Here is a 72,089-nt window from a genome sequence, read left to right on the forward strand (position 1 = left end):
CACTCTACTTCAAGTCCCAAATATCCACAATCCAACGGGATGGTGGAACGTATTGTGCAGACTTTAAAACACCTGTTGAAGAAGGCAAAGGTGGACAGAAGAGACCCCTATCTGGCTCTGTTGGATTTCAGGAATACTCCATTAGAGGGCATTGGATCTTCTCCAGCACAACTCCTGATGGGGAGAAGACTAAGAACTAAGCTTCCAACTGCACCCCAACTGCTATTTCCACAGCCAGTGAGATACAGCGTGCAGCACCTGCTCAAACTGAGACAACAGAAGCAGAAACAGTACTTTGATCAAGGTGCCTGGACTCTGCCTGACCTGAACATGGGAGAGACAGTGAGGATTCAGCATGAAGGGATCTGGAATCCTGCTGTTGTCACAGGAATCACAGGAGAACCAAGGTCTTACATAGTGCAGACTCCAAATGGACAACAGCACAAGAGAAACTGGAAATTCTTACAGAAAACAAATGAAACACAGCCCTGCTCTGAACCAGAAAATGTAGCTGAAGATCAAAAGCCAGAATGCACCAGTGAAACAACAGATAACCAGACAAAGCCTGAGAGTCTTGAAAACTATCCAAGGGGTGATAGTGACACAGAGCTGGCGAAGGCCCCTTGTCCTTCAAAACCACCTCTGTCACCATTCAGAACATCCAGTGGAATTGTGAAAAAAGAGGTGAGTAAAAGACAAAACAGACTGATCAAAACAGAGTGAGAAAGGATGGATAAGAGACTTTGTGTACTTGAGTTGCATAAAAGTTTGTTTTTTTAAACAAAAGGGAAATGTCATGATAATAGTTGATCGTGGTAGTGGACTCCAGTATTAGATACGATACAGTACTTTGTTCTATATATATGTATATATGGGGTCAGCTGACTTGGAGGTTGAAGGTCACATAACACAGAGATAAAAACAAAAAAACTGCGGATAGTGGAAATCCAAAACAAAAACAGAATTACCTGGAAAAACTCAGCAGGTCTGGCAGCATCGGTGGAGAAGAAAAGAGTTGACGTTTTGAGTCCTCATGACCCTTCTGTCGAAGGGTCATGAGGACTCGAAACATCAACTCTTTTCTTCTCCACCGATGCTGCCAGACCTGCTGAGTTTTTCCAGGTAATTCTGTTTTTGTCACATAACACATGTTGGACCCTGTCTTGATGGAGTTCAGACTCTGCAGATATGTGTTCATGATAGGAAAATGTGTTATCAATAAAGTTAGCTCAGCTACAATGTCAACGGCCTGTGTGCATCATTGAAACAAAAAAACAAGGCATATATTTCCCGGGTGTCTATTTACTGGGTATACATTTCCCTGGAGCAGAATTTTCTGCCTGTCGGGCGGGTGGAGCAGGAGCAGCCGCGGACGGGTGTGGACCTGATCAGCACCTGTGATTGGGGCCTTGTGGGCGGGCCAATTAGTGGGTGTGCACAGACCACCGGGTCCAATGGCGACCCAGCAGCCTGTTTAAAGGAAGGCCTGGCGGCCTCCTGTAGGCTGCTCACAATGGCCACGTCCAGGTCACACTGCAGGGGGTCGGCTCAGCAGGGCAGGCTGCAGGGTGATCCACAGGAGCAGGGTAGGCCACAGGGTGGGCCACAGGAGCAGGGCAGGCTGCAGGGTGGGCCACAGGAGCAGGGCAGGCTGCAGGGTGGGTCACAGGAGCAGGGCAGGCTGCAGGGTGGGCCACAGGAGTAGGGTAGGCTGCAGGGTGGGCCACAGGAGCAGGGTAGGCCGCAGGGTGGGCCACAGGAGCAGGGTAGGCCACAGGGTGGGCCAGAGGAGCAGGGTAGGCCAGTGGGGGGGCCAATGTGCCCCTCGCTTTTCTGATCACTGCCTTGCTGCCCTCCTCCAGGAGGTGGCAGCACAGTGGGAGGTGTTGGTCCCCCAGGATGGGAGGAGGAGGCCCCCCCATATGATGAAATGTGCCTGGTAGGAGGTGGTGGAGTGGTGAGCTCCCGCGATGTGGTGCGATGCACCTGGATCCAGTGTCGCAAGCGCTTCAACAATTTGTTGCGCTCTGGCATGGTGAGTACCATGTTGGCCTTGGGCATTTAACCCAGCAGGTAACCTTACCCTGTGAGGGAACCCCCCCTCCCACCAAGTCTTACTGTCGTGACTATGTTGAATCATGTTGGGCATTTCTTGTACGCTAGGTGGGCAAGCAGATAGTGCCCATGCTTACATCAGCCTGAGTGGTTCATGAGGAGATGAATTCTCCCCTCCATGTGTTGCTCCTAGTCACACATGGCTAGTCTGGGGGCAGCCTGCAGGAGGTGTAGCTCGGTACATACTCAGAACTCCAACACATGCTCTATCCACGGTGATGAGATGGTGGAAAGGGAGCCTCAAGGTGTTGTGGCCAAGAGCCATCTGCTGCTCTTGACGCTGCAAATAGTGGCCCCTCCTTGCTCTGGGAGTTAAGACCGTGTGTTTCCTGAAGTGATGGACACAGAATGTGTCCAGGGTGGCCGTTGAGGGGGGTTAGGAGCAGACCTACCATCTTTGTGTGACTGATCAGCAGTGGCGTGGAGAGGAGGCACTGGAGGCCTGAGATGGGCCACTGTGGTTGGGGTGCGGTGTGCACATGCAGAGTCCATGTGCGATTAGCCGCAATAAATGGTCTCTGTTTTCCAAGAGATAAAAGCTCACAATGTGTATGAGCGTTCACGGACTGGAGACAGCCAGGCCCAGCTGATGATGTTAAGCCGCTTCGAGCAGGAGGCCCTGGGGTATGAGAGGTGCCATGCGTCCAGGTCAACTGGTGTCTCTGAGGCTGGGGTGGAAAGGCCAGGTGTTTGAGGCCAACAGTGAGATCCGCTCTGTCTTACCACCATCCATAGCACCGATGATTGTTTAAGTTGTTATTGTTGTAATATTGCTCGGTCACAGACTGATAGAGTCAGACGTGTGGGTCCCTCAGCCCTTCGAAGTTGTGCATGTCAATCACCTTCCAAAGTCACCTTATCCCATTCCGACCACTATCCCCATGGCCTTGTATGCCATGGCATCGCAACTGCACATCCAATAACTTATTAAACGTTAGGAGAGTTTCTGCGTCCACCACCTTTTCAGGCAGCGCATTCCACATTCCCAACACTCTGTGTGCAAAAGTTCCTCATCACCTCACCTATCAACCTCACGCCCCTTACTTTAAATCAATACCACCTGGTAACTCATCCCTCTGCCAAGGGGAAAAGTTCCTTTCTGTCGACCCTATCTGTGCCCCTCATGATGTTATAAACCTCAATAATGTCCCCCCTCAATCTCCTCTGCTCCAGGGGCAATATCCCCAGTCTATGCTGTGTCTCCTCATAAGTCAAACTCTCCAGCCCAGCCAACATCCTGGTCAGCGACCTCTGCACTCTCTCCACTCCAATCACAATCCTCCCGTGAAGCGCATTTCACAACTGCACGCAGAACTATAGCTGTGGCCCAGGCAGCGTTTTCTGCACTTGGAACATTACCTCCCTGTTCCTATATTCTATGCCTCGGCTAATAAAGGCAAGTATGGCATTTGCCTTCTTAAACACCTTATGCACCTGTCCCGCGACCTTAAGGGACCTGTCGACATGCACAGCAAGGTCCCTCTGATCCTCCTAACTTCCCACGGTCCTGCCATTCCTCGTGTTTGTCCTGCCCAAGTGCATCGCCTCACACTTATCCACATAACATTCCATTTGGCATTCATTAGCCCATCTGACCAGCCCGTCTACATCTGCCTGTATTGTAAGGCGATCCTCCTCACTATTTGCCACCCCACCAATGCTCGTGTCCATTGGTTTTAGAAGGTTGAGCGTATAACGAGTCAGGGAGAAAAGGATGAAGTGTGTGCACGCTAACTGATCCACTGTCCTTGTTGCTCATTCCAGCATCATCAGGCCGCCAGGAGGAGCTGCAGATGCCTCCTCTGACATCTGAGGGCCCTCAACTGTCACCTGCGTCACACCATTTCTGCGAGGCAAGCACCAGCGCAGATACTAGGTGGGCATTGGGACATCGGCTAATGTCCCGGGGCACAGTGGAGAGGGCACTTCACAATCGCTGGAGGAGCTGGCAGAGACAGAGAGTGCCTTTGGCGCCAGCAATCGGAGGACTGCAGGGGACCAGGCACATGCTCAGTCGGTCCACGACACAGCAGCTGCTGGAAATGTGGCCGGGTGTGCGGGAGCATCTGGGAGTGATACATGAGACTGTGCTTCACTTGGTGTCCATGGTGGAGGAGTCCATGCGGAGCATCACTGATGCAATGAGCCTCATGGCAGAGCATCATGCTTCCTCCATGGGGAGAGTGGCGATTCTCGTGGAGAAGGACTTCCAGGAGAACAAGCAGCTTCTCCTGGTGTTACACTTGGACCTACAAGCCCTCACAGTGCCAGTGGCCACAGCTGGTCATTGCCAATGTGGGAGATGGTGTGGGCTTCAAGCTTCCCAGCTCATCGCCCATTCATCCACGGTGAGCAGGGAGATCCCAGACAACCTGACATCAGCGGAGCAGCTGCCTGTTGAATCTGCGAGCTCCTCTCAGGGCGCTCCGGATGAGGGTACCAGCTGCTCCGCCCCTCTCCCAGTGACCGCTTCATTGGGTGAGGCTGTGACGATGGGGGAGATGCCAGCTGTGGAACTGGCAGCTCCCTCCCAGGCGGGGCCAGCACAGGCTCCACAGGCCAGAGGATGCCCGCCAAGGTCATCGAGGCCAACAGGACAGCAGAGTGAGCAAGCTGGCTCAGATGCCACTCCCAGCGATGGGGCGGCACCAAGACGTAGCACCCGGAAATGTAAACATAAGGCACCTTAGGCACACCACGGGTTTCTCACTGGTGCTTTTGTGCTGGCCCGAGATTAGGTACATATAATTTTTTTCGGCTCGCTTAACGTTTTGTTTTGTATTTGTGAGAACATCTGGTGGTTAAAATAAAGATCAGATGTGTTACTATGGCTGAGGGTGGCTCCTTTGTTCTGCATTTGTATGCTTAAGATAAATGTCATGAGTGTTTGTTTGGACATTCAAGTTTATGTCTAAAGCCCTTGGTTGCAGCTGATGACCTGGTAGATTTAGCACTTAGGTGCTGAGTATGGAAGCGCCAGGCAAGGCTGATCCATTTGTGTGGAGCTAGCTGAAGGTTCATTGGAGTAAAGTCTCCCGGGTATCCCTGCCTCCTTGGTGTAGTCCCGGGTCAGCGTTCAGCCCCTCATCATTCCCCTGTCCTCATCCTCAGAATCAGTGCTGGACTCATCGTGTGCAGCCACATCCACTGTGTCAACGTCTTCATCGTCCACTGTGTCCCCCCTTTCCAGCGCAAGATTGTGGAGAATGCAGCATGCAACCACTATCAGCGACACACACGGGGTATTGGAGTGCGCTCCCAGAGCAGTCCAGGTATTGTAAGCGGATTTTGAGAAGACCAGTGGTTCTCTCCACCACAGCCCTTGTGGTGCCCTGGCTCCTGTTGTACCGCTGCTCAGCTTCTGTTCTTGAATGGCAGAGAGGTGTCATGAGCCACATTCTGAGGGGATAGCCCTTGTCACCCAGCAGCCAACCATCAAGCCGGGCTCGAGCACTGAAGAGCCCCGGCACCTGGGAGTGTCTGAGGATGTAGGTGTCGTGGAAGCTGCCTGGGTACCTTGCACAGACTTGTAGAATCTGCATCCTGTGGTCACACACTATCTGCATGTTCATGGAGTGGAAGCCCTTCCCGTTGACAAAGACACTGGGCTCACCTGCTCGTTCCTTGATGGCCACATGTGTACAGTCTATTGCACCCTGGACGTGGGGGAAGCCAGAAATGGCTGTGAAGCCTCTGGCTCATTGTGTCTGGCTTGCCTGGTCCCAGTGGAAGTGGATGAAGGACAATGTACACCTGGACAAAGCGTCTGTAACCTGCTTGACAAGAGTGGACAGCTGATTGGGAGACACAACAAAGATCACGCACTGAGCCCTGGAAGGAGCCAGAGGCATAGAAGTTGAGGGCAGCTGTGACCTTCAGAGCCACTGGCATGGGGTGTCCACCCACACAGTTAGCGGAGATCTCAGGGCCAATCATCTGACAGATGTAGTTGACTGTTTTCCTTGACACTCAGACCCTCCTTTGGCACTGCAGCTCAGGCATATTGAGGTAGCTGCTTCGCCGCCTGTATATCCTGGCAGCAGGATAGTGGTATCTTCAGCGGCCCCGTCCACCTTGGACAACCTCTTATCCCTGCGCCCCTTGTGCCTGCACCTGGCCTCCCAAAGGTGGCTCCCCTGGAGGCTGATTGTGCACTCCTGGCATCCTCCTTATCCTATCCCTCCCTTCCTCCTCAGAGGAGCTGCCTCCTGTGGACATGTCAGAACCCATACCCAGGCTAAAGGGAGGCCTCCGGAAAGCTGCAGGCCCGATAAAGATTCCTGACTGCAGAGTGCTGAGCTGAAGGCTTGAAGTAGACAAGAAGCTGCTGGAATTTGTTCTGAACTGCTACAGATCACACAGGCAAGTTTAAAAAACTTTCTGCAATAAATACTTCACAGATCAGATTGACAACCCCACTGACCCCTCTTATCCCACCCGTAGATGAGTTTTATTAAAAAGTCTCTTACCCGCCTGCCTGTTGCGCCCGTGCGTCGAGCTGAAGATCGCACGGATGCCTGAAAATCGGTGTCGATTGACGAATTAAGGGCCTTAAATAGCCGGTTAATTAATGGCGGGCACACGTCCAGCTAAATATCGCAATGGCGCGCGGTGACACCAGGACGCTCACCTGATGTCACCGCGTGTCACTTTACGAGCTGAGATGCGGGGCCCACCCCCAACACGTCAAACAGAAAATTCTGCCCCTGGTGTCTGCTGCAGCAGTGAGAAATCCAACCCTCCCCCGAGACATAAACACATCAAATGCTGGAAACACTTGGCAGCTCAGACACCCCCTTCCCCGCAAACCCGGCCTCCGAGATCTGCCACACCCTCAAACCCAGAGCAACCCCCTGGAACACCAGCCCCAGTGTCCCCTCCATCCTAGCCCCACCTCTCAGTCCCCAGCCCCACCCCCATCCCCACCCCCACAAGCCGAGACACAACCCCTCAATCTCCAGCCCCGCCCCTCAATCCTAGCCCCGCCTCTCAGCCCCCAGCCGCACCCCCACCCCCACAAGCTGAGACACAACCCCTCAATCTCCAGCCCCGCCCCTCAATCCTAGCCCCGCCTCTCAGCCCCCAGCCGCACCCCCACCCCCACAAGCTGAGACACAACCCCTCAATCTCCAGCCCCGCCCCTCAATCCTAGCCCCGCCTCTCAGTCCCCAGCCCCACCCCCACCCCCACAAGCCGAGACACAACCCCTCAATCTCCAGCTCTGCCCCTCAAACTCCAGTATAAAAGCAAAATACGGTGGATGCTGGAAACGAAAATAGAAAATGCTGGAAAAACTCAGCAGGTCTAACTGCATCTGTGGAGCAAGAAACAGAGTTGACATTTCAAGTCCGTATGATCCTTCTACAAAGCTAAAGAGAAGTAAAAATGTGTTGAAATTTATACTGTTTAAGGGGAGATGGAGCAGGTGAAGCTGGATATAAGGCCAGCGATAGGTGAGGCAAAGGAGAGATTGTCAAAGCTGTCATGGACAAAAAGACAAAGGTGATGTTAATGGTGGTGGTAAGGGCTAAGGGAGGTGCTGGTAGTGGCATTAAGGTAAGAAAGCAGAATGTGATAATAGCAGGACAAGGGTAAGCACTCTGAAAGGAACAACATGAACAAGTAACAGATGGCCCTTGTGGGGAAGGGATGAGGGGAGGGGACTCTGGTGGGGAAAAAAATAGGATAAAAGGTGGGGATGAAACAATGAATGAATAAATAAATATGAGAATAAATAAAAATAAGTGGATGAAAAATAAAAATGAATATTGAAAAAAGGGGATAAAAAGGGGTGAGGATGGAGGAGAGAGTTCATGGTCTGAAGTTGTTGAACTCAATGTTAAATCCAAAAGGCTGTAAAGTGCCTAATCTGAAGATGAGGTGCTGTTCCTCCAGTTTGCACTTCAACCCCCTCCCACGGCACCTTCCAATGCAATAGTAGAAGGTGCAGCAACTGCCCCTTTACCTCCCCCTCCTTACTGTCCAAGAGCCCAAACACTCCTTTCAAGTGAAGCAGCATTTTACTTGCACTTCCCTCAATTTAGTCTACTGCATTCGTTGCTCCCAATGCAGTCTCCTCTACAATGGAGAGACCAAACGCAGACTGGGTGACCGCTTTGCAGAACACCTGCGGTCTGTCCGCAAGCATGACCCAGACCTCCCTGTCGCTTGCCATTTCAACACTCCACCCTGCTCTCATGCCCACATGTCCGTCCTTGGCTTGCTGCATTGTTCCAGTGAAGCTCAACGTAAACTGGAGGAACAGCACTTCATCTTCCGACTAGGCACTTTACAGCCTTCCAGACTTAACATTGAGTTCAACAATTTTAGATCATGAACTCTCTCCTCCATCCCCTCCCCCTTTCCGATCCCCCTTTTTCCAATATTCATTTTTATTTTTTATCCACTTATTTTTATTTATTTTCATTTTTATTCATTTATTCATTGTTTTATCCCCAACTTTTATCCTTTCTTCGATCCAAACTCCAGCCCCGCCCCTCAATCTCCAGCCCCGCCCCCTCAATCTCCAGCCCCGCCCCCTCAATCTCCAGCCCCGCCCCCTCAATCTCCAGTGCTGCCTCCTCAATCTCCAGCCCCGCCCCTCCAATCTTCAACCCTCTTGTAAATCTCCAGCCCCGCCCCACTCAATCTCCAGCCCTGCCCCCATCAATCTCCAGCCCCGCCCCTCCAATCTTCAACCCCCTTGTCAATCTCCAGCCCCGCCCCCCTCAGTCTCCAGCCCCGCCCCTCCAACATTAGTCGTCTCAATTTCTCTGCTCCTCTCACCCATTCTAACCTGTCTCTCTCTGAACTTACTGCACTCCATTCTCTCAGGTCCAACCCTGACATTGTCATCAAACCTGCTGACAAGGGTGGTGCTGTTGCTGTCTGGCGCACTGACCTCTACCACGCGGAGGCTGAGCGTCAACTCGCAGACACTTCCTCCTACCTCTCCCTGGACCATGACCCCACCACCGAACATCAAGCCACTGTTTCCAGGACTGTCACTGACCTCATCTCCTCTGGGGATCTCCCTCCCACAGCTTCCAACCTGATAGTTGCCCAACCTCGGACGGCCCGCTTCTATCTCCTACCCAAAATCCACAAACAGAACTGCCCCGGTAGACCGATCGTCTCAGCTTGCTCCTGCCCCACAGAACTCATTTCTCGTTATCTTGACTCCCTTCTCTCTCCCCTTGTCCAGTCCCTTCCCACCTACATCCGTGATTCCTCTGACACCTTACGTCACATCAACAATTTCCAGTTCCCTGGCCCCTACCGCTTCCTCTTCACCATGGACGTCCAATCCCTCTACACCTCCATCCCCCACCAGGATGGTCTGAGGGCCCTTAGCTTCTTCCTCGAACAGAGGCCCGAACAATCCCCATCCACCACTACTCTCCTCCGTCTGGCTGAACTTGTTCTCACGCTGAACAATTTCTCCTTCAACTCCTCTCACTTCCTCCAAATAAAAGGTGTGGCTATGGGTACCCGCATGGGCCCCAGCTATGCCTGTCTCTTTATGGGGTATGTGGAACATTCCTTGTTGCAGTCCTACTCCGGCCCCCTTCCACAACTCTTTCTCCGGTACATCGATGATTACTTTGGTGCTGCTTCATGCTCTCGTCAGGACTTGGAAAAATTTATTAATTTTGCTTCCAATCTCCACCCCTCCATCATTTTCACGTGGTCCATCTCTGACACTTCCCTTCCCTTCCTTGACCTCTCTGTCTCAATCTCTGGTGATAGACTGTCCACCAATATCCATTACAAACCCACCGACACCCACAGCTATCTCGACTACAGCTCCTCACACCCCACTTCCTGTAAGGACTCCATCCCATTCTCTCAGTTCCTTCGCCTCCGTCGCATCTGTTCCGATGATGCTACATTCAAAAACAGTTCCTCTGACATGTCCTCCTTCTTCCTTAACCGAGGTTTTCCACCCACGGTCGTTGACAGGGCCCTCAACCGTGTCCGGCCCATCTCCCGCGCATCCGCCCTCACTCCTTCTCCTCCCTCCCAGAAACATGATAGGGTCCCCCTTGTCCTCACTTATCACCCCACCAGCCTCCGCATTCAAAGGATCATCCTCCGCCATTTCCGCCAACTCCAGCATGATGCCACTACCAAACACATCTTCCCTTCACCCCCCTTATCGGCATTCCGTAGGGATCGCTCCCTCCGGGACACCCTGGTCCACTCCTCCATCACCCCCTACTCCTCAACCCCCTCCTATGGCACAACCCCTTGCCCACGCAAAAGATGCAACACCTGCCCCTTCACTTCCTCTCTCCTCACCGTCCAAGGACCCAAACACTCCTTTCAAGTGAAGCAGCATTTCACTTGCATTTCCCCCAACTTAGTCTACTGCATTCGTTGCTCCCAATGTGGTCTCCTCTACATTGGAGAGACCAAACGTAAACTGGGCGACCGCTTTGCAGAACACCTGCGGTCTGTCCGCAAGAATGACCCAAACCTCCCTGTCGCTTGCCATTTTAACACTCCACCCTGCTCTCTTGCCCACATGTCTGTCCTTGGCTTGCTGCATTGTTCCAGTGAAGCCCAACGCAAACTGGAGGAACAACACCTCATCTTCCGACTAGGGACTTTACAGCCTTCTGGACTGAATATTGAATTCAACAACTTTAGGTCGTGAGTCCCCTCCCCCATCCCCACCCCCTTTCTGTTTCCCCCTTCTTTTTTTTCCCCAATAAATTATAAAGATTTTCCTTTTCCCACCTATTTCCATTATATAAAATAAAAAAAAAAACCCACTAGAGCTATACATTGAGTGCCCTACCATCCATTCTTAATTAGCACATTCGTTTAGATAATATCACCAACTTTAACTTTAACACCTATGTGTTCTATTGTACTATTGTCGTTGATATCTTTTGATGATCTGCTTCTATCACTGCTTGTTTGTCGCTACAACCACACCCCCCCCCCTCCACCTCTCTGTCTCTCTATCTCTCCGCCCCCCACACACACACCTTAAACCAGCTTATATTTCAACTCTTTCCTGGACTCGAACTCAAGTTCTGTCGAAGGGTCATGAGGACTCGAAACGTCAACTCTTTTCTTCTCCGCCGATGCTGCCAGACCTGCTGAGTTTTTCCAGGTAATTCTGTTTTTGTTTTGGATTTCCAGCATCCGCAGTTTTTTTGTTTTTACCTCCAATCTTCAACCCGTTTTCAATCTCCGGCCCCGCCCCTTCAATCTCCAGCCCCGCCCCCCTCAATCTCCAGCCCCACCCCCCTCAATCTCCAGCCCCGCCCCCCTCAATCTCCAGCCCCGCTCCCCTCAAACTCCAGCCCCGCCCCTTCAATCTCCAGCCCCGCCTCCTCAATGTCAGAACGGCCTACCTCAATCTCCAGCCCCGCCCCCTCGATCTCCAGCCGCGCCCCCTCAATCTCCATCTCCGCCCCCTCAGCCCCGCCTCCTGAATCCCCTCGGCCGAACTTCCGGCCATGAGAGTTGTCGGTATGTGACGTGTTTCCGGTGTAATGGCGTCGCAGAGGAGACGGGCTGTTCAGAATGTGAGAGTGAGGGAGAGGGACAGAGAGGGTGGGAGTCACCGAGCCGGCCGGCTGGCAGGCAGGCCGGCCGCAGGGGGACATTGCGGAGAGAGTTTCCCGCTCTGGGCCCGGGGCCCAGTATCCCTGCCCCCCCGGGAGCTCGGTGTTTTGGGGGATGATTGTCTCCTGGTCACAGATTGATGCTTCATTTCCTTTCCTGCCCAGGAGCAGCCCAGTTGGACAGATGATCTCACCGTGTGTCAGCTGTCAGGCATTGGTTACGGCATAAACCGTGTTTACCAGGTGGATGGCAGCAGCTCCGAGGGCCACACGTTGGAAGATGGATGGCTGAGATTTCGGTGAGTTTCCTCTCTGCCCCTTTGCTGTCATGTCACAGTCTGAGAAGCTGTAATATGGGCCTATAGGACAGTCCACCCTGGGCATGCCCGCTGCCCCACACTTTGATGCCCACCCTCCCTCCCTCCCTCCCTCCATCTGCCCACCCTCCCTCCCTCCCTCTGTCCACACATCCCGTACAGTACATGGGGGTATGTGTGGTGTCGGAAGGAAGTCTCTCGCTTCATCTTGCAGCCCCATCACACACTATCCGAACATGCCACTCAAAAACAATCTACATTTATGCAGCGCCTTCAGGATAAGAAACACATTTCCAAGATGCTTTACGGAAACATTATCAGACGACAGCTGACAAAGCAGGAAATATTCAGGAGGAATCACTGAAATGTTGGCCAAAGAGTTCATTGTTAATGAAGGGGGAGTTTGAGCTTGGGGTCCACATGACTGAAGATGGAGCTGCCAATGGTAAGGTGAAGAGAGTTGGGCTGTGTAAGAGGCCAGAAGTCACAGCATACAAAGCTCTTGGAGGGTTACATTCCTTGAAGATGGGAGAGAGATTTAGGAGGAGCGAGGCCAGAGAGGGATTTGAACACAAGCGTGAGAATTTTCAAATTTAGTTGTTGCCAGACCAGGAGCTGGTGTAGATTAGAGAGCACAGGGGTCATGGGTGAAAGAGACTTGGTGCAAGTTAGGATACAGCCAGGGTTTTGAATGAGTCAAATTTGTAGAAGGTATGAGGCCCCCTAAGGAAGCATTGGAATGGTTGAGTCTGAAGGTAACAAAAGCTGAATGAGGGCTGCAGCAGCTGATGTTCTTCCGTTACTGGATGTCAAACAAGCAGTGAGATAAATAAAAAGCAGTGGAGTTGAGAAAGGTGATATGGTGAAGACCAAATGGGTATCATCAATATATATGTGGAAACTGACACCATGCATTTGGAAAATTAATAGCTCTCCAAAAAAGAGTTAGTTAGCTGTTACACCTTAAAACTTACCCCTTCTGGTCACCTATGTGAATAAATCCTTATGTGGTTCAGTGTCAGATTTTATCTAAGGTCCTTGTGAAGTGCCTTGGGACATTTTACTATGTTAACAGTGCTATGTAAATGGAAATTGTTGTCCCCAGTGATACTCTTTAAGAACATAACGCTCCAGAGCAGACACCCCTGATGAACCTAATGATATTGTCCTCGTTAGCAATGCACACACCGCTACATTTCCCACTTGTGTTGTGGTACTGATCCTATTAGGGACTTGTGTGCTGCCTGCGCTCCTGTTGAGTGTTGGTGACAGGAAAATGTTTGGGGACAGAACCTAGGATACAGACAGCAACAGTAAGAGGTAATTTTTGTTACATACTTTTACGTATATACTAGCAGACACCTGAAAAGCATTTGTGGTGAAATTAGTCTCTTTATTGCAACTGCACTTTAAATCCCCATCCCACGCCATTCTCATCCTATTTGTTTACCCCTCTCATATCCCTATGCCATCCTCCATTTAATCTCTTCTATGCCATCCCATCCAAAACCTCCCAGTCCATTCCCCCACCACCCCCATGCATACATACTAAAGAGGGCACAAGCAGACTTGGTAAATTATTAATTTACAGGATGTGAGTGTCACTGGCTAGGCCCAGCATTTATTGCCTAATTGCCCATGGGAAGGTGGTGGTGAACTGCTGCAGCCCCTGTGGTGTAGGTACACCCACAGTGCTGCTCAGGAGGGTGTTCCAGGATTTTGACCCAGTGACAGTGAAGGAACGGCGATATATTTCCAAGCCAAGATGGTGAGTGGCTTGAAGGGGAACTTCCAGGTGGTGGTGCTCCCATGTGTCTGCTGCCCTCATCCTTCTAGATGGTAGTGGTCGTGGGTTTGATAAGTGCTGCCGAAGGAGCCTTGGTGAGTTTCTGCAGTGCATCTCGTAGATGGTATGTACTGCTGCTACAATGTGTCAGAGGTGGAGGGAGTGAATGTTTGTGGATGGGGTGCCAATCAAATTGGGCTGCTTTGTCCTGGATGGTGTGTCCTTGAGTGTTGTTGGAGCTGCACTCATCCAGGCAAGTGAAGAGTATTCTATCACAATCCTAACTTGTTCCTTGTAGATGTTGGAAAGGCTATGGGGAGTCAGGAGGTGAGTTACTTGCTGCAAAATTCTTGGCCGCTGACCTGCTCTTGTAGCCACAATATTTATATGGCTAGTCCAGTTCAGTTTCTGGTCAATGGTAACCCTCAGAATGTTGATAGTGGGGGATTCAGCGAGGGTAATGCCATTGAATGTCAAGGGGCAATGGTTAGATTCTCTCTTGTTGGAGATGGTCATTGCCTGGCACTTGTGTGGTGCGAATGTTACTGGATATTGTCCAGGTCTTGCTGCATTTGGACATAGACTGCTTCAGTATCTGAGGACTCACAAATGGTGCTGAACATTGTGTAATCATCAGCGAACATCCTCACTTCTGACCTTATAATGGAATGAAGGTCATTGATTAAACAGCTGAAGATGGTTGAGCCTAGGACACTACCCTGAGGAACTCCTGCAGTGATGTCCTGGAACTGAGATGACTGACCTCCAACAACCACAACCATCTTCCTTTGTGCTCAGTTTAATTCCAGCCAGTGGCGAGTTTTCCCCCTGATTCCCATTGACTCTAGTTTTGCGAGGATTCCTTGATACCACACTCGGTTAAATGCGGCCTTGATGTCAAGGGCTGTCTCTCTCACCTCTGATCTTTGGTCTATATTTGAACCAAGGAGGCTGAGGGGAGATTTGATTAAGGTGTATTGTGAAATGCCTTGTTAGAGTGGATAGAGGAAAGAGCAGTATCTGTCAGCAGAGAGGTCAGTAACCAAGGGGCATAGGTTTAAAGTAATTGACAGAACGTTTAGAGGGCAGGTGAGGAGAAACCTTTTCACCCAGAGGGTGGTGAGGACCTGAACTCGCTGCCTGTCAGGGTGTCTATTACTGACCCTTCTGCCGCCAGAGGCAGTTTTCCCTTGTTTATTCAATCAAAACCATTCATGATTTTGAACACCTCAGTCAAATCTTCCCTTAACCCTCTGTGCTCTAAGGAGAACAATCCCATCTCTTCCAGTCCCTCCATGTAACTGAAGCCTTACATTTACGAGAATGGTACCAGGAATGAATCTGCAGCTTCCAGTGACTATTCATCCTCGTTGTTTACTACTCTTGAGTTTTGTATTATATGCATAATTTGAAATTATATGCTGTATGCCCAAGTCATTAATATATATTAAAAAGAGCAGTGGGCCTAACACCGACCCCGGGAAAACACCACTGTAAACTTCCTTCCATTCTGAAAAACAACTTCGCCAGTACACACACTCTGTCCCTAAGCCAATCTCATATCCACACTGCCAATGTCCCTTTAATCTCATTGGCTTTAATTGTGCTAACAAGTCTATTATGTGGTACTTAGTCAGGTGCCTTTTGTAAATCCATGTACACATTAATGCCCGACCTTCAAAAACCCTTTCCGTTGCTACATCAAAGAATTCGGTCAAGTTACTCAAACGTGATTTGTCTTTAATGAGTCCCATATTTTTCTAAATACCAATTAATTTGTTCCCAGATTATTGTCTCTAAAAGTTTCTTCATCATTGGCGTTAAGCCAACTGGCCTGTAGTTTTCTGTATCTAAGGAGGATTTTTTTTAATTCTTTCATGGGAAGTGGGCATCAGTGATATTTGTTTTCCCCCTAATTGCCTTTGAACTGAGTGGCTTGCTCAACCATTTCAGAGAGCAGTTAAGAATCACTCATATTGTCACATGTAGGCCACACCAGGTAAGGATGGCAGACTTCCACCCTGCTAAAGGACACTAGGACTTTAGTTTAATGTTGTGACATTACATTTACAACAATCGAGAATGGCTTCATGGTCATCATTAAACTTTTAAGTCCAGGTCTTTTTATCGAATTCAAATCCACCATCTGCTAGTGGCAGGATTCAAGCCCAGGTCCCCAGAGCATTACCCTCTGGATTACTAGCCCAGCGACAATACCACCACACCATTTTGCCTTCCCTATTCGGCTTATATTCTCTGGAGTTTAGAAGAATGAAAGGCAATCTCACTCAAACATATAAGATTCTGAAGGGACTGAACAGGGTAGACGCTGATCATGTTCAATGACGGAGCAGGCTCGGTGGGCCGTGTGGTCTACTTCTCCTTTTTCTCATATTCTTGAAAGATTTAGTTGATTGCCTGGCCATTGTGAAGAAGCATTTGATCTTCAAATCTGTTAGCTTGGGCTTCACAGGAAAGGCAGGAGGCTTTGGATGTTTTATTTTTCTCAGTTCTACATCACCTATTAACAATATGGCTGAAGAGGAGCACATACTGCTCTCAGAGAATTAATCAGGAGATATTCAAAGTTAAGTTTGTGAACTTTTTTGGAACGGTATAATTACTGTATGTGTCCAACTTAACTGTAAATAAACCTGACTTAGTTTTATCCCTAATGTAACTGATTCACTGACGTTTGTTACCTTTCCAATTGGACAGGCGAACGAAATGAATAGTTTCTGTCTCCGGAATGTATTTGTAGAATCCTAGCCCCTTGAGCCCACATGTCTAGAGCTGCAGATCCCCCTCCATCTGCAGGAACTTGTCCAGCTCCAGACCAGTTGGGAAATTGAACATGTTACGCATCCTGTCACCTGGTCTCAGGGCCTTACCGCAAAAGGTGAACATTAGGCCTATCACCTGTTCCAGCTCTTTAAAGAAACGGTTCAGTTTAATCACACACCCCAGTTTTTTTCCCCATAAACCCTGCACCTGGATACTGTAAAGACTATGGGCCCTGACAACATTCTGGCAATAGTACCGAAGACTTGTGCTCCAGAACTAGCTGCACCCCTAGCCAAGCTGTTCCAATACAGCTACAGCACCCCTTGTCCACAAAAAGCAGGACAAATCCAACCCGGCCAACTACTGCCTTATCAGTCCACTCTCAATCATCAGCAAAGTGATGAAAGTTGTCATTGACAGTGCTATCAAGCTGCACTTACTCAGCAATAACCTGCTCAGTTTGGGTTCTACCAGGGCCACAGCTCCTGACCTCATTACAGTCTTGGTCCAAACGTGGACAAAAGAGATGAACTCCAGAGGTGAGAGTAACTGCCTTTGATATCAAGGCAGCATTTTACCGAGTGTGGTATCAAAGAGCCGTAGCAAAACTGGAGTCAGAGAGATTCGGGAGAAAACTCTCTACTGGTTGGAGTCATACCTAGCACAGAGGAAGATGGTTGTGGTTGTTGGAGGTCAATCATTTCAGTCCCAGCACATTGCTACAGGAGTTCCTCAGGTTAGGGTCCTAGGCCCAACCATCTTCAGCTGCTTCGCCAATGACCTCCCTTCCATCGTAAGGCTAGGAGTGGGGATGTTCACTGATAGCATAATGATCAGCACCACTCGCGACTCCTCAGATACTGAAGCTTGAACAACTCTCAAAAACCTCGATACCATCCAGGACAAAGCAGCCTGCTTGATTGGCACTCCATTCACCACCTTAAACATTCATTCCTTCCACCACCTGTTGATGGTGACAGCAGCATGCACCATCTACAAGATGCACTGCAGCAACTTGCCAAGGCTCCTTCAACAGCACTTTCCAAACCTGCGACCTCTTCCATCTAGAAGGACAAGGGCAGCAGATGCATGGGAACACCGCCACCTGCAAGTTCCCCTCTAATCCACACACCATCCTGACTTGGAACTATATCGCCATTCCTTCACTGTCACCGGGTCAAAATTCTGGAACTCCCTCCCTAACAGCACTGGGAACACCTACACCACATGAACTGCTGCAGTTCAGGAAGGCAGCTCACCACCACCTCTTTGAGGACAATAAGGAATTGGCAAAAAATGGCGGCTTTGCCAGTGATGCCCACATCCCATGAATGGATAAGAACTCACTTGCCACATGTTTGGCAGCTGGTCCCAGGGGACGAGAAATCTACCAAACACTTCCTGCAACTATTATCTTAGAATGATAGTAAAGAAGCTCATTGTGAATGTGTCAGCTGTTTGAATGAGCTATCCCGTTATTCCCAGTCTCCTGCCCTTCCCATAGCCCTATCATTTTTATTCATTTCCCTTCTGTGAGTTTTTACTGAATCTACTTTGACCACCCTCTCAGCCAGTACTTAACCTTCTCTGCTCTGAGAACAGTCCTGACTTCTCTAGTCTTTCCATATCCCTGGTACCATTCTAGTAAATCCCCTCTGCTCCCACTCTAAGGCCTTAACCTCCTTCCTAAAGTGTGGAGCTCAGAATTGGACACACGACTCCAGCTGAGGCAGATTTATAAAAGTTTAGCATCTTCCTTACTCACTGTTTCCCCCCTCCCTCTTGCTTATCAAGCTGAGGTAGGCCATCCACAGACAGAATTTGTAAAGACCTGAATCAAATCGCCTCCTAGTTTCGCTCTTGCAAAGTAAGAAGGCCCAGCTCTCTAAGCTGGTGCTGATAACTGAAGGCCCGTAACCCTAGTGTTAATCAAGTCGCCCTTTTCTAAACTGTGTCTTGGCTTCTCCATAGGCGAGGAGCCCAAATCTGGGCATAGCATTCTAGCTCAGGCCCAACCAAGGCCGTGTTCTGGAGAGGATTGTCCAGATAGTTTTGAGATTTAATTTTCTGGTATAAACATCCTAATCCCTGATTCACTTTGAGAACAAACACCTTGGCGTGACTGGCCAGGGACCCTGGCTACTTGAATGATGCCCCCAACCCCAACGAGGATCCCAGCCTCCCAATACTTGATAGAGACCCTCTTTGATTGCAAGAGACATCCTCCACTCCGCTGCAGGGTCCTAGCCTGGCAACGCAGGTCAGAGACCCTCACTGATAGATGAATGGCAGTCGCTGCCTCCTCCTCTCCCCCCCCATCCCAGCAGGACTTGACTATTGTAACCCTCCATGATGTGTGTATGCTCGGCCCAGGTGGATCAACTGCCAGTGTTGATGTTGCAATGTCTGTCCGTGCACTCGAGGGGCTAATCATTGCTCTATCTTCCTGTAATCAGCACTCTCCAGGGGCTGGTACACCTCTCCCCCTTGCCTTCATCCAAACCATTAACATCCCTGGTGAAGATCTACTGCGCCAGCACTGGTTCCTGTCAAATTCCACAGGTGCTTGCTCCTCGCATGAATCATTTATCTGTGTCTGTGCGAATGTAACAATAATCCAGCACTGGATCTGGTTATGGACATTTCTTGCTCTGAGAGCAACTTCTTATTCACTCCATCAAAACCTCCTTCATGGTCCCACTGATTTAAATCTACTTTCTCTCTTCAGTGAGGACGAATGCTACCTCTACGGGGTCTTCAATGGATATGATGGGAGTCGAGTCTCGAAGTTTGTGACGCAGAGACTGACAGCAGAGTTGTTGCTGGGACAGTTAACTCTGAGTCACAATGATGCTGACGTCCGCAAGGTGCTGTTGCAGGTATTGAACTTATCAGAATCACTGATCTCTTCACGATATCAGGGGAGCCTAGACAAGGAGGCAAATTCATTTGGTCACGGGATTGACATTAAACCTGGTCTTGGGGTGGTGGGGAGTGTCTTGAAATTAAACTTGGCGGGGTGGGGAAGGGGTTTGGGGTTTACGTTAAACCTGGTTGTGGTTGGGGGGGGTGGAAACACAGGGACTGGTTTAGATTAAACAAGGAAATGCAGTTAAACAGTGAGGAAGATAACTTCAGAACAGAGTGGTGAAATGAGCAGGCACATGGCAGATGAGATTTAATGTTGAGAAATGGCATTCATTTTGGTATAAAGATTGAGAGGCAATATGAACTCGGTGGTACAATTCGAAAGGAGGTGCAGGGACAGAGAGACGAGGTGGATATACACAAACTTTGGAAGATTGTAGACGTTGAGAAGATTATTAAAAAGGCAACCAAGGTCCTTTGCTTTTTAAATAGAAGAATAGGAAGGTTGCAGAATTGAAGCAATGATGCTGAACTTTATTAAACACTGCTTGTTCCCCGGCTTGAATATTCTGGACAAATCTGGCACCACACTTTGGGAAGAATGTCAATTCTTGGAGAAGGCACAGAGGAGATTTTCTAAAATGATACCAGGGACACAGGAAATGAGAGAAACTGGGGTTGTTCTCCTTAGAGCAGAGCATGTTAAGGGGAATTTGGTAGAGGTGTTCAAAACCATGAAAAATTTTGATAGAGTAAATAAACGGAAAACAGTTTCCACTGGCGGAAGGGTTGGTAACCAGAGGACATGGCTTGAAGGAACCAGCAAAAGGAACAGGTGACACGATGAGACAGTGTTCCACAGTGAGGTGTTATGATCTGGAACACACTGTCTGAAAAAGAGGAAGCCAATTCAATAGCTGCTTTCAGTAAGAAATTGGATAAGTACTTGAAGGGGAAAATTTTAAGAGTTATCAACTAAGAGCAGTGGAGTGGGATTAATCTTTCAAAGAACCACGTTGATACAGTGGACCTAATGACCTCTTGCGCTGTATGATTCTATGGTGTCACTACTCACTGGGGATAGTGCGCTGTCGTATCAAGCCCCACTGCTCCCTGAGCCATGACAAATATGAGAAGTTTAATCAGACCACCAAACTGCCCCAATTCTACCTAACTGTTTAATTTAAGTTAAAAGAATATGAGCACCAGGATTGTAAGCTTAACAAGTAAATAACTGTTTATTAAACAAATTGTAACCAGTGGCAAAAGAAAGAAATATGAACTGCTAACTTTTAGCTCTATAATTTAAATTCTACCCCTTCTTAAACCCCTATGCACAAACATACACATAAGACACACAAAACGTGGATTTTAAGGGTGAGATAAAACAGTTCAATAGTACCAACCCGGAGTTTGGGTTTAGATGGGTTAAACTTCATTGCTTTCTTCCAAATTTCTTGCAGGCTGACACGAGGTGGTCTCCCGGCACTTGCAGTCTGTGGTTCTCTGGTTGAAACTTGCTTTTAATGTCTCTACTGGTGATGGTTTTCCCCTTTTCCTCCTGACAGGAGTCTCTCAAAGAAAGCAGGATACAATGATGTGAAGAACAGCTAGCTAGCCACTATGGCAGGATTGCTGGAGTCTTACAAAGCACCAAGAGAGAAGTTTCAGGTCTTTCCTCTTTTCAGGCTAGCAGCTGATCCACTGCACTAACCTCACACAGAACCTGGCCACTTGGTCAGGAACCAATCAAAATGCTGTCGCCAGGCAGTTTCCTCTTAAACTATGTCTCCGTTCCAGCACTATTCTGTCCTACCTGGCACACACAGGGGACAGCAACATTGTAGATTTTCTTCTTCCTGCTCCATTGAACCTCTTTTAAACTGCAGCCATGGTCGTTTTTAAAGCCATAGTCCAAGAGAAAATAAAAATAGGTTCTTTACAATGGTCATAGTTGTTTACATTAAAACTAGACAAAGAGGTTGTATCAAACTCCAATAAACACTCTCAGGGCAGGTACAGCACAGAGTTAGATACAGAGTGAAACTTCCTCTATACTGTCCCCGTCAAACATTCCCCAGGGCAGGTACAGCATGGGGTTAGATACAGAGTAGAGCTCATTCTACACTGTCCCTATCAAACACTCACAGGGCAGGCACAGCACGGGGTTAGATACTGCTTAAAGCTCCTTCTACACCGCCTACGTCAAACAATCCCAGAGCAGGTACAGCACAGGTTTGGTGCAGGGTTAAGCTCCCTCTCATTCATAGGTTAGGGTCAGCTCAGATGAGTTCCAGTGTGCACACTGTGCCTTTTCCCACCTGACCATCCTTTGGTTTCTGAGTGAGATTGCCTGTTCATAACTAAATTGGAGTTAGTTTTGTGTTGTGCATGTCGAAACGATTAAATCTGTTCCAACTTCACATCAAATAGGATTCTAGCAGCCAGCTGGGTTGAAGCAAGTGAATGAGTGACTGCACAGCCTGAGGCCTGTTTGTTTTCTTCTCCACAGGCCTTCGATGTGGTGGAACGCAGTTTCTTTGAATCAATTGATGACTCTCTGGCAGAGAAGGCCAACCTGCTGTCTCAGCTTCCCGAGGTAAATCCACTGTGTGCCTGTGTATCCATCCGATTCGTATCAAACAAAGGACTGTTGGACTGAATAATAAGTTCCTATGCTGTAAATTCTGTCTAAACGATGTGTTGGTATCACATCAAGGGATTGTACAGATACTCTCAGCCCACCCCTGAGAATCTGACTGCCTCTTCCTTTGCGTATTTGTAGCCATTGGACTGTGTAGTTTTTAAGGGGGCAGGCAATTTTCATCTTAGTACCGCCTCTCTCACTCTCCGCTGTTCGTGATTTATCACACTGATTGTCCCGATGTGCAGCACTTAAGACGCAGAAGTTCCATCCAGTTAAACATTGGGAAAATAAAAGCCACTGCCCTTGAGCTCTGCCGCAAGCTGTGTTCCCTGGATACTGATTCCATCTCTCTCCCCGGCAACAGAGGCTAAACCAGACTGTTTATCAATTCTGGCCTCTTGCCCTTCCCTGGTATTAATTGGTCCATCATTGACAGTGTGCCTTCAAGTTGCCAAAGCCCTAAGATCTAAAATTTTCTCCCTAAATCTCTCTGCCTGTCTACCTCTCTCTTGCCTTAGGGTAGAGGAAGAGATCAGAGTGCTGGACATCCCAAGGAAACTAATATTGAATCAGTGACAGGGACTCACCAAAATTAATATAAGCAAAATAACAGTAATAAAAAAAAAAGGCACTATAGAGTGACAAACCCCCCCCACCCCGCCAGGACCAGATGATTTCTGTCCCAGGGTTTTAAAGAAAGTGGGTAAGAATATTGCAGATCCCATAACTATAATCTGAATTGAGAACCATTCTTTTAAATTGGGAAGTTGAACATGTCACTCACTATTTAAGAAGGGTGACAGGGGGAAACTGGAGAATTATAGACCAGTTAGAACATACCAACGTATGAATTAGGAGCAGTAGACCATTCAACCCCTCCCACCTGCTCCACCATTCAGTAAGATCATGGCTGATTTGATTGTGGCCTTAATGCCACTTTCCTGCCTACCCTTTCCCCAGCAGCCCCCCCACCCCCAACCAATGACCTGCTCTCCCCACACCATCCACCCTCCCAGCTCACCCAGCGCCTCCCGCCCCAGCTCACCCTTCCACCCCCCCCCCCCCCCCACACCCATCTCCCCACCAGTTCCAACCCCACTCAGCTCCCCCTCACCCCTGCCCCCACTAACATCTAGCCTAGCGCCTGTTGTCGGAAAGTTACTCATGTCTATAAGGCTAGAATGACTGAATATCTTAAATTTTCAGCTGAACAGCGAGAACCAGCATGGATTTGTAAAGGTTAGCTCATGCCTGGCGAATGTGATTGAATTGTTTTTGAAGAGACTAAAGTAGTGGACAGGAGAATGTCTATGGATGTTATTTCTATGGGCTTCCAGGCAGTATTTGATTAAAAAAAAAGGCTGTTGGCTTAGAGTGAAGTCCATGGAATTCAAGGCAAATTATTGATCTAGTTGGGAAATTGGTTGAGTGGCAAGAGACAGAATAGGGATAAAGAGCAGGTATTCAAATTGGCAAAATGTGACTACTGGTTTCCTGCAAGGATCTGTTAGGGCCTCAACTATTCACCATATTTATTAATAATTTAGATGATGGGATCAAAAGCCATATATACAAGTTTGGAGGAGATGGATGATATTGTAAGGCATGTAAGTGGAAACGTAAAGTTATTGATAAAGTGAATGGGCAAAACTTTGGCAAATGGATTTCAGTGCAGGTAAATGTGAGTTGATCCAGGATAGAACAGAGTAATAGTGGAAAAACTAGATACAGAGGAGGTCCAGAGAGACTTTTGGGAATCATGGTGTATTTGGGACACGTGATATGAACAGGAGGGAAGTGTTTGGAAAAAGAGTTAATGCAAGGCAAAACACCTGGGAAAACATGCACAAGGAAGACCCAAGATGGCATGGATGGATTTTGGAACATGGACTGGACTTTCTATGGGCCAGGCAGTGGGGGCAGCAGAGATTAGAAATCAATAGAGGAGGATTGTTCATAGTGAGGCCAACGTTCAGAACAAGGACAGATGAAAGACAAGGAACAGAGATCATTAAACTCACAAACGAGTATAGAAAATGAGCAGAAAGGCTAATGGAGTGCTACGCTTTATATCTATGGAATCAGAATACAATGGGGTAGAAGTCATGCTCCAGCTATGCAAGCCTTGATTAGGCCACACCTAGAGTATTATAAGTAGCTCTAGACATCACACCTTGAGACGAATATATCAACCTTGGAAAAGGTACAGCTCAGATTTACTAGCGTGATACCTGAACACCAAGGATTAAATTACTGGATTACACAAACAGTGGTATAACCCATGAAGTTAAGATCTGACCTAAGTTTTCAAGTTATTAAGGAAACATAGGCTCTGTTTATTTACCCTAGTTCTGTTGGTTGGGGGTTTAAAACTAAGAAGCAGAGGCTGAAAGTTAGGGGCAGGCCTTTCAGGAGTGAAATTAGGAAGCACTTCTTCACAAAAAGGATGGTAGAAGTTTGGAACTCTTGTCTGTAAATAACAATTGATGCTAATTTTAAATCTGAGATGGATACATTTTCTTACCCAAAGATATTAAAGGATACGGGGTAGACAAATTAGGTTGCAGGTCAACCTTGATCTTAATGGTAGAACAGGCTCCTGGGGCTGAATGGCCTCCTTCTGTTCCTATTTTCCTCCTTTTGATCCTCCTTAAAACCTGCTACTCTGTCCAAATATCTCCTTATAAGGCTTGTTGTAATTTTTTCTGATTTATGAAGCACCTTGGGAAGTTTTACTACATTAAAGGTGCTGTAAAAATGCAAATGGTGGTTTTTTTGCAACCATGGTGCCCTAATCAACCCTGAACTGAACTTCTGAATCCATATTCTCCCCATCACCAAGACTGCCTTCTCCTACTTCCGTATCATTGCCAGTCTTTGCTCGTGGTGCTGGGGGAAGGCTGAGTGCGGTACTTTGGAACTATATCACCGTTCCTTCACTGTCGCTGGGTCAAAATTCTGGAACTCTACATAACAGCACTGTGGATATACCTACACCGCATGGACCGCAGCAGTTCAAGGAGGTGGCTCACCACCCCTTCTCGGGAGAAATTAGGGATGGGCTATAAATGCTGGCCTAAGGCCCACATCCTGTGAATGGGGTGGGGGGGGGGACTTTCCACGGGGGTTGGTGGTGGTGGGTATGGGGCGATGTAAAAGGAGGTCTCCCTTGCACTCAGTATTGGAGCTGTGAAGGTTGATGGCCTGAATGACAGGCGCTATTAGCTGCTGTAAAGCTGCGGGGATAAACAATGGTTGCATAGTACCATTTGGTAACCATAGTTACCAGCCTGTTGCTGTGGTAACTGTGCGCTGTGGAGCTATGTTGCTGTTGTCTTAATTGGAGACCACTGGTTCAGAGGATGAGTGCAGGGTGAACTACCTCCCCACTTCTCCTGCTGGTGTTGGACTTGTGCCCACACCTCCCCCCAACAGCCCACCAACACCACAGACACTTATCTCAGCCCAGGGGCAGGAAGACGGGGTCTATTCAGTATGTGAGAGTCTGGGCAGCAAGTGTTGGGCCCAACTCAGTCAGGTCTACGCACAACGTATGCCCATACACGGACATGCAAATGCGCACACTCACTCCTGACAATGGTGGATAATGTGGATAATCCCGCATGCTGATTTTGTTAAGGCACTCCCTAATTAATGTGGATAATTCTGTATACCAGTGCTATTGTGTGATCCTCCCTAGGCACTCAGGATAGTTCTAGATGGTCATGTAGTTTGGAGCTTCCTGACTACAAGGTTTACATCCTGTGTTGCAATTCTATTTAACAGATTAAACGGACATTAAACACAGGAACAGGCTGTCCGACTGAAACACTCTGCGTGGTTTATTCTCCCTGCGAGCAGTAACAACAATAACTTATGCCGGGCCTTTAATGTAATAAAATATCCCAAGGTGTTTCACAGGAACATTGTTAAACAAAATATGACACACAAGGAGATATTAGAGCAGGTGACCAAATGCTCAGTCAGAAAGGTAGGTTTTAAGGAACCTCTTAAAGGAGGAAAGCAAGGTGGGGAGGTGTAGGGAGGGAATTCCAGAGTTTAGGGCCCAGGCAGCTGAAGATGTGGCTACCAAAGGTGGATTGATTAAAATCAAGGATGCCGAAGAGACCAGAATTAGTGCTGGAAGAAATTAGGGAGCGCGGGAGGGGTGAGGCCATGGTGGTGGGGGGCGGGATTTGAAAACAATGACGAGAATTTTAAAATTGAGGCATTATTTAATCAGGAGCAGTGTAGCTCAGCAAGCACAGGGGTGATCGGCGAATGGCATTTGATGCGAGTCAGGTAACCACAGGTTTGCACAAGATAGAATTGTATAAAAATGGCCATGCCTGAAGATAGCAGCCTTGGTGAGGATTTGAGCAGTGGATGAACTGAGGCTGGTGGGGGGAGGGGGTTGGGGGGGTGGGCGGGGGGAGCAACATTAGAATGGAATTAGGTGGTCTTAATGGGTGTACGGATGTGTGATTGAAAGTTTTTGTGGCGCAGAAAGAAGCTGTTCAGCTCATTGCGATTGCTCTGTACAGCAACCCAGTCAGTTCCATCCCCTTGCTTGATCCCTGTGGCCCTGCAAGTTTGTTTCCTTCAAGTGCCATTCAATTTCCTTTTGAAATTATTCATTGCCTCCACTTCCACCATCCTCATAGTGTGTTCCAGGTCATTACTATTCACTGCGTTAAAAAATTGTTCCTCATACACACCCTCTATCTCTTGCCCAAAGCCTTTAATCTGCACCTTCTCGTCCTTGTATCATCAACTAATGAGAACAGCTTTTCTTTGTCTACCTTATCGGCAGGTGTCATAACCTTGTACACCTCTACCAAATCTCTTTTCGGTCTCCTTTGCTCCAAGGAGAACAACCCCAGCTTCTCCATCCTAAACTTGTAGCTAAAATCCCTCATGCCTAGAACCACTCTGGTAAATCTCTGCATCCTCTCATGGACCATCAGCTCTGGTGCCACACTTTAGGAACGATGTGAACGCAATAATCTAGTTGGGGCCTAGCCAGAGCTTCATAAAGATTCAGCATAACTTCCCTCCTTTTGAACCCAATGCCTCTGTTTATGAAGCCCAAGGTCCCATATGCTTTGCTAACCACTCTCTCAATATGTCCTGTCACCTTCAAAGATCTGTGCACATGAGCCCCCAGGTCCCTCAGTTCTTGCACACTTTAGAACTGTGCCATTAAGTCCATATTGCGCTCTCTATCTCTTTTACCAAAATGCATCACCTCACACTTCTCTGTATTAAATTCCACCTGCCACTTGTCTGCCCATTCTATTAGCCTATGTATGTCCTGTTGCAGGCGATTGCTATTATCCCCACTATCAGCCACACCTCCAAGTTTGGTATCATTGTCAAATTTTGAAATTTTACTCTTTTTTATTATCCAAATAATTTATAATAAGTACCAATATTAATCTCAGAAAAGATTGGTCCTAGCACTGACCCTTGGGAACAACACTGTCCACTGTCTGCCAGTCTGAAAAATAACCGATTACCATGACTCGCTATTTTCTGTCCTTAGGCCAATTTTTTATCCAAGCTGACAGAGACCCCTCCTAGTCCATGAGCATTATCTTTGTTAACCAGTCTTTTACGTGGGTCTTTGTCAAGCATTTTCTTAAAATCTATTTAGACAACTTCCATTGTATCCCCTTCATCAATCTTCTCTGTTGCTTCATCAAAAAATTCAATTAGATTAGTTAAAGACATTGTGCCTTTTACAAATCCATGCTGACTCTCCTTAATTAACTCAAACCTCTTCAAGTACCTGTTCATTTTTTTTCCGCCTGATTATGGTTTCTAAAACCTTCCCCATTATTGATGTTAAACTGGCTGGCCTAGAGTTACCAAAACTGTTCTTACACTACTTCTTGAATAATGGTATCACATTTGTCACTGTCCAGCACTTCCTCGGTATCTAGGGAAGATTATGATGAGCCCTTCCACCATCCCTCCCACTTCCTTTAGCAACCTGGGATGCAAGCCATCTGGACCAGGTGACTTACTCACTCTAAGCATAGCCAACCTTTCCAGTCCATCCTGTCTGTCAATTTTCTCCCAAACCATTACCACTACCATCTCCGTGACTATTTTGTCAACATTCTCCTCCTTAGTAAACACGAAAATAAAGTACTCATTAAGTATTGTAGCCTTTCCCTGCACCTCTAAGTGTCTTTGTTCTTAATGGGACTCACCCGCCTCTTCCTTTACACTTACTATTTACATGCTGGTGGAAAATTTTTCGGTTCCATTTTATATTAGCTGCCATTCTATTTTCATATTCTTTCCTCACAGCCTTATTTCCTCTTTACATCCCCGCTCAACTTTATTGTATTTGGCCTGGTTCTCGCTTGAAGAATCCACCTGACATGCATCTCACACGCTTTTTTTTTGTTACAATGGCCCCCTCCCTCTCACTCCTTTTGTACCTTTCTGTTTTTTAACTGGTGTCTTTTTCTTGCTTCTCAGGGTGTTCCTCACTCACAGCTTCCACAGCAGTATCAGAAACTCCTGGAGAAATTGAATAAAGTTGAACAAGAGATTGCAGGAGGAACAACTGCGATTGTTGCCCTCATTCTCAACAACAAACTCTACATTGCCAATATAGGTACCTCCTTCCCGCTCCCCCCCCCCAATCAATTCTTTAATTAGCCAACTGTTTTGATTCCTGGCATTTCCGTTCCTTCCCCCCCCACCATACTCATTTAAACCTTGTGCTGCTCCCCAGCAGCCTCCTATAGCAACATAGCAGCACAGGGAAGCAAGAACCCTGCCTCCTCTCAGGTGGGGTCCTTGAGACTGGTGCTTCTTGTACCCAAAGGGAATGGGATTTATCTGTCATGTCTGTAATGGGGTGGAGCCCACCTTTTTGGCTTTCCAGGGACCCTGTGCCATCCTATGGCCAGGGTACATGTCAAGGTGTGTAAGAGGTTTACTCCACACCCTGTGTGGATTTAGACTGTAGCAACCTATATAAGGAGCTGTGTGCCACACCATTTCTCTTGCCCACCAGAGTGCCAGCTGTGCCATGTGTGCCCCTTAATGTTGTCAACCACCCTTCCCCCCTCATCTGGGAGGATGATATCTACACCCCTTGCCTCTGCTCTGATGGACCCTCTGAAGACGGTTCCCTGCCATGCCTCTCTTCCCCTCCCCCCCTCCCCCCCACTATGCCCCGCTGCCGAGTGTTGACGAGTTGTGATAGTGACTGGTTCCCTGTTGCTGTTGGCAGGCACCAGCCGAGCGTTGCTGTGTAAATCCACTGCAGACGGACAACTCCAGGTGACTCAGGTTAGCGTCGATCACACAACGGACAATGAGGATGAGCTCTTCCGCCTGTCACAGCTTGGTGAGTGACCATAGCCCAGCCCACGCCTCTGGTCACTGGACATCCAAAGAACATGCATGGCTGAAACTCAGGAACAGAGGCCGAGGTGGAATGCCCGACGGTCTCTTAAAGGGACTAGTGTCTAGATCTGTAGGTCTCCATATACAGCTAGTACTTGGGTGTCTGTTACAATTTGAGTAGGTGGGAATCCTCTTTATGATTCTCCTGTTGAACCTGTGTCAGGGGACCCCTCAAAATGTAAAGCATCTTGGAGTAGATGCACATTATCTGAACTCCAATAGATTTTGTGCTTTGATTGCAGGTCAGTAAATAAAACCGGCCATTAGGGGCTGTCAGTCCCCAACTCATGGAGTTTGCGGATATTTATGCTGCTGAATTCTTTGCATTTGAACTTTCTCTACTTGTGTTTGACTGTTGCAGGCTGTGGGACTAAACATCTCTTGTGGAGCACCCTTGCTATGTAAACATCAACCTCCACAGCAAAATGATAACAGCTATAGCACGGTAGGGGAGAGGTGATAGCATCTGTCGCATTTAACATGGTAAAACTGATTACCTGTCAGATTTAAAATAGGCAGGTAAACTGCACCTGGTAGATTTAACACAGGAGGCAAACTGATCACAATTCGAATCCAACACTGAATGTGGTTGCAATATAGGTCCTTTTATTGTGTTTGACCAAGACTTTGTCATGCATAGTGTTCTTGTCTGTACTTTGTGAAGTGTTTATTAGGATTCTGGTGGACACTGCTAAAGCCAGTCTGTGCCTGGAAAGTTCTGCAACAAATAGGACAGGATCCCGCAGATGATTGAATGAATTTTGGATGAGCTGCTACCTAAAGGTTTCCTCTGCTTCTGATATGTGCTTACTTTCTTTCGAAGGAGGCTGCGCCACTTTTTATTTGGTTGCACCAGGTGCAGTGATCCTGGGCAAGCTCATTCCACAACTCGGGGTCAATGTCAAAACTCCTAAGTGAAGCCTTCAGAGTGTCCTTGTAGTGCTTCCTTTGACCATCATGAGAGTGCATCCCAGACTCAAGCTCTCCATAGGAGATTCACTTTGATAAGCGAGTGTCAGGCATTCTGGGTACATGACCAGTCCAACTCGGTTGTGACTGTCTCAGTAAGGTGTGGATGCAAAGCCTGCCAACTCAGGTGAACACCTCAGTGCCTGGTATTTCATCCTGCCTTCTGATCTTCAAATGCTTCCAAAAGCAGCTCAACTGAAAGTGATTGAGCTTCTTGGCATGATGCTGGTACACAGTCCGAGTCACGTATGCATAGAGCAGAGTAGGTAGGACTGTTGCTTCATAGACTCTCAGTTTGGTAGGTCAACTTACTCCACTTTGTTCCTAGACTGATGTTTGAAGTCTGCCTACACTTGCTTTGGCAATTCTTGCACGTGTCTTGTCATGAATATAGAGAACTCGAGAGAGCGTGCTGCTGAGATAAGTGAACTCCTCCATGGCTGACAGGTTCTGGTCATGGACTGAAACCTTGAGATCAGGATTTCCTGGAGCAGACTGGTACATTACTTAAGTTTTCTTCAAGCTGATTGTAAGGCCAAAGTTGGCACATGCATTGAAGAACAAGCCCATGCTACATTGTTTATCCAACTCTGAACCAGCAGCTAGTGCACAGTCATCAGCAAACAGGAAATTGCAAAATATGTTAATGGAGACCTGGTCTTTGCCTGGATACATCTCAGGTTGAGCAGCTTCCTGTCCATGCAATATCTGATTTCAATGCCAGGATCACCGTCATGGCAGGCACCGCAGAGCATAGCAGAGGAAAACATGGAGGGTCGGCACTAGCGTGCAGCCCTGCTTAATTCTATTAGCGCCTGGGAATGGATCAGAAGACTCACCAATACCAGGGCATGTGCCAGCATGCCATCATGTTGAACCACTGTGATGAATTTCTCAGGGGCAGCCAAATTTCTCCATTACCTTCCAGAGGTCCTCATGGCTGGCTGCGTCAAAGGCCTTAGTCAGGCCAACAAACATGGTGTGGACGTCCATGTTCTATTCTTGGCATTTCTCCTGGAGCTGTCCAACTGCAAACACCATATCAGATGTTCCTCAACCTTTTTGAAACTGCACTGACTCTGGCAGCAGATTCTGGTTGAGATTTTGAACTAAGTGGTTCAAGATTCTGGTGAAGGTTTTGCCAGCAGTGGAGAGAAGTGGGATTACTCCATGATTGGCGCATTTCTTTCCACTTGTACAGGTGGACAGAGGCACCTTTTTTATTCTTGTGGGATGGTTCCTTGCTCCCACAGAGACTGAAAGAGTTCAGTGAGCTTCTTGACCAGGCATTGACCAGGCCTTGTAGATCTCAGCTGGGACAGCATCAACTCCTGGAGCTTTGCTGCTGGACAGGAGTTTGGTAACGTTTGTCATTTCTAACAGTATGGGAGGCTAATAAGACAGCAGTTGATGGTGAACTGCTGATTGCTTCTTCATTGATGGATAAGGGCCAGTTTATATGTGGTTAAAATGCTCTGCCCATCTGTCTAGAATTTAGTGAGAAGTATTGGCCCATTGGCACTGAGAGATCAGTGATGAACCAGTACACTGGTGCCTGTGGACAGATTAGAAAACATTGTACAAGTTTTTATGGTGGACCAATGACTGAAGTTTGTATGCTTTCTGATTCTTGCATCTCTCTGAGCTCACATTGGACTGCCCTGCAGATGTGTTGGTAGGCATTGTGCTTGGATAGTGATGAATTGTCATTGAGGTAAACCCTATAGAGGCGATGTTTCTCCTGCAGTAGTTTCTGAATTACCTTATTGCTTTCATCAAACCAATCTTGATGCTTATGAGAAGTAAGGCCAAGGGCCTCTAGAGCAGTGGAGTACACTATAATCCCAGAAGGTCACCCAGTCATCCTCAAGGCAGCTCACCACCACCTCAAGGGGAACTAGGAATGGGCAATAAATGCTGACCCAGCCAGCGAAGCCCACATTCCATGAATGAATAAAAAAGCAGGCGACTCTTGGGTTTCTTTGAGTGATATTCCTTCATGACTGCCTGTTTGAGACATTGAGATGCTTCTTGACCTTCATGCCCTGGGAGAGAGAGAGCTCTTGATGTTTAGCTTTGAAATGATTAGACGCTGACCAGTGCCCCACATGGCTTTTGTTACATGTGCATCCTGCCTTTCCCTCTGCCTGGTGTTAACATAGTCATTTAGATGCCAATGCATTGAATGGGGGTGCATCCTAAACATGTTGCGATTAGGGAGGTAAAACTGTGTTGATGACTAAGAGCTCATGCTCAGCACACATCTTCAGTGAGAACAGCCCATTGCTGTTACTGCTGCCAACCCTGATTTTTTTTCACCCTTTGCCTGGTGATCTGCACCAACTCTTGCCTTGAAGTCACCAAGAGTGATTACCTTGTCTGACTTTGGCACAATCAAGGAGTGGAGGTCATCATTGAATTTACCCTTGACTTAATCAAGGTTGGTGATGGTAAGGGCGTGTACAGAGTCATTTATCTGTTGCCTGCAGGGGGAGTTTAAGCACCATCAGGTGATCATTAACACCCTGAAAACGAGTTGACTTACTGACGAGATGGTTCAAGACAACAAAGCCTACACCAGCTTTGTGCCATTCTTCTTTTCCACAGACACTCCAAAAGGATGTGTAAACTGCACCGATTCCCTTGAGCTGACCCTCCTCCGATAGACGAGTCTCGCTTAGGGCAGAGATCAGGATGTTGTACCTAGCCAGCGCTCTCTCAACGAACAGTTCTTCTCTCAGTTTATAGGCTGCCCATGAGGGTGCACACCTTGCATGTGCCAGTGGTGACCGGCTGTCACCTTTACTTTCTTTTTTGAGATTGACTTACAACCACTTTGATGGGATCCCTGCCAGCTGAGGCCTGCTGGCCAGGGAGGTGAAGCAAACAATATTTAGGGCAGCTTTTCTAGTCCCTTCGTCTCATGAGGGATGCGAGCAGTGTGATTCTGAAAAATAAAAACAAAAAAACTGCGGATGCTGGAAATCCAAAACAAAAACAGAATTACCTGGAAAAACTCAGCAGGTCTGGCAGCATCGGCGCCGATGCTGCCAGACCTGCTGAGTTTTTCCAGGTAATTCTGTGATTCTGAAAAGGCTGCTCAGCCACTCGGTTCGGAGGGGGGGGGTGGTTGGGTGGCTGATGGGGCAGGTGCTGGGTTCCACTTCCTTCCAGTGGAAAACAACGCTATAGTTTGAGCTGCCTGTGTATGCGTTCACAGCTACAGCTGCTAGTGAATCCACACCTGCTACACCACTCGCCCATCGCCACAGGGCTAGTGACAGACGGATGATGAATGGTAGAAAGATAATGAACGTGATTTGCACACGAATTAGATTACAGTGAGGGAGAATTGCGCATTGCCAGCCTCGTGCTCACGTCCTGACCTATCTGAGTCCAGTGGCAAGACAAGTGCTGACAGCTGGAGATCACAATCAGAGTTGTTACAGTGCAGTGGAGGCCATTCAGCCCATCACATCTGCACTGGCTCTTTGAATGAGCATTATGACTCGGCGCCATACTCCTGCCTTTTCCCCCTAACCCTCCCCATTGTTTCCAGGCTGTGCATTCCAGGCCCAAATGACCCACTGTGTGAAAAAGATTTTACTCTCATCACATTTTCTTTAGCAAATCACTTTAAATCTGTGCCCTCTCGTTCTCGATCTTTTTACGAGCGAGAACTGTTTCTCCCTATCAACTCTGTCCAGCCCCCTCTTGATTTTGAACACCTCTATTAAATCTCCACTTAGCCTTCTCCCCTCCAAGAAGAACAGTCCCAACTTCTCCAATCTATCTTCATAACTGAAGTTTCTCATCTTGGAACCATTTTTGTAAATCTCTCCAATGTGTTCACATCCTTCCTAAAGCACAGAACTGTACGCAATACTCCAGCTGAGGTCTAACTAATGTCCTGCACAAGTTCAGTATAACTTCCTTGCTCTTGTGCTCTATGCTTCTATTAATAAAGCCTAGGATACTGTATGCTATATTAGCTGCTCGCTCCACCTGTCCTGCCACCTTCAATAACTTACGCACATATGCACCAGGGTCCCTTGCTCCTGCACACCTTCAGAGTTTTACCCCTTAATTTATATTGTGTCTCCATGTTCTTCATACCAAAATGAATCACCTCACACTTCTCTGCATTGAAAGTCAACTGCCATCTATCTGCCCACTCCACCAACTTGTCTATGTCCTTTTGAAGTTCTATACTGTCCTGCCCACAGTTTACAATGCTTCCAAGTTTTGTATCATCCACAAAGTTTGAAATTGTCCACTGAGCACCAAGATCTAGATCATTAATATATATCAGGAACAGCAAGGGTCCCAATACTGACCCTGGGGAACTCCACTACAAGCCTTCCTCCCGCCCAAAGCATATCCATTAACCATTACTCGCTGTTTCCTGTTACTTAGACAATTTTACATCCACATTGCTACTGTCCCTTTTATTCCATGAGCTATAACTTTTCTCAAGTCTGTTCTGCAGCACTGTAACAAATGTCTTTTGGAAGTCCATGTACACCACATCAGCAGTATTGCCCTCATCAACACTTGCTGTTACCTCTTCAAAAAAATCCGACAAGTTAGTTAAACACTATTTTCGCTCAAGAAATCCATGCTGGTTGTCCCTAATCAACCCATATTGTTCCATGTGACTATTAATTCTATGCTGAATAATTGTTTCTGGAAGCTTCCCCACCTCCAAAGTTAGACTGTAATTGCCAGGCTTACCCTTACAACCTTTTTTGAACAAGATAGATCTGGATGCAGTGAGTGACCAGGACTACTTCTGTGTCTTGTCGAGCTCTACACGTTTCACGACACTGCTGACCCACCTTCAAGACTATTAGATCTTAAACTGGCCTCATCCACCCAGTCCACTGGAATCAGTCTTCACATGCCAGGACAGACAAGATCCCTAAGTTATTGAGGGTAGGAGACCTGAAAACTACCTTCACCTGATTTGGCCCGCCCTTCAAAGTGATTTGTCGTGCTGTGGCCACTGTCACATGTTAATACCTGCTTGGAATCACAGGTGAGAGCTGGATGAGGATGAGTCACTCCAAAGACTGTGATGAGTCAGCCCCTCACACCCCTCCATAATGTTACAAAACTCTAGACGTACAGAGCAATAAACTCAATCACCCTGTTTTTCCTCTTGGTAGAAACTTAACAGTTGTCAATCCTATCGGTCCTTACTCTTATCGACAAATTGTTAGGAGAAAACTCCAGATGGGTTGATTAGGAAAAGCCAGCATGGATTTCTTAAGGGAAAATAGTGTTTCACTAACTTGCTGGATATTTATTTTTTGAAGAGGTAACAGAAAATGTCGATGAGGGCAATGCTGCTGATGTGGTGTACATGGACTTCCAAAAGACATTCGATACAGTGCTGCAGCATAGGCTTGATTCATTCTGGCGTGTTATTGTAAATAAGACCCCATCCTAATCCAAGTATACACAGGTTATTACATAGAATGTACCAGACAGGAACAGACCATTTGGCCAAAACAGTCCTTTTTTTATTCTTTCATGGAATGTGTGTTGCTGGTAAGGTCAGCATTTGTTGCCCATCCTTAATTGCCCTTAAACTGAGTGGCATGCTAAGCCATTTCAGAGGGCAGCTAAGTATCAGCCACGTCACTGTGGGCCTGGAGTCACCTGTAGGTCAGACCAGGTAAGGATGGCAAATTTGCGTCCTTAAAGGACGTTAGTTAACCAGTTGGGTTTTTCACAATAATCAATGATAGTTTCATGTTCACCATTACTGAGACGAGCTTTATATTCCAGATTTATTAATTGAATTTAAATTCCACCAGCTGCCGTGTGCATCAGCCGGGGGGGTGGGGGGGCCTCTGTATTACTAGTCCAATGATATTACCATGACATCACTGCCTCCATGCCGGCATTTATGCTTCCCTTGAACCCCCTCTGATCTTTCCTCAATCATTCTATCAGCATAGGTCTGTATTCCTTCACTCTCATGTGTTTATCTAACTTCCCTTTTAAATGCATGTTATGACACAGCCGATGGTAAATGCTGAGATCAAATCCCAGAGGGAAACTTGAAACAACTGCCACAACTTGTTTCGCAATTTGTATAAATTTCGAGATGCGTGCCTTGAATTCAGTAGCAATAAGACCACAAAGTCTTGTAGGTTTCTTACCAAGTTAAATTAAACCTTTATTAATAGCAGAAATGATTTTAAATACATACATATGTCTACAAGTTACTACTATAATAACTTCTAAATCCCCTACTTAACCTGACTCCCACTTACACTTTTGTTAAGGCAACAGCAAGACAGACAGATTTTGAAATATTGAATATTTGAAAGCAAAGAAATATGATACCCTGACAATCCAATCCAAGTGAGTTTCCTTAACTTCACTTTTTTGTAGACAGCAGCTTGAGGCGTAGATGCTAAAGGCTTTTCACACTTGTTAGATCTTAAAATGCCTACCCTTACACACAGCCTTCGCTCCTTTATATGTATTTTCCCCTTTGAATGCAAACACTCATTGTTTCAATATGTCTTTGGACTTTACCTTCCTGATCATAAATTTAGCTTGGTACTCATTTTACCAGTAATCTTTGGGAAAAATAAACACATTGTTTCTGAACTTTACCTGGCTAGGTGACACATTTCACCCCTCCTTTGAAATCAGTCTAGTCTAATTTATTTAAAAATACACATGTTCTTTTACCTATGTTTACCTACTTAGCATTTCAAATCTAGCTCACCTCCTAAAACATCAAAGCCTTCAAACCAGCTGCCTTTAATCCATTTAAGTCTCTCACACATACAGACAAAGAAACCACTATTTTACAATGAATTCTAGTAGCATTTTTATATCTTCCTGAAAATGCATCTGTTCTATTTTCCTCAACGACTCTCTGTGGTAGCAAGTTCCATATTCTCACTTCTCGCTGGGTAACAGTTTCTTTTGAATTCCCTATTTGATATCTTGGTGGCTGTGTTATCTTAATGGCCTCCAGTTTTGGCCTTTCACAAAAGTGAAAAAAAAATCTATAATTTTAGTCTTTCAAAACATTTCTTAATTGTAAATACCTCTACTGGGTCACACCTCAGCTTCCTCTCTTCAGAAGAAAAGAGATCCAGCCTTTTTGTCATCCTCTCCTGATGAATGAAACCTTGCAGTGCATCTTTGCACCTTCTCCAGTGCCTCTATATCGTTTTTGTATGGTGACTAGAACTGTGCACAGTACTCCAAATGTGGTCTGAGCAAGACCTGATACAAATTTAGCATAACTTTCTCTACTTTTCAATGCTATTCATCTAGAAATAAACCCTCAGTTTGCTTTTGTTATGGCTTTATTGACCTGTGATGCAACTGTTAGTAAATTTGTGTGCTTGTACACCCAGAGGCGGTGGTGAGTGATATTGTTGCTGGACTAGTAATCCAGAGACCCAGGGTAATGCTGTGGGGGGACCTGGGTTCAAATCCCGCCACAGCAGATGGAAATTTGAATTCAATAAAAATCTGGAGTTAAAAGTCTGATGGTGAAAACCACAAAAACTATTGCTGATTGTCAGAAAAACCCACCTGGTTCACAGGAAATCTGCTGTCCTTCCTTACCCGGTCTGGCCTACATTGACTCCAGACCCACAGCAATGTGGTTGACTCTTAAATGCTCTCTGCACAAGGGCAGTTAGGGATGGGTAATAAATGCTGGCCTAGCCAGCGACACCCACATCCCATGAACCCGTTAGATGCTTCAGTTATAAGTAATATGTGATCTCCTTATTTTCCTTACCAAAATTTGATGCCTCACACTTTGGTTGAAAATCATTTGCCAATTGTATGTGCCCATTCTACACATCCAGTCTTAAAGTCCGCTGTTTGGGGGAGGAGGAAATCCCCTTATGATTCTTATTTATGATTCAACAACTCCACGTGGTAGGTATCAGTTTCCTAAAACTGTGCATGAAGTGTCTGGTGCAGTCCAGGGCCCTCCTTTTCCCTTCACTGATAATTTCAGATAGTTCGCAAATTTCTTGTGTTTATCATCCTCCAACAAGTCTGTTGAATCCACTTGAAATACGCAGTCATCAACAGGGTCTATCGCTGCTATGACAGAATAATCAGAAAATTGTCACTTTGCTTGCAAAGCACAGCAATCCAAATCTTCTCAGCTTACACTAAACCTATTCCCATTTAAGTTTCATTTACTCATCTAATATAAAGTTTGAAATCTCATAGCTTATAATACCTTTTAACCTTTTCAGTCCAGTCTAAGTAATATCTTTGATATTAGTTGTTTTTGTGTTATTCTGATAGCTCCATCTGCTTATTTATTCATAGTTTATATGGTGTCTCTAAAAAGGTTCAGTAATAATGGTTTGTTTTAACATCAGTCATGGAGGCAACATAGCTGTGTTTTGACAACGCTATTTTGTGTCTTATAGCTTAAAATTCAAAAGGCATTTGTGGAGCGTGCAGACAGCGAGGCGGGGGGAATGGAGCGTGGGGGTCAGTGAGGTGGGGGGTTGGAGCATGCAGACAGTGAGGCGGGGGGTGTTGGAGCATGGGGTCAGGGAGGTGGGGTTGGAGCTTGGGATCAGGGAGGTTGGGGGGTGGAGCGTGGGGTCAGCGAGGCAGGGGTTGGAGCGTGGGGTCAGCGAGGTTCGGGGGTGGAGCGTGGGGTCAGCGAGGTGGGGGGGTGGAGCTTGGGGTCAGCGATGTGGGGGGGTTGGAGCGTGGGGTCAGCGAGGCGGGGGGGTGGAGCGTGGGGTCAGCGAGCTGGGGGGTGCTGAGTGTGGGGTCAGCGAAGTGGGGTGACATTTGGGGTCAGCGATGTGGACGGGTGCTGAGTGTGGGGTCAGCGAGGTGGGGTTGGAGCATGGGGTCAGCGAGGTTGGGGTTGGAGCGTGGGGTCAGCGAGGTGGGGGGGATGGAGCGTGGGGTCAGCGAGGTGGGGGTTGGAGCGTGGGGTCAACAAGTTGGGGGGTGCTGAGTGTGGGGTCAGTGAGGTGGGGGTTGGAGCGTGGGGTCAGCAAGTTGGGGGGTGCTGAGTATGGGGTCAGCGAGGTGGGGGTTGAAGCGTGGTGTCAGCGAGTGTACTGAGTGTGGGGTCAGCAAGGTGGGGGTGGAGCGTGGTGTTAGCGAGGTGGGGTGTACTGAGTGTGGGGTCAGCAAGGTGGGGGTGGAGCGTGGTGTTAGCGAGCTGGGGGGGTGGAGCGTGGGGTCAGCGAGGTGGGAGTTGGAGCGTGGGGTCAGCGAGGTGGGAGTTGGAGCGTGGGGTCAGCGAGGTGGGGGTTGGAGCGTAGGGTCAGCGACGTGGGGGGGAAGGAGCGTGGGGTCAGCGAGCTGGGGAGTGCTGAGTGTGGGGTCAGCGAGGTGGGGGGGATGGAGCGTGGGGGTCAGCGAGGTTGGGGGTGGTGCTGAGTGTCGGGTCAGTGAGGTGGGGGGGGTTGGAGCGTGGTGTCAGCGAGGTGGGGGTTGGGGCATGGGGTCAGTGAGGTGGGGGGGGGTGGAGCGTGGGGTCAACGAGGTGGGTGTTGGAGCATGGGTTCAGTGAGGTGGGGGGTGTTGGAGTGTGGTGTCAGCGAGGTGGGGGTGGAGCGTGGGGTCAGCGAGGTGGGGGGGGTGGAGCGTGGGGTCAGCGAGGTTGGGGGGTGCTGAGTGTGGGGTCAGCGAGGTGGGGTTGGAGCGTGGGGTCAGCGAGGTGGGGAGGGTGGAGCGTGGGGTCAGTGAGGTGGGGGGTGGAGTGTGGGGTCAGCGAGGCGGGGAGGGTGGAGCGTGGGGTCAGTGAGGTTGGGGGGTGGAGCGTGGGGACAGCGAGGTTGGGGGGTGGAGCGTGGGGTCAGCGAGGCGGGGGGGTGGAGCGTGGGGTCAGCGAGCTGGAGGGTGCTGAGTGTGGGGTCAGCAAAGTGTGGGTTGGAGCATGGGGTCAGTGAGGTGTTGGTTGGAGCGTGGGGTCAGCGAGGTGGGGGGGTTGGAGCGTGGGGTCAGCGAGGTGGGGGGGTTGGAGCGTGGGGTCAGCGAGGTCGGGGGGTGCTGAGTGTGGGGTCAGCGAGGTGGGGGAGGTGGAGCGTGGGGTCAGCGAGGTGGAGGGGTGGTGCTGAGTGTGGGGTCAGCGAGGTGGGGGTTGGAGTGTGGGGTCAGCGAGGTGGGGTTTGGAGCGTGGGGTCAGTGAGGTGGGGGGCGGTGGAGCGTGGGGTCAGCAAGCTGGGGGGTGCTGAGTGTGGGGTCAGCGAGCTGGGGGGGTGGAGTGTGGAGTCAGCAAGCTGGGGGGTGGAGTGTGGGGTCAGTGATATAGGGGGATTGCTGAGTGTGCGGCCAGCAATATGGGGGGGTGCTGCTGAGTGTGCGGCCAGCGATGTTTGGGGGGGGGCGGTGCTGAGTGTGCGGCCAGCGAGGTGGGGGGGTGCTGAGTGTGTGACCAGTGAGGTGTGAGGTGCAGCATTTACAATAAAGATATGCAATACAAAGGGAAGTTTGTTCCTTTAATTACCATTTCTCACAACTATTTCAATCTCTGATTTTTGCTGTGGGTTTTCAATTTCTTTCTCTTCCTAAATCAGTTTTTACTATTCTCATATGTAATAAAGGAATATCTGCCCAATGGCTTTACAGCCTTTGCAATTCTCCATTGAGATTTTTCCAAAATGTAACCCTAAACATGGCAACAACATATCTCTCCACAATGAAGTGAACAGAATAGCCCATTATCTATTCTTTACCCCACCACATCATGTCTGCACAATTTTATTTGGCTCCTGTCGCTCCATTAGAGGCAAAAGCACCTCAATTCTCTTAAACACACACACATGTTGATCCACTGATTTCATTGGCCAAGCGATAAGCTCACACAAGGTTCTTCTACTATTTCTAGCTCCTGTTTCAACCTCCTGCTTTTTGTAAAATAACCGATTCCTGCATTGACTCCCTGATGGTGGGGCTGTCGTGTGGTTGAGCTGCTAATGGAGAATGAGCCAGAATGTCTCCAACATCCTCTAATTGCTGTCAGTGTGTCACTTCACTCTGAGCTTTCTCTCAGGACATCACTTTACTTTCACTTTTTAGTCATTCATGCGGGTATCGCTGGCTAGGCCAGCATTTATTGCCTATCCCTTATTGCCTTTGAGAAGATGGTGATGAGCCACCTTCTTGAACCGCAGCAGCCCATGTGGTTTAGGTACACCCAGAGCCCTGTCAATGTGTGACCCAGTTCCAGGGATTTTGACTTAGCAGCGTGCAAAATTGAGTCTTGTATCCTGCCAAACACACCACTGTTTGTAATGTCAGCCTTTCTCATTCTCCAATCCATCTATGTGGGTCATAGCCATCACTGTGTGACCCAGTCCCAATGCTGGAGACTCGCTGGTCAGTGTGTGACCCTGTCCCAGTGCAGGTGGGTGGAAGTACAGGGAGTCGCTGGTCAGTGTGTGACCCTGTCCCAGTGCAGGTGGGTGGAAGTACAGGGTCTCACTGGTCAGTGTGTGACCCTGGCCCAATGCAGCGTTGGGGGACTCGCTGGTCAGTGTGTGACCCTGTCCCAGTGCAGGTGGGTGGAAGTACAGGGACTCGCTGGTCAGTGTGTGACCCTGGCCCAATGCAGCGTTGGGGGACTCACTGGTCAGTGTGTGACCCTGTCCCAGTGCAGGTGGGTGGAAGTACAGGGACTCGCTGGTCAGTGCGTAACCCTGTCCCACTGTTGGGGAACTTGCTGGTCAGTGTGACGATGTTTGATTTTCCGCTTTGTGCCTCATCGCCTCCCCTCTAGGTCTGGATGCAGCAAAAATAAAGCAGTTTGGGTTGATTGGAGGTCATGACAGCAGTCGCCGGATTGGAGATTACAGAATGAAATACTGTTACAGTGATGTGGAAATGCTGAGGTAAGGAACCCTTATTCTTATGCAAGTCTTTGGTTTGCCAGATCATTAGAGTCTTGTACAGACTTGACTCTCCTCCTGGCTAGTCTTCCATCTTGCACCCTCCAGAAACACTAGCTTATGCAATCTTCTGCTGCCCTTATCCTAATTTGCACCTAGTTTCATTCACTGACCTGCACTAGCTCTAATGAAAGAGGTTTAGGGCATGAATTCCAGAGCCTGGGGCTTCAGCAGCCACTGCTGGCTGATGAGACTTGGGATGTGCATGAGACCTTGGAGTAATGTAGGGTTGCAGGAGGATGCAGAGATAGGGAAGGGTGAGACCAGTGTATCTGGTAGAGTAAAATTTGGTTGGTAACTTTGTTAAGGCCTTGGTTAAATCCATACTGCTGTATGTAGTCTAGACAAGCAACAGTCTGATACCTCCATACACATAGAATCATAGCTTTCAGCCAATGTCCCACATTCCTACATCGCCATGTCTTTTTTTTATTCATACATGGGATGAGGGTGTCATTGGAAAGGCCAGCATTTGTTTTCCTGGGAGTCCTCAACATTGACTCCGGATCCCATAAAGTCTCCTGGCATCAAGTCAAACACAGGCAAGGAAACCTCCTGCTGATTACCACCTACCGCCCTATCTCAACTGATGAGTCAGTACTCCTTCACGTTGAATACCACTGGAAGAATCATTGAGGGCAGCAAGGACACAGAATGTTCCCTGTATGCAACATTTCAATATCCGATGCCAAGAGTAGCTCAGAAGTGCCATCAGGACGGTGAGTAGCTTGGAAGGGAAGTTCCAGGTGGTGCTGTTCCCATGCATCTACTGTCCTAGATGGTAGAGGTTGCAGGTTTGGAAGGTGCTGTCAAAGGAGTCCCGAAAGACATACTCGTCACAGCTGCATCTGTCCATAACAGTATGGTAGGAGTGAACACTGCGCAGTCCTTGTGGAAACAAATTCCCATATTCACACCCTCCATTATGTTGTGTTGTAGTACCACCATGCTAAAAGTATAGATTCTTAGCAGGTCTGGCAGCATCCATGGGGAGAGAAACAGAGTTAATGTTTCGAGTCCGTATGGCTCTTCTTCTGAGCTAAAAACTCTGAAGAAGAAGCCATTGTTCAAAAGCTGAACTGGACCAGCCATATAAATACTGTGGTCACAAGAGCAGGTCAGAGGCCGGATTTCTGCGGTGAGTAACTTGCCATCTGGCTTCCCAAATCCTGTCCACCATCTACAAGGCACAAGTCAGGAGTGTGATGGAATACGCTGCACTTGCCTGGACGAGTGCAGCTCCCACAACACTCATGAAGCTTAACACGATTCAGGACAAAGCAACCCACTTGATTGGCACCCCATCCACCCCTTAAACGTTCACTCTGTCCACCATCGATGCACAGTGGTAGCAATGCGTACCATCTATAAGACGCACTGCAGCAGCTCGCCAAGGCTCCTTTGACAGCACCTTCCAAACCTGCAACCTCTACCATCTAGAACAGTAGATGCATGGGAACAGCACCACCTGGAACTTCCCTTCCAAGCTACTCACCGTCCTGACTTGGAAATATATCACCGTTGCTTCACTGTCGCTGGGTCAAAATCCTGGAACTCCCTCCCTAACAGCACTGTGGGTGTACCTACACCACGTGGACTGCAGCAGTTCAAGAAGGCAGCTCACCACTACCTTCTCAAGGGCATTTGGGGACGGGCAACAAATATTGGCCTTACCAACAATGCCCACACCCTATGAATAAATTTTTTAAAAAGGACTTGATATTGCAGCACCAACCGTATGACATGAAGATCCATTATGGTGCACCAGATACGTCACAAATGAGTATAACTGGGCTGAGTCCCCTTTTACAAGAAGAACACTAGAGCCAAGGCACAAGATTCAATAGGAAAACAGCTCAGTTGAGAAGGAACACTCAAAAATGTGGGTTTTCTCTGGACAGTCGGACACTGTGTGGAAAATTGGATCTAGCCTGACCTTACTGTGATTACTAATGACCTGATTCTTCTTTCTGCTTGAAGTGCTGCCAAGACGAAGCCGATCATTGCAGAACCCGAGATTCATGGGGGACAGTCACTGGATGGGTTGACGGGGTTTCTGGTGCTGATGACAGATGGATTGTATAAGGCCCTTGAGGCAGCTCATGGTCCAGGACAAGCTAACCAGGTAGTGTATGTATGATACTGGTGGCATTGGGGGAGGGGGTGGGGGTGGGGAGTGCAGGGGGTTGTGTGTGCAGTCTGAACCTCTGGCACAGAAGGGTGGGGATTGTAATCGGAACATTTGGAGGGATGGGTAAGTGAAGTGTGAACACTGTATCTGGACTGAACATGTTGGGTTTTTGTTACACTGTCACATTTACACACACCCTACCCTTGCTCACTGACTTCCCCCAGCGCCCCCGACCCCAACCTGTTTGCTGATGAGCTGTTGCTCTTGCCCTCTGTAGGAGATCGCTGCTATGGTGGCGACAGAATTTGCCCTGCAGAGCACACTGGACGCTGTAGCCCAGGCTGTGGTTGACCGTGTTCGACGGATACATCGCGATACCTTTGTCAGCGGAGGTGAAAGGTCAAAACTCTGTGACAAGCATGAGGACATGACCCTCTTGGTCCGAAACTTCAACTACCCTCTGGGGGAGATGAGCCAAACGACCCTGAGCCCGACACAAGGTAGGGGAGATGGTGTAGCCTGAGCAATGTTTGCATTTTCCAAAACCAATAGGTTCGTCACCCAACCAGATCCTGTGAGTGTGGCACAGGCGGAGGAGGAGACTCAGAGTGTCAGGTGATTCCATGATTTAATTCTGTACGTTCGGTGATGAAGGAGAACTGGGAACTTTGAGCCTGAGATGCTGAGCTTGTATTATAGAAGGTGTGGGGGCTGTTTGAGCTTGGATTGCTCTGTGTTATTGGGGGGCAACATCCAGAATTAGTTCGCCACATTGGCATGAGTGTCCATCTGGTTTTTGCCTCTCCTGGGGTGAGGTGGGGGGGGATGGGTAGAGAATGTGGGAATGTCTATATGTGTGCGCCACAAGCCGAAAGGTCCTTCCATGTACTTTAATGTCCATGTGTGTTTATCTTTGACTTTGAACCACCTCATAGGGGGCCGAATCTACCCTGTCTCCGTTCCTTACACCAGTACACAAGGAACCCTGGGAAAAACCAGTGTCACGCTCTCCCTGGTGATGCCATCCCAGAATCAGATGATGAATGGGAACCATAGCAACTCAACAGGCGATGAGACTACGCCAACACTCACCAACAGGTAGGTGGAGGGGTTGGTACCAGTGTGTGGGACAGAGGGAGACAATGGGATCCCTCAGTGTTTGATGTATTTTAAATCACTATCTACCCCAAACATACTGTTATAGAAGAGGGAAAGGCTGACTTCACAGAATCTCAGTGCAGAAGAGGCCCTTTGGCCCATCGAGTCTGCACCAACACGTGAGAAACACCTGACCTACCTACCTAATCCCATTTACCAGCACTTGGCCCATAGCCTTGAATGTTATGACGTGCCAAGTGCTCATCCGGGTACTTTTTAAAGGATGTGAGGCAACCCGCCTCCACCACCCTCCCAGGCAGCGCATTCCAGACCATCACTACCCTCTGGATAAAAAAGCTTTTCCTCACATCCCCCCTAAACCTCCTGCCCCTCACCTTGAATTTATATCCCCTCGCTGACCCTTCAACTAAGGGGAACAGCTGCTCCCTATCCACCCTATCCATGCCCCTCATAATCTTGTACACCTCGATCAGGTTGCCCCTCAGTCTTCTCAGCTCCAACGAAAACAACCCAAGTCAATCCAACCTCTCTTCATAACTTAAATGTTTCATCCCAGGCAACATCTTGGTGAATCTCCTCTGTACCCCCTCCAGTGTAATCACATCCTTCCTATAATGTGGCGACCAGAACTGCATGCAGTACTCCAGCTGTGGCCCCACCAAGGTTCTATACAACTCCAACATGACCTCCCTACTTTTGTAATCTATGCCTCGATTGACATGTCCCATATGCCTTTTTCACCACCCCACTAACATGCCCCTCCACCGTCAGGGATCAATGGACACACACGCCAAGGCCTTTTTTGTTCCTCAGAACTTCTTCTTGTCATGCCGTTCATTGAATACTTCCTTGTCAAATTACTCCTTCCAAAGTGTATCACCTCTCACTTTTCACGGTTAAATTCCATCTGCCACTTATCTGTCCATTTGACCATCCCGTCTATACCTTCCTGTAGCCTAAGACACTCATCCTCACTGTTAACCACCCGGCCAAACTTTGTGTCATCTGCAAATTTACAAATCCAACCCCCCACATAGTCATCTATGTCGTTTATATAAATGACAAATAATAGGGGACCGAGCATAGATCTCTGTGGTACGCCACTGGAGACAGGCTTCCGGTCATTAAAGTATCCTTCTGTCATCACCCTCTGTCTCCTACAACTAAGCCAATTTTGAATCCACCTCACCAAATTGCCCTGTATCCCATGTGCATTTGCTGCCTTTATAAGTCTCCCACGTGGGACCTTGTCAAAGACTTTGCTGAAATCCATATAAACTACATCAACTGCACTACTCTCATCTACACACCTGGTCAACACCTCAAAAAAAATTCAATCAAATTTGTTAGGCACAACCTCCCTCTGACAAAGCCATGCTGACTATCCCTGATCAAACCTTGCCCCTCCAAGTGGAGATAGATACTCTCCTTAAGAACTTTCTCCAATAGTTTCCCTACCACTGACATGAGACTCACTGGCCTGTAGTTCCCTGGCTTATCTCTACAACCCTTCTTAAATAGCGGAACCACATTAGCTGTTCTCCAGTCCTCTGGCACCTTCCCCGTGGCCAGAGAGGAATTAAAAATTTGGGTCAGAGCCCCTGCAATCTCCTCCCTTGCCTCCCTCAGCAGTCTGGGACACAAATCACCTGGACCTGGAGATTTGTCCACTTTTAAGCCTGCCAACATCTCCAATACCTTGTCACTCCCTATATCAATTTGCTTAAGAACCTCGCAGTCTCTCTCCCCAAGTTCGATACCATCATCCTCATTCTCTTGGGTGACAATGGATGTGAAGTATTCATTCAACACTCTAGCGATGTCCTCTGGCTCCACTCCAGATTGCCCCCTTGGACCCTAATGGGCCCTACCTTTTCCCTGGTTATCCTCTTCCCATTGATATACTTATAGAATATCTTGGAATTTTCCTTACTTTTACCAGCCAGAGCTTTCTCATATCCCCTCTTTGCTCTCCTAATTGCTTTCTTAAGCTCCACCCTGCACTTTCTGTACTCCACTAATACCTCTGCTGATTTTCTTCCCTTGTACCTGCTAAAAGCATCTCTTTTCCTTCTCATCGTAACCTGAATATCCATGGTTCTCTGGGCTTGTTACTCCTTCCTATCACCCTAGAGGGAACATGTTGAGCCTGTACCCTCTCCATTTCCTTTTTGAAGGCCCCCCACTGCTCCTCTGTAGATTTCCCCACAAGTAGCTGTTCCCAGTCTACTTGGCCAGATCCTGCCTTATTTTACTAAAATCCGCTCTCCCACAATCCAAAACATTTTTTTGCAACTTGTCTATTTCTTTGTCCATAACAAACTTAAATTGTACCACGTTGTGGTTGCTATCATGAAAATGCTCCCCCACCACCACCACAGCCACCTGTCTGGCTTCATTCCCCAGAATTAGGTCCAGCTCTGCGCCATCCCTTGTTGGACCCTCTACATATTGACCTAAGAAGTTCTCCTGTACACATTTCAAGAAATCCACTCCATCCAAGCCCTTAACACTATGTCTATCCCAATTAATGTTGGGAACATTGAAATCACCTAATATAATTACCCTATTGTTATTGTTTTTATACATCTCCGCAAATTGTGCACATATTTGCTCCTCAATTTCCCACTGACTATCTAGGGGTCTACAATAAACGCCTAACAATGTGGATGCCCATTTTTTATTCCTAAGCTCTACCCACAAAGCTTCATTCAGTGCCCCCTCCAAGATATCACCTCTCCTTACTGCAGTAACTGACTCCTTAACTAATAATGCAATGCCTCCTCCTCTTTTACCCCCTCCCCTGTCATGCCTGAAGGTTCTACATCCTGGAATGTTGAGCTGCCAATCCTGCCCCTCCCTCAACCATGTCTCAGTGATGACTACTATATCACGTGTCAATCCTCAACCTTAACTCATCCGTTTTACCTGTAACACTCCTGGTATTAAAGTAGAGGCCATCCAGCCTTGCCTTACTCCCTTGAAACTTAATGCAGCTGTACTCCCTCTGAGTTGATTGTTTTACTGTATTATGATGTATGACTTAAATTTCCTTTGTGCCTTTCACAACCTCAGGACATCCCAAAACACTTTTGAGGGTTTTGTCATTGTTGTAATGTAGGAAATTGTAATGTTATAGTCACAGACCTGACCTGCTGAGTTTTTCCGGGTAATTCTGTTTTTGTTTATGTTATAGTCACACTTCATTCCCTTTTATAGCTGGGCATTCTTGGTGTATACTTACACAGCTCCTACCCTGGGGAGGGGTATTTGACACATCTGCCATGGGCGGGGTATGTGAGTTTATGGGTCTGTTCCCTGCTGCTCCACAGGCCTGCACTTGACAGGAGGTCAGTGTTCCACACTTGGTCACGGGGTGGGGAGGAAGTGGGGGAATGTGGGTGAAGGTTCGGCTGCATATGTTGACACCACGACATCAGGGTGAGCACTTATTGCACGTGCAGATGCGGTCATTGACAACATAGTATCTTCAGAGCTAGCTGCCTGCATCAAAAATGGCCCCCTTCACAGAGTCCTCCCAAGCCCAACAGAGGAGGGCACCTCATTATGCATTCTCTTTGGCAGATGGACGCTTCCTCCTGATCACCACCCCGCCCCTGACCTCTCTCCAACTTGCTAGTGGCAGGGAGAAGGGTGGGCTGCAGGATGGGAGAGAGGGTCAGGAGCAGGATGGAGCAGCAAGGGGGCGGTGTGGAGTCAGGAGCAAAGTGGCGAGAGCAGGGGTTCAGGATCACGGTGTGGAGGGGGTCTGGAGTGAGGGATCAACAGACCCACAACAATGATGTCAGTGGTGGGAGAAACCGTGTGCGCGCCAGCAGACAGTGTGACCGTTGTGTTTCTGTTCAGTGTCAGGAGTTACAGTACAAAGGCTAATGCTTTCCAAACTTAGATTGGAAGTGTGGTGGAGGCAATCCGTTGTTGTTATGCTTTAATGTAGTAGTTTGATACAACTGAGTGACTTGCTAAGACAATTCCAGAGAGCAGTTAAGAGTCGAGATAAGAGCTCATGATGTTCTGGGTATTTATGTTAGAATGGATAGAGGATTGGCTAACGGACAGAATGGGCATAAATAGGGCATTTTCAAGTTGGCAGGTTGTGACTTGTGGAGTGCCGCAAGGATCAAGGCTGGGGCCTCAGCTATTTACAATCTATATTAACGACTTGGATGATGAGACAGAGTAAAGCTTGCTGATGATACAAAGCTAAGTGTAAAGAAAAGCTAAGGGGAGGAATAGAGGGGCTGCAAAGAGATATAGGCAGGTTAAGTGAGTGGCAACAAGATGGCAGATGGAGTATAATGTAGGGAAGCGTGAAGTTATTCACTTTGGTCGTAAGAATAGAAACACAGGATATTTTTTGAAAGGTGTGAAACTTGTAAATGTTGATGTTCAGGGAGACTTGGGTGGGCTCGTACAAGGAACACAAAGTTAGCGTGCAGGTACAGCAAGCTATTAGGGGAGATTAGAAAGTTTGGCCTTTATTGCAAGGATATTGGAGTACAGGAACAAAGAGGTCATGCTACAATTGTACAGGGGTTTGGTGAGACCACATCTGGAATAGTGTGTGCAGTTTTGGTGTCTTCATATTTAAAGAAGGATGTATTTACATTGAAGGCGGTACGCCAAAGGTTCACTAGGATTGGTGGCTAGGATGAGAGGGTTGCCTTATGCTGAGAGGCTGAGTAAATTGGCTTTATATTCCCTGGAGTTTAGAAGGATGGGTGATCTCATTGAAGCATACAAAATTCTGAAGGGATTGATAGGGTGGATGCTGAGAGATTGTTTCCACTGGTCGGGGAATCTGAAACACGGGGGCACAGTCTCAGGATAAGGGGCCGATCATTTAGAACTGAGGTGGGGAGAAATTAAACTTAAAAAGTTGTGAATCTTTGGAATTCTCTGCCCCAGATGGTTGTGGATGCTCCATCGTTGAATACATTTAAGGCTGGGATAGACAAAACTTTGATGTCTCAGGGAATCAAGGGATATCGGGAGCGGATGGGAAAGTGGAGTTGAAGCCTAAATCAGCCAAGATCGTATTGAATGGTAGAACAGGCTCAATGGGCCATTTGGTCTACTCCTCTTCCCATTGCTTGTGTTCAGCCACATTGTCATGGGTCTGGAGTCACATGTCAGCCAAGCTGGGTAAGGATGACAGATTTCCTTCCCTAAAGGATATTAGTGAACCAGTTGGGTTTTTTTTGACTAGAGCTTCATGATAACCATTACTGTCGTAACTCTTTATTTCAGATTTAATAAATTAACTAAATTGCAAGTTGCCCAGCTGCTTTGGGATTAATCTCACATTCTGTGGGATATTAGTCCAGTAACATAGTATAGGTACAGTAGCCAGTGGCTATCTGGGCACCGCATTTCAGAAAGGGCATAAAGGCTTTGGCGAGGGTACAGAAGAGATCTACTAGAATAGTTCCAGGGATGGAAGCTTACACTTCCGTGGATCGATTGGAGAAGCTGGGATTCTTCTCCTTCGAAGGCTTAGAGATGATTCGGTAGAGGTGTTTGAAATTGTGATGGGTGGTGAGAATAGGTGCAGGAGGAGCTTTCAGAAGGGAAATGTATAAATACTCAAGGGGGAAAAAGTTACATCATATGAGAAAAGGGGCAGGGAAATGGGACTACTTGAGAGCCGAATGGCCTTAATCTCTTCTTTATTTTCTATGATTAAAGGCTGGGTGAGAAGTGTAGGAATGTGACTAACACTGCAAAACAGACATTGCTAAACTTCTGCTTCCTTTACAGTCAAAGTCCAACAGCAACACTGCAGTCGACCAACACACACACACACAGCAGCAGTTCCAGCTCAGGTGATGGGCATGGCCACTTGTTTCACCGTCATCGACTTCCTCAAACCCTCCAACCTGACCAGGATGGCCGAGTTGAGCCCTACGTTGACTTCTTGGAGTTCTACCGCCTCTGGACAGTGGACCACAGTGAGCAGACCGTGGCTGGAGTCCAGTAGAAGATTGCTTGGCATTGTCTTTGGTCACAGGTTGAGTTGCTGGGAAATTCTGGTCTGTGCATCCAATAACACTCCAATCCCTGACTTCCTCAGCTACCAATCACAAACAGGAGATGAACGGCAGCTGAAGCTCCCTCGTGATCTCATTTCTCAGCAGCATTGTTACAAGCTTCAGTTAAAAGATTTCTTGAGAATGTGAGTAATTGAATCCCCAGATTGCTGACTGCCCCAGAATAGTGGAAGGGATGGGGGTTCAATGCGAGTTGTGTGTAGATTCTGTCCTCGAGGAGAGGAAACTGTAGTCATGGACCTCCTGGAGTGAGAGACTGTGTTGAGTGGCGCTCCCCACAGACAGGAGCCCAACTCTGGAGCTGCACTTGGTGTCCTGTGTCAGGGAGCTCTGTCATCTCGGCAGCTGAGATTTCCTGGGAATGGATTCAATGCATCGCGTGCTGCACCCGTGACCCTTCAGGGGATTTAGAAAGAAAAGTGAGCTGAGTTTGATTGACTATTTATTTAATGCTGATCTGATTAGTTCTGGGTGTTTAATGTATTTTCTGGAGCTGAAGAAGTCTCTGATGAATCATCTGATCCACCATCGCAAAGGCACTTCAGCAGCAGCTGGGTTAAGCTGTCTGTGACAGCACTTGAATTGCAGCCCTGAGGAAGGAACTATTACAAAAAACCGACTATTCTACCGGGTCAGCCACACTTTCCTTTTGAGATTTTTTTTTTATCTGGAGTAGGCATGTTGCCTGGGTCTACTCTTGTGACTATTGGGAGATCAAAGCATTCAGATTTACCGTATGATGCTTATCCTGGGTTCCAAGCCTGTGCAGCTTTCATGGTTGTTGTCAGTTCTCTCACTCCTCGCTGTTACAACAGAATATTGTTCCCGATGCCCTTTGCCTCAAGGTGTTTTTGTGTTTTTTTTTCTGGCCCCGGTCTGTCTCTGATCTTTTCAAAATGTTTCTGCAATTGTCTTGAATTTGTTCCTGTCTGCATTTCTCCCTCCCAAGCCAGTACAGGCTGGGTTCCCTCTTTATTTAGTCTGTCGGCGGATCTATTTCCAATCACATTTGTTTACTCTTGTTTCTGGTAATGTATTTATCCTGCATGCTTAGCATTCTACTTCTAAATATGTTATATTTTCCTGTGTTAACGATCTTGCCCAGTCAGTTAGCTTGTTTCCTCATTTCTTTTAGTTTTCATTAGTAAAACCTTCAGAATATGGGATTTTTTTAATGATTCCTAGATCAATTAAACTTTAACGTTCTGTGAATTATTTATAGTCATTTCTGAACTTGTCTCCTCTAAATAAACAGGAATAAAACCCAGATGAGGCCAGTGTGTCATGTAAGCTGACCTGAAGGTGACACTTGCTGGGGTTTGGATTTGACCTTCACATTGGCACAAATAGGCCAATCACATTCCATCAGCAGCCCAACGTTAAATATTACTATACTTTGTTTAATATTCACTGGACTGTGGGTGACAAAGGTACAGTTGCAGTTAATACCCGTTTCTTGGATACCTTAGAATAATGTTAGGCTGAGCAGCCACTTAAGTTAGTGTGGGGCAGGAGACACATCGAGTCAGGCAAGTGTGGAGCTGGAGTTATGCAGACTAAAATCATAAGAACATAAGAAATAGGAGCAGGAGTTGGCCAAATTGGCCCCTAGAGCCTGCTCCACCATTCAATAAGATCATGGCTGATCTGACTGTGGACTGAACTCCACTTTCCTGCCTGTTCCCCATAACTCTTGACTCCTGCATCAATCAAAAATCTGTTCAATTCAACCTTGAATATATTCAATGACCCAGCCTCCATTGCTTTCTGGGGAAGAGAATTCCAAACGCTAATGATTCTCTAAGGAAGAAATTCCTCTTTGTCATAAATGGAATGCCCCTTATTTTTAAACGGTGTCCTCTAGTTCTAGATTTCCCCACAAGGAGAAACATTCTCTCAGCATCCACCCTGTCAAGCCCTCTCAGAATGGTACATGTTTCAATAAGATCACCTCTCATTCTTCTAACCTCCAGTGAGTATAGGCCCATCCTGCTCAACCTTTCCTCATAAGACGAACATACAAAATTGGAACAGGAGGAGGCCGCTCGGCCCCTCGAGCCTGTTCCCCCATTCAATAAGATCATGACTGATCTGATTGTAACCTCAACTCCACATTCTGACCTGCCCCTGATAACCTTTCACCCTCTTGCTTATCATGAATCTACCTAGCTCTGCCTTAATACAAAGACAACGCCTTTATCCCAGGAATCAGCCCAGTTCTCTGAACTGCTTCCAATGCAAGTATGCCCCTCCTTCAACAAGGAGACCCAAACTACACAGTACTCCAGTTGCGGCCTCGCCAATGCCCTGTACAGCTATAACAAGACTTCCCTACTTTTATACTCCATCTCCCTTACAATCAAGGCCAACATTCCATTTGCCTCCCTAATTATTTGTTGTATCTGCATACTAACTTTTGTGATTCATGTACAAGGACACCCAGATCCCTCTGTACTGCAGCATTTTGCAGCGCCTCTATTCAAAAAATATTCTGCTTTTCTATTCTTCTTGCCAAAGAGGACAACCTCACATTTTCCTACATTATACTCCATCTGCCAATTTTTTGCCCACTCATTTAACCTATCTATATCGCTTTGTAAGCTCTTTGTATCTTCTTCACAACCTTCTGTCCTACCAATCTTTGTAGCCAAATTTGTTGATACAATGCAACCTGTCCCTTCATCGAAGTGATTAATCTAGATTATAAATAGTTAAGGCCCCGACACACCACTAGTTACAATAGCAAACCTGAAAATGACACGTTTATCTGGACCCTGTGTCCTGTTAGTTCACCAGTCCTTTGTCCATGCTAATATATCACCCCTAACATCATGAACTCTTAACTCATGCAGTAACCTTTTACATGGCACCTTATCAAGTGCCTTTTGGAAATCCAGATACATTACATCTACAGGTTTCCCTTTATCCATCCTGCTTGTTACATCCTCAAAGAATTCTAATAAATTTATCAAACGTTATTTCACTTTCACAAAACCATATTGATTGCCCAATACCTCCTCAATAATGGGTTTTCATTTTCCCAATGACGGACGCTAGTCTAACTAGCTGATAAGTTTCCTGCTTTTGGTTGGTCTCCTTTCTTGAGTAATGGTGTTACATTTGTGGTTTTCTAATCCGCTGGGACCTTTCTAGAATCTAGGGAGTTTTGGAAGGTCACAACCAATGCATCTACTATCTCTGCAGTCACTTGTTTTAAGACCCTAGGATGCAGGCCATCAGATCCAGGGGACTTGTCAGCCTTTAGTTTCAAGGTCCTCCTCCCCCTTTGCCCCCAGCTTTTCTACAATTCTTGGGATTCTTTTTGTAACTTCTACTGTGAAGACAAAATACTTGTTCAAAGTTTCTGCCATTTCCTTATTCCCCATTATTAACTCTCCAATCTCACCCTTTTCCTTTTTATATATTTGTAGAAGCCTCTATTGTCTGTATTTATATTTCTTGCTGGTTTTCTCACTTCAATTTGACCTTCTACTTTTTTAGTCATTCTTTGCAGGTTTCTAAAAAAAAAATTTCCTCTTCTTGTCTACCACTAACCTTTGCATTATTGTAAGACTTTTCCTTCAATTTGATACCATTCATAACTTCCTTAGTTAGCCACAGATTTCCTTGCAGTCTTTCTTTCTCAATGGAATATATTGTGTTATGCTCACTCTTATCGAGAGGATCCTTTACTATGAGGTCACTAAACCTGCCTTATTACATATTACCAGCCCTGAAAATAGCCTGTTCCCTGGTTGGTCTCAGAACATAGTGTTCTGAGAAACTGTCCCAAAACACACTCATGAACTTATCCTCCAGGCTACCTTTGACAATTTAATTTGTCCAACCTATATAAGATTAAAACCTCCCATGGTTATTGCAGTACCTTTCTTACAAATCCCCATTATTTCTTGATTCATACTCTTTCCTACTATGTAGATACTGTCAGGGGGTGGGGGAGGGTGGGGGGGCAGTTCAGGTGAAGGCCACCTCATTGGTACAGCTCCCATTTTCCCCAGAATTGGTGTCAGTGGCCCATGAAGCAAAACCCATTTTTTCCACACCAAGCTTTGAGCCACAATTTCAACTCTCTGATCTTCCTTACCCTTTGCCACTTTGCTCATGGTTAAGGGATTAACCCAGAGATTATTACCTTTGTAGTTCTGCTTTTTAATTTAGCCCCCAGCTATTCATGCTCCTTCAGCTTTCTTAGTCCTACCAATGTCATTGGTACCCACATGGATGCTGACAACTGGATCCTTCCCCTCCAACTCCAAGTTCCTTTCTAGCCTTGAGGAGATGTTCTTAGCCCTGGCACTGGGCAGGCAGTGCAGCTTTTGGGCCTCATGCTCTTGGCTGTCCCATATTGTCCCCTAATATGACCACATTCCTTTTTACTTCCCACACTTGAATGGCCCGCAAAACCTGGAATTTGGTGCAATGCGAATGTGCTGTTCCGGCCTTTTATAAAAAAGAGTGGTCTGAGAGAGGGAGCTGGGGACAGCAAGACCCAAGAGATGAAGCCCAGAGTCACTTGAGTGATTCCCTGCACTATGGTGCTGTGGTCAGTTTGCTCATCCTTACTGCAGCCCTACTCTCCTCCACACCAGTTGCAAGAACCTCGAACTGTGCCAGACAATTGCAAGGGTTGAAACTCCTCCATTGCTACCTTCTGGATCCCCATACCTGCCTCATTCTCAGTCACACCCTCCTGTCCCTGACCACAGACCAAATACGAAGTACCTAGCCTAGGAGGTTAGGTGTCGCTACCTGGAACAAAGTGCTCAGGTAACATTTCCCCCTCCCTGATGCACTTCTCTTATTCATTTACAGGAATTGGATGTCGCTGGCTCGGCCAGCATTTATTGCCTATCTCTAATTGTCTTTGAGAACATGTGGTGTGCTGCCACCTTTAACCGCTGCTGTCCATATGGTGCTGTTAGGGAGAGAGTTCTAGGATTCTGACCCAGCGACAGTGAAGGAACGGTGGTATATATCCAAAACAGGATGGTGAGTGGCTTAGAGAGGATCTTCAAGGTGGTGGTGTTCCCATGTATCTGCTGCCCTTATACTACTAGATAGTAGCAATCGTGGGTTGCAGTGTCTGCAGCTCAGTCTCCAGCTCATCAACAAAGAGCCAAAGTTTCTTGAGCTGCAGACACTACTGCAGATGTGGTGGCTCTGGATCATAACTGATGTCCATGAGCTCCTCCATATCACAACTGCAACACATCACCTGCCCTGCCATCTTTGTTGAGTTTTACTCAGCTAATTAGATTTCAAGTTTAGACACATCACAAAATGATTATCAAAAACAAAAACAGAATTACCTGGAAAAACTCAGCAGGTCTGGCAGCATCGGCGGAGAAGAAAAGAGTTGACGTTTCGAGTCCTCATGACCCTTCAACAGAATCTGTCGAAGGGTCATGAGGACTCGAAACGTCAACTCTTTTCTTCTCCGCCGATGCTGCCAGACCTGCTGAGTTTTTCCAGGTAATTCTGTTTTTGTTTTTGTTTTGGATTTCCAGCATCCGCAGTCTTTTTGTTTTTAACAAAATGATTATCCTTAGTTATACTATGGAGTTTAACTAGTTACGCTATGAGTTTAATATAACACTTTTATCTCCCCAGTACCAGTTTAAAGTAGTGCCCCAGTTTAAAGGGAGAAAAAAATTAAAACTCACCAAACATCTACCTGCTCACCTAATTAATGACTCTGGCCTTCATCTCTTGGGTCTTGCTGTCTCTGGCTCCCTCTGTCTTAGACCACTCCTTTTTGTAAAAGGCCAGAACAGCACCTTCTCCCTCACTGCACCAAATTCCTTCCCTTACCAAAATCCCAGATCAAAGCCCTCTCTCTCCCTCAACTCAGTCTTGAGCTGCATCTTTGTGCGACTTACTTTGTGCGTCTGCTAAACCTCCTTTACTTGTACTAGCTGAAATTCCCCTGAGCTGAGCCAGCCACTGCTGACCAGAGAACTAGTTAATAGCTACCCAGTTAAGTAGCTGCAGCTGCCTCTAGCAGTGAGCTGGTTTATCACCAACTAAATGAAAGAAAGTTACTGTTACAATTAACTTAAGTGCAAACTTAACTAACCCTTAAAACTCCCTCATTTACCAAAATCCCAGGGTTAAGCACTTGTTCTCGCTGTATTCAGTCGCCAACTGCATCTTTGTGCGACTTACTAGAGTGGGTGTGGGACTGGAGTCACTGTTGCCCTCAATTCCTTTTACCGTACAGCAGGAGTGGAGTTGGAGTCAAGTGGACTTGAGCGGATATGGGAACAGCAGGTTGTCTTCCTAAAGGGCAATTCATGAACCTGTTACCAGTCACAGTGCGCCCCCCCCCCCCCCATCCAACCCCACCCCCCTCAAACACCTTTAACAGACATTCCTGTTTTACTTCAAGACCCCAATCCAGTGTGGGGAACGGAGCTGGTTGGAATCGGCGTCAGACTGCAGGAATGCTGAGGAGTGGGAGTGCTCCTGGGAGCTGGGCCGATAGGCGATGGCTGCAGATTCCCAGGGTAAATTAACTACTTGGGCTGCCTCAGGTCCCCCTCTGACCTTTTTCCCCCGACCTCACTGTTTCACCTTCTGTCCCCTATCCTCTCCACCCCTCTCTCTGACCTCCACCCCCTCCCTGACCTCACAAGCATGTGTAAGAATGTATACGTAGCCCGTTACCAATCGACCAGACCAGGATCTGTGAATGAATCAGGGACCCACAAGTTGACTGTATATTAAACTGCACCAGGTTTGGTTCTGCTTTTGGAAACTGGCTATAAACTATAGAACGAAATGTGGAGAAGGACTCTGAATTGTAACATATTAATAATTAAAATAGCTCCTGTCGCCATTAAGAGGGTTTAATGCTGGTGAATGGGGACACTTGTTTGCAACGATTCAGCTAAACTGTCTCCAACTAACTGGACAATTGCCATTCACGTAGGCTTGTCCCTCTAGTTTACACTTTTCTTCTTTCTCTCTTCCTGCAATGAAAGAGATCTTTAAAATATTTTTAAAGGGTCTTTTTTTTTTCCACAGCTCTATCCTCAGCCTGTCAAAATCCTGACTGCCCTTTCTGTTCCTGCAAATGATGCCTTCAGTCAGCTTCCTGCACAGATGTGGATTTGAGACAGCTGCCCTTGTCACAGGAACAGCTGCATTCCTCACTCGCTGCTTGTGCCATTTCATCCCGACTAGGCTGCTAGAAGAGAACGATTTTTAGGAGAGGAAAAAATTATTAGCCTCTCTCCTGTCTCTCCAAATCCCATTCGCCATATCCTTCAACCTCATTCACCAAATTCTTCGATCCTACTCACTATATTCCCCAATCCCACCCATCCATTCACCCTATCCCTCAATCCCTCTCATCCTATCCCTCAATCCCTCTCATCCTATCCCTCAATCCCTCTCATCCTATCCCTCAATCCCTCTCATCCTATCCCTCAATCCCTCTCATCCTATCCCTCAATCCCTCTCACCGAATCCCTCAATCCCTCTCACCGAATCCCTCCCGCCCAGTCCCTACATCCCACCTTTACAACAGTTTGCACTACAATAAATGTGCTATATCGATGCAATGTCCCAAGCCTCTTTCCAGGATTGTATCGCTCAGAATTTGACACTGAGCCACATAAACAGGACGTTGTAAAGAAATTGGATGAGATAAAGAGGTAGTTGGCAAAGCTGGAAAGTCACCCAGTCTGGATGGGTTGCTGGCAGGTGTATGGGTAGAAATTGCTCCTGTCTAGGAATGGCAGCAAGGGAACCGCTGCCAGACACTCCCGGGGTCCCGGGCTGGGAATTTGGGGTGATTTCCAGGCTCCTGTTAAAATTCAAGTCAGTATGGAGCGGTTGTCAGGCAGCACCACACTCTATCTGGAAACTGCAATGTGCATTCAGTTTGGGGGATGAAGCTCTGTCACATCTAAAGGCTGCTTTAGAAAAGCAAACAATGAGCAGGAAAGCAACATAGTCGGGGGTTAGGGGGGGCATAGAGACTTGGCAGACTGAGGAAATTTAACACAAATGTGTAGGGAACTTTTTTGGGTGGGAAGAATAAGGCGGTGCATTATAAACTAAATGGTCCAGTTTAATTGGGGGTGCAGGAGCAAAGAGCCCTGGGGATTTCTGAAGTCTTTGAAGGGGGTAGGACTAATTGATCAGGTTGTCTCTATATGAGAATAAGGAGATGGAGACATTGGAGAAGGTGCAAAAACAGATTTACGAGGATGATACCAGAACCAAGCGGCTATACTCATCAGACAGAGTAGGCAGATGCGCTCTTTTCTATAGAAAATAGGAAACTCAGGGGTCACCTGAAAGAGGTCTTTAAGATTATTAAAGGGTTTGATAGGGCAGATGTAGAGTAGATGTTTCCACTTGTGTGAAAACCAAAACTAGAGGTTGTAGATATAAATCCAACAAGGAATTCAGGAGAAATTTCTTTACCCAAAGAATGGAATGTGGCACGTTACCCCTAGGAGTAGTTGAAGTGAACAGCATAGATGTGTTTAAGAGGAAGTAGGGTAGCAGGGTCATTTGAGACCTCGGGTTGGTCATCCCTGCCCTTTTGTGAGTTGCCGCAGGCCAGGGTAAGGGTCCCATGCTCAGAGTCATGAATGGCGACCATGCCAATGATGGAACCAAAGGGGTTTTTGATGGTAATGGCAGAAGAAGGAGAACCTTAGGGGCCAGCCGCTGCTTACAGGCGGAGGAAGATCCTTCGGGAAGAGGGCTTGTGTTTCCTTTAAGCACACAATCTCAAGACTGAGATGAGTGGGGAAGGCAGTGCGAAGCCAGCTCGCGTATTTTTTACCCTGGTTCTGTTGCTCATTGAAGTTGAAAATGGGAGGCTGTTATGAGCAAAGAAAGAGGAAGGTGTAGGACTGTGAGGCATTGAGAAATGAGCGAGGATCTGCCCTTCAGCAGATTGGCAGTTCACTACTACAGTTTAAGGGGAGAAAAGAATAAGTGGACGTGTTGACAGGGTTAGATGAAATAAGGTGGGAGGAGACTTGTGTGGGACATAAACACCAGCACAGACCTTTTGAACTGAATGACCTGTTTCTGTGCTGGACATTCTACAGGGACCTGTGTTCTGAGAATTATTTAAAGCTCTTCACAGGGTGATGTCAGCAGAGTCTAATTTTTTTTTTTAATTCATTCGCGGGATGTGGGCTTCGCTGGCTGGGCCAGCATTTATTACCCACCTCCAGCTGATTAGAATTAAATGTCAAAATAACCACGAGATGTATGGCAGATGTTTTAAGTTAATTTCAGGAAGATTTGAGAATATGGCTCCAAAATCCAAGTGAAATGAGCTATGACTATGTCAAAAAAAAATCACACTCATTAATCTGAAGGTGCCTGGCAGCCAAAATGTCTGAGTTGGCAAAAAAAGCCTCCTTACGGTAAATCACAAGTTTCCTGCATCTTGCAACACCGACGGGAGCTTCTCAAAGCAAGGAATTCCACTGCACTCGAGAAACAGACCCAACCTTCCGGTGTGAATACCATGGCGTGGGAGTGATTCTGGCCATCTTGGTCATGATCTGGCTTCCTGCCACACCGTGCTTCTCTCCCTTGCCTAGTCCACCTCCATATCAGCCAGGAGTTTTGTCTCCTTTGACAACATGTTTGTCAGTGAGGAATACCTGATGAAGTCCTGGGAGTGAGATATCACCAACTCTGACCTGTGACCATGACATCAGGGAGGATCCAAAAGAAAAGTACCTGACCCCAACCCCACGTGATTCTTTTAAAAATTCATTCATGGGATGTGGGTGTCGCTGGCAAAGGCCAGCATTTATTGCCCATCCCTAATTGCCATTGGGAAGGTGGTGGTGAGCTGCCTTCTGGAACCGCTGCCATCCATATGGTGTAGGTACACCCACAGTGCTGTTAGGGAGGGAGTTCCTCCTCCAGTGAGTTATTTAATTGTCTGCCACTATTTACGAATGGTTGTAGCAAGACTCCAGAGCTTAGATCTAATCCGTTGGTTGTGGAATCGATTAGCTCTATCACTTGCTGTTTATGCTGTTTGGCATGCCAGTAGCTCTGTGTTGTAGCTTCACCAGGTTGACACCTCATTTTTAGGTATGCCTGATACTGCTTATGGCATGTCCTTCTGCACACTCTTCATTGAACCCCTGGCTTGGTGGTAATGGTAGAATGGGGGATATGCTGGGCCAAGAGGTTACAGATTGTGGTTGAGTATAATTCTGCTGCTGCTGATGGCCCACATGGTTACCCAGTCTTGAGTTGCTAAATCTGTTCAAAATCTATCCCATTTAGAATGTTGGTAGTGCCAAACAATCTGTGGCAGATTGGCAAGGATGACATCAAGTATGTCTTTCCCTCTTATTGGCTCCCTCACCACCTGCTGCAGATGCAGTCTAGCAACTATGTCCTTTAGGACTCGGCCAGCTAGGTCTGTAGTGGTGCTACCGAGCCACTCTTGGTGATCGGCCTTGAATTCCCCCACCCAGAGAACGTTATGCACCTTTGCCACCTTCAGTGCTTCCTCCAAGCGGTGTTCAACTTGGAGGAGCACTGATTCATCAGCTGAGGGGCAGTACGTGGTAATCAGCAGGAGATTTCTTTGCCCATGTTTGACCTGGTGCCATGAGACTTCCAGAGTCGATGTTGAGGACTCCCAGGGCAACTCCCTCCCAACTCTATACCACTGTGCTGCCACCTCTGCTGGGTCTGGCCTGCCAGCGGGACAAGACGTACCCAAGGATGGTGGTGGTGGTGCCTGGGACATTTTAAGGTATGATTCCATGAGTATGACTATGTCAGGCTGTTGCTTGCCTAGTCTGTGAGACAGCTCTCCCAAATTTGGCTCTAGCCTCCAGAGGTTAGTAAGGAGGACTTTGCAGGGTCGACAGGGCTGAGTTTGCTGTTGTCGTTTCTGGTGCTCAGATTGATGCTGAGGGTGGTCTGTCTGGCTTCATTCCTTTTAGACTTTATAGTGGTTTGATACAACTGAGTGGCTTGTTAGGCCTCTTCATATAAGGGCATTTAAGAGTCATTCACAGTGCTGTGGGTCTGGAGTCACATGTAGGCCTGACAAGGGAAGGACAACAGATTTCCTAGTGAACCAGTTGGGTTTTGACAACAATCGGCAATGGTTTCATTGTCATCATTAGACTTTTAATTCCAGATTTTTATTGAATTCAAATTTCACGATTTGCCTTGGTGGGATTTGCACCAGGGTCTCCAGAGCATTACCTGGATTACTAGTCTAGTGACAATACCACCACACCACTGCCTCTCCTAATGTGATACTTTCCACATTCCAAGAATTTTTTTTCTTGGTGTCCTAGACCTGGTTGTTTGCCTCCCACAAGCCTATAACACATTGTTATCCCACATTAGCACAGCTGACTTTGATATATTTGAATGTTACATAGAGTCAAAAGATCATAGTGTCCTGGCCTCAGTCACTAATAGGTGAATGTTACATAGAGTCAAAAGATCATGGTGTCCTGGCCTCAGTCACTAATAGGTGAATGTTACATAGAGTCAAAAGATCATGGTGTCCTGGCCTCAGTCACTAACTGTCTCAGACCGTAGGCAAGGAATAAATGAGGAATGGATGTATTTTACTTGTATGAATGGGTAATTGATTTTATTAATTGCTGCTTATATGGGAGCAAATACCGTTCAATGAGGGAATTATTTGCAGAAGTATCAGTGTTTGCTGGGTAAAATTCATTAGTTGATGACTATCTGCTAATTAAAACTACATACAGTACAATGGCCATTTGGAACTAAAACCAGGCAGCTGATGCCAATTCCCTAGGTATCCAGGATTCACAGGGTTCACTGTACCTCAAAATTTAAGCAACTAATTAGCAGATCAGAGTCACAGCAGCTGAGCCTCGCAATGTGGTCCAATAGCTCCCATCCCCATGCTCCCTGGCCCTCCTATACCATCCCATTTCCTCCCCACTGCCCCATTTGCTCCCCCTCACTTCTTCACTCCATCCCCTCTGTCCCATTCCCTCCCCATATCCCTGAATCTTCCTTTGTTTCAAATATTTATACAGTTTTCCCTTAAAACGATCCAGTGGTTGCTGCCCCACTCTCTGGTAAAGCATTCCTCCTCTTAACAGCCTCTCCCCTCGCTCTGAAACCATTTTCAACTGATGACTTCTTATTACTGCTTCCCTCTCCATAGGAAATGATCTTTCCCTACTCAAAGCCTTCATAATTTTCAGAAGCTCAATTAAATCCCCTCTCTAACTCCAGTGACCCGCTGTCTCCTCAGAACAGTAGATTCTAATCCATTGTATCTATACTTTCCACTATCCTTTTCTATATCCTGAAGGCCTATTTTTTCCCGATTTTTTTACGGGATGTGGGCATCACTGGCTAGGCCAGCATTTATTGCCCATCCCTAGTTGCCCTTGAGAAGTTGGTGGTGAGCTGCTGCCTTGAACTGCTGCAGTCCCTGCGGTGTAGCATAGCACCCACAATGCTGTTAGGGAGGGAGTTATGGAGGATTTTGGTGACAGTGAAGGAACGGTGATATATTTCCAAGTCAGGATGGTGAGTGGCTTGGAGGGGAACTTCCAGGTGATGGTTTTCCCATGTATCTGTTGCCCTCATCATTCTAGATGGTGATGGTCATGGGTTCGGAAGGTGCTGCCCAAGGAGCCTTGGTGAGTTTCTGCAATGCATCTTATAGCTGGTACACACTGCTGCCAGTGTGCATCGGTGGAGGGAGTGAATGTTTGTGGACGAGGTGCCAATCAAGTGCGCTGCTTTGTCCTGGATGATGTCAAGTTTCTTGAGTGTTGTATTAAGATGGAAACTCATGGAAATTAGGGGAAAGCGTGAATATGAAATTGGCATAGTAACAGGAAGCAAATGGTGGTGGTGGATGGATTTTTCAGACAAGGACTTGGTTTGCAATGGTGTTACCTAACGATCAGATTTTAGGCCTACATTTTCCGATTCCACCTGCCATGGGAATTGTCGCAAGCCAGACGGGTAATTTGATTAACCAGCAAAAGGTCTGTTGACTTCGGGCGGGAATTTCCACGGCGGGAGGGACCAGAAAATCCCGCCCTTAGTCCACGGGCCTTTGCAATATTCAAGTGTAGGGAGCAGTATTATAAAGTTTGCAAATGCTATGAAACTTGTTGATAGGCTTCAAGATGATAAACAAATGGGTTACTTGGGTTTATAAATGGATGAATAGAATATAAAAGCAAAGAAATCATTCTGAAGGTTTAGAAACCACTGGTTAGGCCTTATAGTGTTGTGGACAATTGTGGACACCGCACTTTAGAAAGACATTATAAAGGATACAGAGGAGGTTTAATAGAATGTTACCAGGGATGAGGGACCTCAATTATGAGGAGAGGCTGGAAAAGTTCAGACTTGGAACAGAGAAGTTTCAGAATTGAAGAAATAGAGATTTCCAAGATGATGGAAGACAAACTATTCCCTCTGGTAACTGGGTCAATAACCAGAGGTCATACATTCCAAATCATTGGGAAAAGATCTAGACTGGAGATGAGGGAATTTTATTTTTTCCACTGAGATTTGTCGGGGTCTGGAACATTCAACCTGGAAATGTGGAAGCTGATTCTGTAAATAACGTTGAAAGGGAGTTCGACAGGTACTGAGGAATGAGTAACTTCCAGGGTTAGAGACAATAGCAAGGATGTAGGACTAAGCATTAACTGTTCTTTCAAACACTCACAAGTATGTCAGGCTAAATGGTCTCCTCCTGTGCTGTAAGTTTCTTTGACTCCAAGATAATGCAACGTTCGAACTGCAGACAGTACTCAAACTGGCCTAACCAGTTCCTTGTACAAATGTATCAATACTTTATTTTGCTTTTAAACTCTGTGCTTCTATTTATAAAACCCAACATGCAATTGACCTCTGATAAGGCTTGACTTATCTTCACTGGCATTCTCAACGAATCAAATATTTCAATCTCCAGCTCACTCTATTCATCTGCACTGTTCAGCATCTTTTCATTGAGTTTTATCCTCATTTTTCTTCTGAGGGTGTGTTAATGTACCTCTCACTTCTCCACATTAAATTGCATTTGCCACTGGTCTGCCCATTCCACAAGCCATGTCCTTGTTCATGGTCTTCCTTGACCATGAAGGAAGAAATTGTTAATTATTTCTTGCATTTATTTTTATTGCATTGCACAACATCTTTAACAAAGATAAAAGCAAAATACTGCAGATGCTAGAAATCTGAAATAAAAACAGAAAATGCTGGAAAAATTCAGCAGGTCTGGCAGCATCTGTGGAGAGAGAAACAGGGTTCCCGTTTCGAGTCCTTATGACTCTTCTTCAACTTTAACATAAAGCTTCACTGAGACCTGTGGAAAAATATCTGCCTCATGCACCAAGTACAAACCACTGAAATATATCCTCTGGTGCCCAGCACCTCCTACCTTTTTTTCAGTCCAACCAACACTCATTTACCCTAACTTTTTGCTTTCTGCTTCTCAACCAACTCTATCCCTGTAGCTGCCTTTCTCCTGCTACCATATGCCTAAACTCTTGTTATGTACTGTATGGGCAGAATATTACGCTTAGCATGCGGGCACACGCCTGAGTGTAAAATGACACGCGACGATGTCAGGCAGGCATCCCGACATCATCTTGTAGCCTCGTTCGGTGGGTACGTGCCAGAATCGGCTGCACGCCCGCCGATAATTAAAAGGCCTATTAAGGACATTAACAATCTAATTAAATTCAAATTTACAGTTGGCGGGCAGGCGAAAAGGCCAAGCTGCCCTTGCATTTTTTAGGCAACTTCATCCACGAGCGGGATGAGGTTTCCTAAAGCAAATAAACATTAAATAAAAACTTTATTTTTGAATTAAAAACATGTCCCAGCTCATGTGACAGTCACACGAGGGGACGTGTTTTATTTCATTTTTATTCTCTTTATTTTTTTTTTAACACAGCTCTTCAACTTCCCTGAGGCACGGAGATAGAAGCACTCTTTCTCGCGCTTCTGCGAACTGTGCACCAGGCCCGGTTCTCCTTCCTTCCCCCCCCCCACCCGCACAGCCAGCGCTACCGCTCACGATCCACGCAGAGTGGGCCTTAATTGGCTCGCCAGCGTGAAATCACGGTGCAGAGCCTATCACGGGCGGCGGTCAGCTTCCCCTGCCGAGCCCACACGCCAAGAGCAAAATCCTGCCCCGTGTCCTGTTTAGGCTGCCGTACTTTGCAAGCCAGTGCACTATGGGATTGCAAACTCTATCCTGTTGGTTCGGTTGCTGAGGTAAAATATAACAGAAGCTGCAATGTTCAATCACCTCTGTCCCTGCATCTGTATTGATTGATCTTTGAAAAGTTATCAGCAGTAGCAGTATTAAAATGTAACACAGCAAACATCCTGTGAGATACCATATCAGCACCTTTTAAAAGTCTGTATAGACCACACTTATTGCATTCCATTTGCCAATCCATCACTGTTCCAATAAAATCGATTAACTTTGTCAAACATGACCTGCTTTAACAGATCCATGCTGGCTGTCCTTGATTTATGGATTTGAAGAGTTTGCTCACCAGCGACATTAGGCTAGCTGGAGCATGTGCAGAACAAGGTTGGCAGAGAAAGATTGTGCATTAGTTTGTACAGTGAGGATGAAATGTCATCAACCTGAACTTACTTCCTCTCTCCATGGACACTTTCAAAGCTGTTGAGTTTTTCCAACATTTTCTGTTTTTATTTCAGATTTACAGCGTCCTTAATATTTTGCTTTTCTGTTGGTCTGTATTTGCCCAGTTTATCCTGCTCTCCCTCTTGACTGGGCTGCTACATTAGCCTCCTTCCAGTCCTTGACTGGTTGGAATTTCAAGGCTTCTTCAACCTCCTCTGCCTTATTTCAGCATTCTAAGCCACCAGGCCCAGTGACTTATCTACTCCGAGCAACTTCCTGTGCATATTTTTCTCTAACAGTTGCTCCATATCCTCTTCCAATATCTCAACATCCTCACTTGCCACCATCACTTGTACGAACGCATATATACTATTTAATTCCTATCTGTCATACCTTCATTCTCCACATGTCCGTCCTACTCCCCCTTTGACTATTCCTTTATTTGTAAAATACCTCTAAATGCCCTTCCTATTTTATATTACCTGCTAGTTACTTTCATATTCTCTTTTAACCATCGTCCGCCCCAGTCCACTGGCTATTGTCCTCGGGGTTTTCCGTTTCTTACTCCCACTTTTATTATATGTCCCATTTTTGAGCTCTTTAAATATTCGTCAACTTGTGTATTCAGTTTTGCTTTTTGCCTTTTAAGAATATGTCTATGTTACGGTCGACCTGTCTCCAAGTTGATGATTCCCTCCTGTCCCTCCACTGCACTGTTTGGTAACTTTCCTGTTCAGTTAATTATCTCACTGCAGTTTCCCTTTCTCCCAATCCAGCCAGCCAGTATCTTTAGCTCCAGATTAAGTTTCTCTTTTGTTACTCTGATTGAAGCTATGTTTTGATTGCTATTTTCCAATTGTCTCCTGCACGCTCTCAAATCACTTCATTTCCCAGAACTACATCAAGCCCGTTAACACTCGGTGTAGGAGCATGTGAACCCCTGAGTGTAGGGGCCCCTGAATCCTGGTTTAGGAGGCTGTGAAAGTCTGCTGACTGCCCAATGCTCCAGTGGTCAGCACTGTTTCTATTCCTAGCTCTATTGTTGCTCCGCTTAGTTAACTCACGTGACCTTGCCGAAGCTGTTGGTTTGGAACATTCTTGTTCTAATCATTGCTACCTTATTGGCAGTTAAAGTTTTACACCCACCAATGAGGAAACAGCCAAACCTTCTTAATTCATGCAGTCAAAATGGCAGATAGCAGTAACAGAATTAGTGGGAAAGGGAGTGGAACAACATTAACCCAGCCCTGAGAGCAGTTAGCATCTCGTTTCAAACCTGCACAGATGAAATGTACACCATTGAACAAAGGCCAAGTAACAAAGGCATTTAACAACCAGTGGATCAAGTCTAAGCTTTGCAATCCTGCCAGACCCAGTCATGTATGGCGGTGGACAATTAAACAGCTCACTGGAGGAGGAAGAAGCTCCACAAATATCCCCATCCTCAATGATGCTGGATCCCAGCACATCAGTGCAAAAGATAAGGCTGAAGCATTTGCAACTTGTGCGACAGAACAGGCTGCGCCCCTAGCCAAACTTCCAGTATGACTACAACACTGGCATCTACCAGGCAATGTGGAATTGACCAGGCATGTCCTGTACACAAAAAGCAAGACAAATCTAACCCAGCCAATTAAAGCCGCATCAGTCTACTCTTGATCATCAGTAAAGTGATAGAAGGGGTCATCAACGGTGTGATCAAGCAGTACTTAGCAATAACCTGCTCACTGATGCTCAGTCTGGGTTCTAAAAGGGTCACTCATTACAGCCTTAGTTCAAACATAACAAAAGAGCTGAACTCCAGAGGTGAGGTGAGAGTGACTGCCCTTGATATCAAGCAGCCGTAGCAAAACTGGAGTCAGTGGGAATCAAGAGGAAAACTCTCTGTTGGTTAGAGTCATACCAAGCACAAAGGAAAATGGTTGTGGTTGTTGGAGGTCAGTCACCTCAGTTCCAGGACATCACTGCAGGAGTTCCTCAGGGTAGTGTCCTAGACCCAACCATCTTCAGCTGCTTCATCAATGACCTTCCTTCCGTGATAAGGTCAGAAGTGGAGATGTTCGCTGATGGTTGTACAATGTTCACCACTCGTGACTCCTCAGATACTGAAGCAGTCCATGTCCTAATGCAGCAAAACCTGGACAATATCCAGGCTTGGGCTGACAAGTAGGAAATAACATTCATGCCATATACATGCCAGGCAATGACCATCTCCAACAAGAGAGATTCTAACCATCGCTTCTTGACATTCAATGCCATTACCATTGCTGAATCCCTCACTATCAACATCCTGGAGGTTACCATTGAGCAGAAACTGAACTGGACACAGTATAAATACTGTGGCTACAAGAGCAGGTCAGAGGCTGGGAATCCTGTGGCGAATAACTCACCTCCTGACTCCCTAAAGCCTGTCCGTCATCTAAAGGCACAAGTCAGGAGTGTGATGGAATACTCTCCACTTACCTGGGTAAGTGCAGCTCCAAGAACACTCGAAGTTTGATACCACCCAGGGCAAAACAGCCCACTTGATTGGCACCCCATTCACAAACATTCACTCCCTCCACCACCAACACACAGTAGCAGCAGCGTGTACCATCTACAAGATGCACTGCAGGAATTTACCAAGGTTCCTTCGACAGCACCTCCCAAGCCCACAACTGCTACCATCTAGAAAGACAAAGGCAGCAGACACATTTGAACACCACCTTCAAGTTCCCCTCCAAGCCGCATGGCATCCTGACTTGGAAATATATCGCCGTTCTTTCAGTGTCTTTGGGTCAAAATCCTGGAACACCCTCCCTAACAGCACTGTGCATGTATCAACACCACAGGGACTGCAGCAGTTCAAGAAGGCAGCTCATCACCACCACCTCAAGGGCATTTAGGAATGGGCAATAAATGCTGGCCCAGCCAGCGTTGCCCATATCCCATGAATGAATGAAAAAAAGAGCCTGGATCTGAAGTGCATTGGGAGAAACGACATCACTGCTATTCCACTGCAGAGAGTGTGACACAAGACTCAAGCCTCGCGCACAATTAGAATCTGAATCAAGCCAGGGTGGGCTGCAGGGAGCCCCAGGTCACCAGATCAATGAGGTAATATACAAATAACTGACTAAATAGCTTCAAGAAGCAAAATACAGTGGATGCTGGAAATCTGAAATACAAACAAAAGATGTTTGAACTACTCAGCTGATATACAGCAGATGATGTGTGTCAGGCGTCAAATCCACGAGGGAAACTTGATCATGCAGTCACAACAATTTTGCAATTTGTATTTTATTTCAAGATGTGTGCCCTGAATTCAGTAGTAATAAGTTCACCAGTTTTTACAAAACTAAATTAAACATTTATTATAAAATAAAACATTTCAAGCATATACATAAGTCTACAAATTACAACTATAATAACTCCTAAAACCCCTAATTAATCTGGCTTTCAGTTACACTCCTGTTAAGGCAATGGTAAAAAATAGATTTAAACAGATCCAGGCAAGTTAAACAGAATACCCTGGGTGGTAGAAGTCAAAGTGGCTTTTCCCAGCTTCGGTTTCTGTAGACAGCAGCTTAATGCACATCTACTGGAGGCTTTTCACACTTCTGGTAGATCTTACAATGCCTTCCCTGACACATAGCCTCTTATCCTTTATATATTTCTCCCTTTGAATGCAAATTCCATTGTTCCCATATGTCTTTGGAACTTTACTTTTTCGTAATATAAACCCATTCATGGTGCTAATATGGTCAGGAACATTTGGGAAAAATAAACACACTGCTTGGCCTAGCTTCTCTGGCTAGGTGTAACATCATACCATTTCTTTGAAATTCAAACTACCTTAATTTATCTAAAAATGTAAATTCCCCTCACCTCACACTCTAAAACTTCAGTTATGTTTACCTATTTAACATTTCAAACCTAGCTTCTTTTTCATTAGTCAAAGCCTCCAGACTAGCTGTCTCCAATTCAATTAAATCCCCCCACCCACGCACACACATGGCACAGAAGCTATCCAAACCCCACTTTTAACCTACTTCTACAATAATATAATGAGAATTATTATACTTTCATGACCCAGGAGGTCAGGCAACATCTGTGGAGAAAGAAACAGAGTTAACGTTTCAGGTCGGTGACCTCTCATCAGATTTGGCCAGAATTAAAAATGTATTATTTTTGCTTTCAGACAGTAACATACATACGCTAGGCACATCTTATGTTTCTATTCTTGCCACATCACCATTCCCTTTGGCCCTGGAAGACCAACCCTTCTTTCTTTCAATTCTTCTTGTATTTCTCCCTATCATAAACCTTCCTTTTGTCCTTGTCCCACTCGCCCCTTGTTCAAAACCTATTACCTCTATAACTTTTGCCAGTTGTGATGAAAGTATGACCTGAAAGTATGGGCAGAATTTTATGAGTCGTTGAGCGGAGGTGGGTATGGTATGATGTTACACCTAGCCAGAGAAGCTAGGCCAAGCAGCGTGTTTATTTTTCCCAAATGTTCCTGACCATATTAGCACCATCAATGGGTTTATATTAAAATGACATGCGGTGACGTCGGGGGGGGGGAACTCCTGACATCACCGCGCCCAATTTAAATTTTCAGGAAGGCGGGAGCACAGCGAAATCAGCTGCGGGCCCGCTGACCTGTCAATGGCCAATTGAGGCCATTGACAGGGTCAACT

At 46.8% G+C, this 72,089-nt stretch overlaps 1 protein-coding gene across 1 annotated transcript; it reads left to right on the plus strand.

The window, feature by feature from the left end:
* The first annotated feature begins 11,571 nt into the window (after window positions 1–11,571).
* Window positions 11,572–53,010, plus strand: tab1 (TGF-beta activated kinase 1/MAP3K7 binding protein 1). Its single transcript, XM_041178074.1, has 11 exons — window positions 11,572–11,657; window positions 11,862–11,995; window positions 19,312–19,462; window positions 21,964–22,050; window positions 28,591–28,729; window positions 29,354–29,470; window positions 42,254–42,365; window positions 44,403–44,547; window positions 44,831–45,053; window positions 45,489–45,651; window positions 51,454–53,010. Exons 1-11 carry the CDS (start codon window positions 11,625–11,627, stop codon window positions 51,671–51,673), a joined length of 1,524 nt encoding a protein of 507 aa, XP_041034008.1. The 5' UTR covers window positions 11,572–11,624; the 3' UTR covers window positions 51,674–53,010.
* The last annotated feature ends 19,079 nt before the right edge of the window (window positions 53,011–72,089 follow it).

Source organism: Carcharodon carcharias, chromosome 31 (assembly GCF_017639515.1).
Source record: "Carcharodon carcharias isolate sCarCar2 chromosome 31, sCarCar2.pri, whole genome shotgun sequence".
Classification (NCBI taxonomy): Eukaryota; Metazoa; Chordata; class Chondrichthyes; order Lamniformes; family Lamnidae; genus Carcharodon; species Carcharodon carcharias.

Excerpts from the sequence above, each read along its gene's own strand:
- tab1 (XM_041178074.1), top strand. The coding sequence starts at position 11,625 with ATGGCGTCGCAGAGGAGACGGGCTGTTCAGAAT. Across the intron at positions 19,463-21,963 it reads TCCGCAAGGTGCTGTTGCAG|GCCTTCGATGTGGTGGAACG; the intron begins GTATTGAACTTA and ends TCTTCTCCACAG. Across the intron at positions 45,652-51,453 it reads ACGCCAACACTCACCAACAG|TCAAAGTCCAACAGCAACAC; the intron begins GTAGGTGGAGGG and ends CTTCCTTTACAG.